Raw genomic sequence first — 72,089 nt, 5'->3', positions numbered from 1 at the left:
GAGTTTCATGTTTCATGTTTTAAGACCCAGAAGATGAGTTTGGGTTTTTGTTTTGAAGACCCATACCTAGATCCAATTGGACATGGGTCTAGTTCTTGAAGACCCAGATTCAGTTACGCTCAAGGGTTTTTGGATCTACATTTCGGGTTGGGATTGGGACAGATAAGCGGATTCACATTGCTCACAGGTGTTCGTAAACCGGCTCTCTTACATATCTGCTTAGAAAACCTGATTTTATTTCTATAATCACTAATATATATTAAATACTCATAAGTATATATGCTACTAAAACTAGCTGGACCCCCACCCAGACAATTAAATTCTACCCAACTTTATCAGGTTCATCACATGGACTCAACCCAAACCTGATTAGGCTGATTTTTAACCAAGTACAGGTCCAAAATGTGAGACCCAAATCCAACCCGATTTCGTAATGGGTCTAAAAGATGGGACTGGTATTAGGTTCATCACAAGGACTCAACCTAAACCCGACCAGTTCTAAAAGGCCGGACCCAAATCTTTCCTAATGGGTCTAAAAGATGGGACCAGTGTATTAGATTCATCACATGGACTCAACCCAAATCCAGATAGGCCTGATTTTTACCCAAGTACAGTTCCAGAAGATGAGACTCAAATCTAACCCAATTTCCTAATGGGTCTAAAAGAATAGGACTTGTATCAGGTTCATCACATGGACTCAACCCAAATCTAACCAGGCCCAATTTTTAACTAGGTCCAGGTCCAAAAGGCGAGACGCAAATCCAACCCCATTTCTTAATGGGTCTAAAAGACTGGACCGGTCATCACATATGAATTCAACCCAAACCCCAACAAGTCTGATTTTTAACTAGGTCGAGGTCCAAAAAGCCAGACCCAAATCCAACCCGATTTCCAAATGGGTCTAAAAGATGGGAGCTGGACCCATTCAAATTGGTTCAAGACGTCCATATTCTTCCTTTATTTCTATGTGTGTGTATAAACTAACCGTAGCCTTCAAGTTGGAATTATAAATGGCCCTTGAAAAGTTTCAAATGCAAGATGCTGACAAGGAACCTTTCCAGAAGCTGCTTAGATGGGTTAACTTCCTAATTTCAAGAGTCTTCCTTTCCCTGCACATGGTCCCATTCATTTGACTGGACTGAGTAGCCTGAAAACCATCCGGGTTGTTGGTTTCAACAGTCGCCATTTCCATCTACTATTGTCACGAGAGAGAGAGAGAGAGAGAGAGAGAGATGGCGGAGAGTGCCGTGAACTTCTTGATAAAATACTTGGGGGCTTTGCTGGTGGAGGAAGCGCAGCCGTTGAAGGTGGTTGATGGAGAAGTCCGCGAAGTTAGAGATGAGTTAGAAAGCATCAGATCCTTCTTACGGGATGCCGATGCAAGACAAGATGCTGATCAAGGCCTCAAGACATGGGTGAAACAAGTAAGAGAAGTCGCTTACGACGTGGAGGATGTTCTTGACGAATTCATGCTTGGCCTAGCACAAGAGCAGAGCGGCTCCCATGGATTTGTCGATTTTCTTCATAGACCCATCAAGCGGTTGAAGGCACGCCATCAGATTGCATCGTTGCTACGAGATATCAAAAACAGAATCCGTAAGATTACGGAGAGAAAAGATGCTTATACTCTCAACAAGGAGGAGCAAATTTCAAGCTCCAACAACATGAGTGATGAATGTTATGATCCTCGACTCGATGCTCTTTTCATTGAGGAAGCTGATCTTGTGGGCATCGACCTTCCAAGGAGCAAATTGATTGGATGGCTAGTTAATGGAGATTCGAGACTCTCGACGATTTCGGTGGTTGGGATGGGTGGCCTTGGCAAGACTACTCTAGTAAAGAAAGTCTATGATAACCAACAGGTGAAGAAATGTTTTGAAACATATGCTTGGATCACTGTCTCCCAATCGTTCAAAGCTGAGGAACTGCTTCGAAGCATGATAAAACAATTCTTCGAGGAGAAGAAAGATCCATCTCCCCAAGGATTAGACGCGATGAAACAGGTCGAGCTCATCCAAGTTCTAAGGAGCTACTTGCAGAACAAAAGGTATGTTCTTGTTCTTGATGATGTATGGAGCACACATGTATGGAATTTCATAAGAAATGCATTGCCTGCTAGCAATTATAATAGTAGGGTAATGATCACCACACGGAAAGATGATGTCGCATCATCTTCTTGCGTCGGACTCTCCGATCACATCTACAATCTTCAACCTCTGCCTCCAAGAGAGGCTTGGTCTCTGTTTTGCAAGAAGGCATTCCATTCGAACTACGAGAATTGTTGCCCTCCTGGATTGAAGAAGCTTTCTCAAAGCTTTGTAGATAAATGCCGAGGATTGCCGCTTGCAATTGTCGCATTGGGTAGTCTTCTGTCAATCAAGGACAAGACATATGTTGAGTGGGAGATGATTCATCGAAGCCTTGGATCAGAGTTTGAAAGCGATGACAATCTTAGAAGCATGTTGAAAATATTATTCCTCAGTTTCAATGACTTGCCTTACTACCTGAAATCATGCTTCTTGTATTTGAGCATTTTCCCCGAAGACTATGCGATTAAGCGTATGAAACTAATTCGGCTATGGATAGCTGAAGGTTTTGTAGAAAGAAATGAAGGCAGGTCAATGGAAGAGGTTGCTGAAGGTTACCTCAATGCACTCATCGCTAGAAATCTCGTTCAAGTAGCAGAAAGGAAATCATATGGGAAATTGATCACTTGTCGCATCCATGATCTCGTGCGGGAGATCATTATTTCAAAATCCAGGGAAGAGCATTTCTTTGCATCTTCTGTTGAGCAGAACAAGATACTTTGTAATAGAATCCGGCGTCTGTCTATTTACAAAAGCGGCGAGAAATTTCCAAAATTAGATGGTTTCTGCCATCTTCGCTCTTTGTTCATTTTTGGGGTGGATGGACTATCTATTGGTTCTGCAATCACATGTTTTTCCAGCTTAAAGTTGTTTAAGGTGGTGGATCTTGAAAATGTTTCCATGGATAGCTTTCCTGATGCTTTGACTAGTCTGTTCCACTTAAGATATTTGAGTCTGGAGAATACAAAGATGAAGAAGCTTCCTAACTCACTGGGGAAGCTAAAAAACTTAGAAACATTGAATCTTAAGGGCACCTTTGTATGTGAATTGCCAATTGAGATTCTCAAGCTCCAAAACCTTCGCCACCTTCTGATTTATCGGTATGCTAGAAAGGGGGTCTACTTGCCATTTAATGCTGTGGATGGAATTAAGGTTCCTACTGGAATGGGGAGTATGAGATCACTACAGAAGTTGGCATACATAGAGGTGGAGAGCAGCGTGGTTAGAGAGCTGGGGAATCTCATCGAACTGAGGAAGTTGGGCGTTATCAAATTAAGAACAGAAGACGGGAATGATTTGTGCACTTCCGTCGAGAAAATGAACCACCTTCAAGCCTTTTCTGCAAGATCGATGGATGCGGAGGAGCTTCTTGACTTGCATTCTCTGTCATATCCTCCACCTACTCTTCAAAGGTTGTGCTTGAGAGGGCGTTTGCTCAAGTTACCTGAATGGATTGCCTCACTTGATAATCTAGTCTCCGTTCGTTTGAGGTGGTCTAGATTGAGGGATGACCCTCTCAAAGGCCTTCAATCACTACCAAATTTGGTAGAACTCTTTCTCGAGCGAGCCTACAATGGAGAAAAGTTATATTGCGAGGCAGGAGGATATCCAAGACTCAAGGATTTAAGCCTTCTTGATTTGAAGGAATTGAAGAAGGTGAGAATAGAGAATGGAGCAATGTATTGCCTTGAAAAGCTAAGGATCAGAGGTTGTGAAGAGTTAGGAGAGGTGCCTTTGGGGCTTGAAAATCTCACTAACCTCAAAATGCTCTATCTGGTGGATTTGCCATTTGCTTTTCTGAGGGGGCTAACAAAGGATGGGTTTAATGAATTACTCAATTCCATTCAGCACATTCCACTCATAAGATATATAGATACTAAAAAAAGGAGTCATAGGGACTTTTCATGACTCTGAGAGAACCTTCAGTTGATAATTTTGTTTTCTGTTTTTTTTTTTTCTCATGTATTTTTTTTAGCATTTTTATAGTTGCATAAAGGATGGTCCCTCTTTGGGAAGAGGACCCAGCTGGTCTGGATGGTGGCCTAGGCCTATGTAAGTTAGGAGGTTATTTGTGGCAGAAAATTAAGGGCTGTTACAACTGAATCAGTGGCATGTATTAACACAAATGGACTGCCTCCTTGCCAGTTTTTTTTTTTTTTTCTTTTTCCTAATTGTATAATAGTTTATACAATAGACGAGGCCTGTCGCTTTTCGTGGAGCTTGTCTAAATGAGATTTATATCTTTCCCAATTTGCAAAGTGGTGTGCTCCTAATTTTCTAAAAAGCAAAGTCCCAGTTACAAGTGGTGTGCTCCCACTTTTCTGAAAAGTGGTAGGAAGCTGTTTAATATATAACACTATGGAGTAAGCTTATTTCATAACAACAATGTATCAGGGCTCTTTTTTGGTATACCTTATCATGAAAGTCAGATGACCTGAAAGCCAGTCAAATGCAGCTGTTATTTGAGCTGTCATGTGACTTTGGAGGCTTGTGGGTGATAGCCAGTCAAATACAGCCATTATGTGAGCTGTCATGTGGATTTGGAGGCTTGTGGGTGGTGGTCGCCCGGTGAAAAGGCAGGCTACAGGTGTATCCTCTCTACCCTTCTTTATCATAGGGCGCACATGAACAGTGGATTTGACTATCTTTGATCTCATGTCCTAACCCTGATGACTGCATTTGATGGACAAATATATGTTATATCCACACCGTGCATCCATTTTATGAGATTATTTTACGGCATGAGCCTAAAAACGAGGCAGATCCAATGCTGAAGTGGACCACACCACATAAAGAAATAAGAATTGAATGCCTACTATTGAAAACTTCTTTGTATCAACGGAAGCTTTGGATCAAGATGATATTTGTGTTTTCTCATCGTCCAGGTCTTTGTGACCTTATGAACAGGAATTATCGAGCGAAATAGATGAATGGTGTAGATATAAAACATACATCATGGTGGACCCACAAAAGTTGGTAACATCCACACACCACCAAGGTCCCACATCTGCGTGACGCAGATCCAATACTCAATTAAACACATCAAATAACGTAAGCTATTAGAAGTTTTGGATCAAGCTTTAGATCTACCTCATGTTAGAGCTCATGTCTTCAAAATAAGTTGGCAAAATGAAGGGACAGTGTAGATATAACAAATTCATCATGGTAGGCCCCACAAAGTCTGCAAGCAATCCTTCTTAGAAATGAAGTAGCCACTCACCATATATTGTCAACAAGTGCCAAAGTTGTCTCCTCCCAAGGATTTAATGTGATTCCATTAAAATAGAATATAGATGACTGTATTGGTATAGGATACATACGGACTGCCATGCATACCATATTGGTTGGATATGGGTCATGGACGTCAGCGGCCTCTGTGACAATGTGAGGCCAACCCTGATATTCATGTGAAATCCACTCCGTTTATCAGGTTCACCAGATCATGTTAGCTCATGAGTCCCAAAGTGAAGGAGATCCAAATCTCAAGTGGGGCAGGCCTTAGGAAACAGTAGAGATTTAAAGCCTACCGTTGAAACCTTTGAGGGACCATATAAGTTCACTTATGAACAGTTTAGATGGCATATAAACCTCAGAGTGGGCCCACAAAGGTTTTGACATTGGGTGTTTCCATCTCTGATTTTCCTGTTGTGTTGCCCGTTTGAGTTTTGGATCTGCCTCACTTTCCGGCTCAAGTACTTTTGTGATCTGTAAAAACCGATGGACGGAGTGGATGGCCCCACATTGCTTCCACGTACTAGAACTTCCGGCAGGCAGTGAGTTACGTTCCGTGATCAAAACGGTTCACAAGTGTGTTTTTTCAAGAAGTCTCCAGAGAGAGAATCAGAAAAGTAGCACTGTATTTCAACATGAATGTACGGCTCCGGAGAACTGGCTGAAGTTTTATAACCAACTCATCTGTTTTAAATATTGGGACCCACATGCTGAGTGGACCAGATTTATTTTTGGAAAACATACAGAATGAATTGAGAATGAATTGAAAACACAAATATTAGCATGATTCAAAACTTATGTGCCCCCACGAATATTTCAACTGTGGAACGTTCATTCTCATGTTTTCGGCTCATTTGAGTATTGAATCCGGCTCATTTTTGGCCTCGTGACCTAAAATGAACTCAGAAAACGGATGAACGGTATGGATTTCTTAAAAACATCACAGTGGGCCCATTTGGTTCCCAGCGAAGAAACTTCGTGCGAAAGGTTTTTTTTGCATGAAATCCGCGTGCGCACGTTCCCAAGATCCAAACCGAACGCCGGATGCCTTCCCAGTAATTCCCGCGAAGAGAAATAATGAGGATTGAACATCCACCATTGAAACATCCATGGGCGTACAGAAATTTTGGATCAGACTAACTTTTTTCGTTTTCTGTTTATCCCACCAGGAATAACGTTATGAACGGTATGGATGGCATAAAAACATCACAGTTGAACTCAGGGTAGTTTTGACGGTGGACGTTGAATCTTCACTGTTCCTGTGGTGCGGCCCACTTGAGTTTTGGATCTGCCTCATTGTTCGGTTCATGTACTAAAATGACCTGAAAAAACGGATGGAGGGGGCAGATTTCTCACAAACATCATGGTGGGCCCCATCAAGAGCTTCAGTCGCAAGGAAGCTCCCAGGAGAGAAGCTATCGCAGACAATCCACGTCCAAGATATAAAACCCTTTTCTTAGCTTAAAAAAAAAAAGAGGAGAAGAAAGAAGAAAGAAGAAAAGGCGTGAAAGATCAAATGGTTAGGAAAATTCGAGCCAAGACCCTCGAGAGCGTATCCAATCCTCTCAAGAAATCCGGTAAAGTCTATAATAAGAATGAGGTTAGTATGCAAGCTTTGGTTCTCTTTAATCGCCTGTCCTTTTTTCCTTCATTTTTTTTCTCTTCGATTGCAATCTCATCAAGTACTGGTTGTAAGAATTCTATAAGGTGGGCCTATTGATCAACGGTCTGAATTTTTCTAAGGGTTAGATAATGTGATCGACAATACTAGTGGACCCCACAAAATTGTGATTAATCTAGAATTATATAAGGAGTGGTGCACTACAAATATGTCACATTCACAATGTTCTCGTTGGACCCTCTAAACTAAGCCTACATATGAAGCTTCTATTCCCATCTCCCGAATTCTCTAAAGGGTGTAAGGTGCTGTATACTTGGCAATCACATACGGCTATGTAGGGGTGTACACGAACCGAGCTAACCGCTCGGTTAGCTCGCTCGACTCGACTTGAAAAAGCTCGATTCGACTCGGTTTGAAGTTGAGTTCGAGCTAAGTTGAGCTGATTTTTTGAGCTCGAAAATGAGTTCGAGCCGAGTTTGACCAGGCCCAGCTCGACTCGACTCGACTCGGATCGAATCCAGCTTGAATCGAACTCGGATCGAACTAGTTCGGTGACTCGGTTACTTTGCCATTGATGTTGCTCACCAACTATTTGATAAAATGACTCAACGAAATGTAGCTAGTGGCAAGGAAGGTTTGGATGGTTGGCAAGGAAGGTTTGGCTGGTGGCTAGCAAGGTATGTACATGAAACAAAAACCTTTTTTCTCTCCTTTATTTTTATTTTTATTTTTTATTTTTTATGTTACTTAGAAGGTTTTTGATAAAATACCTGGAAAATCATTGCCTCTATTTGTAAAACAGTAGGATTTTAAAGTTGCATTTCAGGTGTTTGTGGAAATGCCTCAATGGCGAACTCGACTCAATCTTAGCTCGAACTCGGCCCGATCTGGCCCGAGCTGCTGACCAAACTGAGTCGAGTTGACCAGTCAGGCTCGAGGACGGAGCCGACCCAAGTTCAAGCTGAGGTCAACCAGTGTTCGAGCTGAGTCGACCTGAGGCTAGCTCGACTCGATTCGACTCGATGTACACCCCTACGGCTATGGCTTCCTAATCAGGTATGCCTTTTATTCAATTTATTTGATCTCCATACTCGATGCGTAGCTCAATTAGTTTCAATTCTGCATATAGTTTACGGTTGGGGGCCAGTTGTGCATCGAGTATGCTAGATCTTTTTAGTTTTAAAAATCTGTTCTGATCCACCGTTGAAGGGTCAATTTAAACTAAATCCAAACCGTCCGTTATTGGATCAAGAGGACCAGATCAGGACCATAAATTAAGTCATTCCTAAGTCCTAAGGAGCATTTGGATCGCTTCGATGGTGGGCATGATTGCAGATCATTGGACTTGACAATCATGGTTTTCATATGCAAATCCTATTTAGATGTGGTTTTTGACTGATCTTTGATATGTCAAGATTAGTTTCAGAGCTGATGAAAAATTGCGGCTGTCTGATTTGGCAAGCATGGATGACATCCGATTTCACACCTAAAGTCGTCGTACAACAATCATCATGTTTGAAATCGATAGTCATGCAATCATCTGTTTTTGCGGTCGACGAAAATTGGCAGCCATTGCAGACAACAAAATAAGGCTTATCTATCATTCTTGTTTGAAAATCCTTGCCTTAGCTTGAGAAGATAGTGGCAGCCATTAATGGTGGTAATGAGCGATATACAACAGAGAAGATGACTTTCAAACCTTCTCATTGTTGCTATCATGGATTCCTAGGCATGGTGGCCACTTGCAGAGGCATCATGACTTTTCATTGCCATTACTGGCAAAAAAATCACCACAGTGGCCAGTTTTAGAAGGGACAGTAGGGGATGAGGTTGAGGCTACTCTACGGTCAGGGTTTTCCCCTTCTCTCTTTTTTTTTTTTTCTAATTGTTGGTTTTACTCGAAAACGAGCCCTTAAGGCCTTTTTTTTTTTTTTTTTTGTAATTCCAATATAATTTAATGATTGATCCCAACTACTTTTTGGGCTAAATCAGACTATTTGATTGATAATCCGTTGATGGCATAATTATATTCGCAACCTTGAAGTTCAAATCTATGGAATTGGATCCGGTTGTGTAAGCCACCACAGTGACCTCAATTAGTGAAGATTTTACAAATTTTGACCCTTAATATTGGGATACAGTGGTAGGATTGCATATGATTGCATTTGTGTTCAATGTAGACAATGACGAAAATGCAAACGATCACCTTCTGACACAGATGTAAATGGTATGGAGTAAACGTTACTAGTGGTGTAAGGTTGAGACACTCATCTCACCCACATGTGTTGAGTTTCTCATATTTACATGATCAATAGTACTTAGATTCATATTCAGGAGAGTCACTTGCATGTTATGACTTCCTCTCACAAGAGTAGTAATAATGATGTGACCGATTCTCGCCAAGGTTAATTTGGTTCAGTTCATCTAGATTCTAGGTAATTCAATTGAAGGCCCTTATTAATTGAATTGATAAACTTTAATGATATTCAATTATATTTATGAATGATTTTATATAAACAATCTGCTAATGTGAGTATATTTTTTTAATCAGTTATAATTCTAACTCAAACACATTATGTCCCTACCTTAACTGGGTCTAATTATGTTCAATGGAAAGAGACTATAGAAATTGTCACGGGTTGCTTGCAGTTAGAACTTACCTTGAATAAACCAAAACCTCTAAAAATATCTAAAAATGCTACTGAGTCAGAGGTTAATTGTAACGAGGCCTGGTCCAAATCCAATAGTACGTGTCTTAAGATCATGAAGCACTCGAGTTCTGAGACAATGAGGGGTTCCAAGCCTAATGTGGATAAGGCTAAAGTTTTCTTTATCGAAATGGAAAACCGATTTAAGTAATCAGATAAGGATGAAGTGGGTTTTTCACTGAATAAATTAACCTGCTTATCTTATGATGGAAATGAAAACATTCGTGAGTACATTGTATAGTAGATTGAAGTGGTTTCTAAGATCCGCTCTTTGTGCTTAAAAGTTAAAGATGACTAATGTAACACCCTGAAAATCGAGGGTCGCGCAACCGCTTAACTCCCGAGTTCCCGGGAGTTACTATTGTCAGATTTCCATTAATGCCCATTATGTCTGTTAGAGTAGCGCAGCCGGAAAGCTCCCTGAACATGAAGCATGAACACGCATAGCAGTTGAAATGAAAGAGGGCTGTCATAGATATATATATATATATATATATATATATATATATATATATATATATATATATATATATATACATACATACACAAGTTCAAACAAAATAAAATGGGTCGCACAAGGCGTTGCCCAAACCACCTACAAAAATACTAAGGTCCAAAAGAATGAGGCCAAGCCCAACGCCCGGTCATCCCAATCCCACCAATCAGGCCGGCGGAGAACCCTCCATCAGCTGGAAGTACAATAGCTCGTCCTCCTCGTCCGGGCTCGCCTCGCCAGGCTCCTCCAGTACCGGGTCACCTGCATCTATACAAGAGTCTGGTTGGTGTTTTAAAACACCGTCCCAGAGTGGGAGTGAGTGATCAACTCAGTGGGTGCTATTAATCTCAAGTTATCACATGCAACAATTTTAATACGATCTTAATGAAAAGCATATAATCACCAACATCTAAGTAGTCTTATTAATGCGCATGTATGCAGCATGATATGATGCATGCCCTCACAACAACGCTCCCTCATGCGACGACGTCTAACAATCGCCAATGCCAACACTCCCTCAGTGCGACCTCGACTGCCGAGTCGCTATCCTACCTAGTGCGATGCGATGCGATCGTGTTAGCCGAGTTATTAGTTAAGTCAATTCATCCAGCAAGTTCGAGAATCTGTCACACTTCACATTTCATATGCCCTGAACTGGTTGCGAGGCCAAGGCCCCCCCCCAATGCGTGAGGCCGAGACCCCGCGATCCTTGACCCCGTCGGGTTTCCTCCATCCCCGGCTTCAAGCACATGGGGGTGCTGAACCTGGGGTCGCTCGCGGTCACTACGGGGAGGCGCGTCACCCCAGCGTAGGCCGACAGCTCGAACACAGTGTCCCATTTCACCATGCCCGGCTCACGAGGCTGTGGACCATTTCTAGGTGGATTATTGATGGGCTACACCGGTTGTAGGGTGTCACAGGTTCCATACAGATGTGAGCAAACAGGGTTAACAATCATGGTTGGTCAACGGTAGGCTAAACCGCACGAGTCCAGGCGAATACGTGGCGGTGCGACATCGGGTGCAAGCAACCCATGTAGTCCAACTACTGTCGCCCTCCCGCACTCGCCCAAATCCGCGGGTTTAACCTCAAGGCGGTCCTACCAACGGGACCACCTCGACTCTCCATGCTTTCTTGACCAATCCCTAGGGTTTGGATGGTGGTCCACAACAAGTCAACGGATAAGGTTATCAACTGGCAAAATCATCATCACAATCTCCTACATCCATATACAATTCAAATTCATTTACTAAGCAGAACATCATGATTTATGAGTAATGGTGCATGTGTAGTGTGTGTGTTAGTGAGGAAGTTGCTCACTTCCCACCACTCATGGAAAACAAATTTGCATCGGAAAAACAATTAAGGCATGCATGCTATAGGGCAACATCATAAGTGCAATCCAACAAAACATCAACAAGAATCCACAAATTTACACCGAGTCATGCAAGAAGCAAGTACAAGCATCATGTGAGGGAATCAATCAAAACATATAATTCCATAGCACTCCAAAAAGCATGAAATCCTAAGTTTTTCTCTATATTCTCTAAACACACCACCAAGCAATCAAAATCATTAATCTCATATTGAAATTGGTGCAAGACCACCTAGGAGTAATAGTCCGCACCTATGGTTCGTTGGAGAATCGGAAACGCCCTAGGAAAGAGGGCTTTCGGGTAGACCGGACGCAATCCCTAAGCCAAGTTATTGCATGTTAGAATTTCAAGCCAAACCCACCTTGCTACATGGATTTTGAGAATGAGGGGTGAAAACCTTACCTAGGTAACCCGCGGACCGTTGTTGAAGCTAAGGAGAGGGGTTCTCCTTGCAAGAGAGGCAACGAGATGGAAGGGTTGGCTTTTCTTGGGACCCCACCTTGATCTAGGGTCCCACAAATCTCTTTCTTCCCTCTATCTCCCCTTTACTCTCCTTCTCTCTTGGTGGTTGTAGCAAATGGGAGAGGGGTTTATGAGGGATAGGGTTTATTCCCTAGGCTTGGCCCTCTTGGCCTTATGTTCCCTCAATTTCCCAAATTTGCCACCTAGGGGGCATTTTTGGGGTTGGTGTGGCCCTAATGCTCCTTTGGTCACCAAATTTGGTGGGGAGGTGCCTCATGGTCCGATTAGGGCCCGTGTAAAATTTGGGAGTGAACGGGTAGACGAAAGTGGGGTTTGAGCCAAAGGTCCTGGTCTTTAAACGGCCCTGTGGGGTCCATTCTAGTGATTTGAGTAATTCTGGTGGTCCTCAGGCTATGAAATTTCTAGGATGGGCGCTTCATGGCCCGATGAAAGACCACGCAAAATTTGGGGACGATCGGACCAGGGGTTTGATCGCACGGGTCCGATTTGCGATCGACGGTGATTGGCCCACGATCGGGTCCTGGAGTTGGTGGACGTGCGTAGGAAAATCCACTAGACCTCCGCCATAAATATGGAATAGATCCAATGGTTGGTTAGCCCGGAATCTCGATTCCATTCGCAAGCGCCAGATTCTGGTCCTGGCGAGGGTGGGGTGCACTAAGCTAGTGCCAGATCCCACTTCTGAGTGCCTGCTGGGCCCGCGGTCCGCGATGGTCCACAAGCCCAGTGAGTCCTATAATCCCCTGAATTTCTAGATTTTTCTGACCTTCCGGCGTCGCGGTACAGCCCGCACGGGTCGTAGCTCAGTGTAAATGGCTATCCGGCTTGGCGGCCCGCACTTGGTCTTGCCATGGCCTGTCCGGCATATTCAAATGGGCTAATCCTAGGCTAATTTGCTCATGGCACCCCCACCACGAATGTTTTTAAACGATGGGTCCTGCGGAAAGTCCGACGTGGACGCCCCAGGACATTGTACCGACTGGTCGGGTTGTTACAACTAACTAGTTCACTTGGTCATGAACAAATTAACTCCTCAATACAAAACCATCCTTGCAAACTATAATACACTAAAGGATAAATGGATGTTGGACAAATTAATTTCTTAGTGTCCAGGAGGAGGAAAGGCTCAAGACACTAAGTAAGTCATAAAATGTTAATTTAGTAACCTTAGTACATGGACTTGGACATGAACATAATGAGAAGAGAAAAAGGAAACAAGGTTCTAATAAGAGATAAGGGATCCTCAGGTCCTCCGGCTGGAAATCATGAAAATCAACCTAGGAATGCATTGAACAACAAGCGGGCTCAAAAGAATAATTGCTTCTTTTATAAGAAGTCGGGCCATTAGAAGAAAAATTGTATGAAGTACAAGTAGTAACTCATAAAGAAGAGTAATAATAGTATCTTGGTCTGTTTTAAATATAATCTAACTGATTTGTCGATAGATTCTTGGTAAATAGATTCAAAAACAACTATTCACATTTGTGCTTCTATGCAGGACTTGATACATAGTAGGCAACCAACTTATGTGGAACACTCAATATACGTAGGTAATGTTGTTAAAGTTGACATGTAGTCTTAGGTTAGGGTCAGGTCATTTCTTAAATATAGTAGATACATTTTGTGTTCTTTCTATAACGCATAATTTGATCTTTATTTCCGTTTTGGATAAAGGTTATTCATTTAAATTTGAGAATAAAAGTTGAGTATTTACTTTGATTCAATTAATGTTGACATCGACTTTATAATGAAGTGTGATATAAGGATTACACACGTAGTATGATGATATGTACCTATTCTTTTGAGGTGCTGGAGCTTTCATACATTTTCAATAAATCGTGACTATAATTTCGCTTTCTCAAAATAAATCGTGTATGCATAAGAGAACCATAAATTAACTTTATACTAAAATCACCAAGAATTTACCAATGAGATCTCTTCAATGTCTGTAAAACATGCTCAACTCCTACTATCTGAATAAATTTGTGGGATCAATTACTCCCATGGATATTATATGTTCCTAAAATGGCATGATAGGAAGTCCTTTAGTGAGTGAATCTGTAATTATCTACTTAGTTCTAATAAACTCTACATACATTAGACGATTTTGAAGTCTTCCATTCATAATAAGATACTTGATGTCAATATGTTTCGACCTTAATGAATACTTGTTGCTGATAGAAAAGGAAACTGCAGTTGAATTATTACAAAAGATTTTCAATAGTTTCAGGATATGCTAAGTACCCGCAATCTTGAGAAGAAACATTATAATCACAATGCCTGATTTGATACTTTACGATAAGTTATAAACTCAGCTTACATGGTAGATAAGGTCGTGGTCAATTGTTTCATGCTTTTCAAGGACACAACCCCGCCAACCATTATGAATATGTAACCCGAGGTGGACTTCTTTGTATCAACGCAACTAACATAATCTGTATCCAAGTACCCAACCAATTCTAGATGATCAAACATTTTTATGTGAGTCCGAAGTCCTTTGTTCTTTGTATGTAGAATAACATCTTCTTAGCTATCAAATGCTGCATTCCTATATTAGATAGATACCTGTCTAATAATCTAATTGCAAAGGCAATATCCAGTCACGTACAAACTTGAGCATACATAATACACCCTTCTACTGCCATATATGGAAAATCCTTCATTCGATTCTTTTCCAAATCATTCTTAAACACTAGAACTGGCCAGAATATTTATCACCCTTTACTATGGGTGATTGTTCAGGAGCACATTTTTGCATGTCATACCTTTTGAGTACCCTATCAATATAGGCTCTCTGTGACAAGTTAAGCCATTCACATGATCTGTATGACGCCCCGTCACTGTGTGGTCACATGTGGGCGGGCCCTAAGGTGTGCACACAGTGAAGGTGAAACTTTTTCCCACATCGGAAGCATCATTTGAAGTTGTGGTGGCTATAAGTTGGGTTCCTTCCTTAATAGGCATGACACGTTTTAAATCCGTGAGCTTCAGTAAAGTGGACAATATCATGTGCTGTGGGGGCGGGCCTTACAATCAGTCACGACGTATCTCAATGCTAATGACATAAGAGACATCATCGAGATCCTTCATTTCAAATCTTTGAGATAGGAATATCTTAGTATTGCTCAACATTCATGTGTCACTACTAGCTAACAAAATATCATCAACATATAAAATTAATATGACAAATTTGCTCCCTTTAATTTTAACATAGATACACTCATCTAAAACGTTTTCTACGAAACCATATGAGGAAATCACTTCATGAAACTTTAGGTACCATTGTCGTAATGCCCGTTTCAATCCGTAGATGAATTTTTTTAGTTTACAAACCATATGTTATTAGTCATTGACTACAAAACCTTCAGATTGCAACATATATACGTTCTCATTTAGATCTTCATTGAAAAACATAGCCTTTGCATCTATATCTTCTCGCATTAGCCTATCCAATCTCTCACGAAAGATATGATATAATCGCTTATATGACAACATGAAAGAATTTTCATAGTCTAGTCTTCACTTAGATCCCATTTTATTTCCATGCGGGCCATTTACATTATAAATGTGTGAGGCATTCAAATCTAGTTGATATATGTTGCCCATCATAAAGTTGGTGCCAACATTAATTGAATCAAAATAAATACTCAATCTTTTATTCTTAAATTAAGACGAATAACTTAATTCATCTAAATGAAAAAAAATAAAGATCAAATTACGCCATATAGAAGTCACACAAAATGTATCCAATATATTCAATAAATGACCTGACCCTAACCTAAGCTTACAGACTTTGACTGCCTCCACGTCAACTTTAACGCCATTGCCTACACCTACTTAGCATTCTGCATTAGTTGGTGGGCTAACCTGTAGCAAGTCCTGCATAGAAGTACATATGTAAATAGTTGTTTTCGAATCTATCCATCAAGAATCTACCAACACATCAGTTAGATTAGATTAAAAATGACAGACCAGGATAGTATTATTACCGTTCTTTATGAGCCACCGCTTGTACTTTATGGAGTCTTTCTTCTGATGGCCCAGCTTCTTACAGAAGAAGCAATTATTATTTTTAGTCCACTTGTTGGATATGATTCATTTTTTGGATAATGCTCTAAATGATCTCTAAAATTAGATGAATAGTATAGATATAATATATACATTAGTGGGGGCCATGTAACTCTGATCTCCTTTGAACCGTTCGTACAACTCGGAGCTCGAGGAGTGCCAGTGCTGGTCTTCGCATGACACGTACCTACAACAGTTATATATATAGCTAGGTTGGTGCATGGTGTGTGGTACACCAATCAATCCGCTTCTGCTGTACGGCTTCAGAAACCTTAGCTGAAGTTTTCTAATCCATTCATTCAATTTAAATATTGGGACCAACATGCTAAGTGGACAGATTTATTTTTGAAAAACATTTAAAAGGTTAGACGAATCTTATAAATGGATTGGATATCACAAGTGTGTGCCATAGCCTTTATTGTAGGCATGTGCGTTCAGGGAGGCACAAATAATACATGCACGGATTAGTGCGGGTTGGACGCGGATTTCTTGCAAAATCCTTTCGCGTAAAGTTTCTGGGCTGAAAACCTAGGTGGGTCCACTGTAATTTTTGTGAGAAATCTACCCGTTCATCCATTTTTTGAGATCATCTTAAGAATTGAGATTAAAATTGAGAAGGATCCAAGACTCAAGTGGGTTGCACTAAATGAAAAGGTGAGCAGTAAATTCCTACCGTTGAAACCTCCCCAGGATCGATGATGTTGTTTACATGCCATCCATACCTTCATAACATCATTCATACTGAGATTAACTGAAAACACAAATATTATCCTGATTCAAAACTTCTGTTTTCCCATGAATATTTCAACTGTGAGCGTTCATTCCTCATGTTTTCGGCCCACTTGAATTTTGGTTTTACGTCCTAAAATGATCTCAAAAAAATGGATAGACGGTGTGGATTTCTCACAAACATCACTTTAGCCCCACCTACGTTTCTAGTGCAGGCAGGAAATCGCCATCCATGCGAGTTTATTACAGGGCCAACTTGATGGGAAAAGGATTCGTTACTCCCTGCCACTAGACACGCTGCGAGAGGTTTTCACGGGAAGTTCCTGCACTGGAAACTAGTTGGGTCTCACTATTATGTTTGTGAGAAATACTTCCCATCCATCCGTTTTGTGAGTTCATTTTAGGACATGAGGCCAAAAATGAACCGTATCCAATGCTCAAGTGGGCTATACTAAAGGAAAAGATGGTCAGGGAAATTCCTACAGTTGAAACCTCCCTGGGTTCGTTGGTGATGTTTACGTACCATCCATACCATTAATAATGTCATTCCTTCTAGGATGAACTTAAAACACAAATGTTAACATGATTCAAAACTTATGTGGCCCCACGAATATTTCAACTATGGAAGCCTAATTATAACATTTTCAGCCAACTTGAGCATTGGATAGGTTCATTTTTAGCCTCATGTCCTAAAATGAACTCTCAAAATGGATAGACATGAAAGATTTCTCACAAATAGCATAGTAGGCCCCACCTGGGTTCCCAGTGCATGAACTTCATGCGAAAGGCTATTATTGCAGGGAATCCCTGTCCCCTGCTGCTAGCCAATGGCTAGTGGTTGATGCTTTGTGGACCCCAACATGATGTATGTGTCTCATCCATGCTGTCCATCCATTTTTCTAGATAATTTTACTGTATGAACCCAAAAATGAGGTAGATCAAACTCTCATGTGGGCCACATAGTGTTTATTGAATTCTCACCATTAAAAACTTCTTGGGGCTACAAAAGTTTTGAATCAATCTAATATTTTCTTTTTTCCTTCATCCAGGTCTGTATGACATAATCTACTGGTTAGATGTCAATTAAATATTACAGTGGGCGTATGAGGTTTTTAATAGTAGATGTTCAATCACTACTGTTTTCCCATGGTGTGGTCCACCTAAGATTTTGATCTACCTCATTTATGGGATAGAGTATTAAAATGATGTGTAAAAATGGATGAATAGTGTGGATAAAACACATAGATCATGGTGGGCCCACGGGGCACCGACCACTAGCCACCTGGCTAGTGGCAGCATAGCTAGCCAAACCGAATCCACCTTGATGCATATATGCTATATCTATGCCCTAGAATGAAGTACATCCAAATCTCAAGTGACCCTACCATAGGAAAAATGGGTGATTGACCATTAATAACCTCACGATCTTCCTTAAGAAATAATTACTTTGATCATGGGGAAAATAATTACTCTGATCATGGGGCTCTCCGTGTTTCGAACCTAACTCTATGTATCTCATACCCACAAGGGATTTTTTTAAAAAAAAAAAGAAGAAGAAGAAGAAGAAGAAGAAGAAGAAATTACAGCTATTTAAATAAAGAACTCAAACCAAGGTGCAGTTTTAGACATAGGCTCCAACTCAAACACTCTAAAAACGTAACTTATTATAAATAGTAAACTATGTTACTTATATAGAGGAATTCTATCCCTATTAGATTGCGGTTTTTGGTAAAAAATAATAAATATCCAATTTGACCTAACTATGTTCTCCTAACTTTTTAAACCCATTTTCATATTGTACACAACTTCTATAACTCAAACTCAAAAGGATGAAAAGTTATTCTAGAACTAAAACTTACTATTTATAAAAAAGCGGAACTAAATGGACTTTTGACTATTGATACAATGGAATCTTGCATATTTGGTGTAGGCAACGTGGTGCGGCGGGGTTAGTTGTCTTAAAAAGTTCCTATCGGCCCAAAACACTATTTAATATGTTGAAAAACTCATTCCAATTTGCAAGGTACAACTGATTTAAGGTTCTGATGGTCTGGATCGTTTTTAACTCCAATTGGGCCTTCTTTGGTTCTATCTTCACTAGGAAAGTGTCTACGACCCGCTTTACATAACCTTACCAATAACTTGGATAGCAAATAAACACCACCAAACATTATGATGGGCCGTAGGAGGTTTTTAATGGTGCAACATTACATCACCACTTTTTCCTTTAGTATGGTCCACCTAAGGGTTGGATATGCCTCATTTTTGGGCTCAAGCCCTAAAATAATATGGAAAAAGTAATGGCCGAGGTGGATATAGAATACATATATTAAGGTGGGCCCCATGGTAAGGCCACACCATCTTAGGTGGACAAAAATTTCCTGCCAAAGCCTTTCTGGAAGTTCTTGCACTTGAACCTGGGTGGTGCCCACCATGATGTTTGTGAGTAACCAATCCCTCCAATGGTGCATGTTCAATCCTCACCGTTCTTATTTTGCGGCCTACTTAAGTTTTGGACCTGTCTCATTGTCAGACTCACATACTAAAATGATTTGAACAAATGGATGGACAGGACATATTTCTCACAAACATCACAGTGAGACCCATTGAGAGCTTTAGTTGCAAAAACTACCACACAAAGTGAAAGTAATGCATTATAAAAGCAGAAAATTACAAGAGATAGACATTATCAACAAGCCTCGAATTAACTCAAGTTATGCCCTTAAGACCCCATAATTAATGAATTAGAAAGCTCTGAAATACCATAAATCCCGATTACACACATATATATAGCATATGCAAGAATCACAATTGAAATCGGAAACAAATCACGCATTTAAGCAATTTTGCATGCACGCTTAATGGCACATTTGATGGCATCGAACCCCTTCCATGGCATCGAGAAAACATCAAAACGTTTTAGCAAGAAAAGATGGATTTTTCAATTTTTTCTGATGGCATCGAGCACCTGTTTAATGGCATCGAACTCTGGTGGACAACATTGAGCAGTCTGTTGATGGTCAATTTACAGATTTAAGACATCAACAACAAAAGATAATACTATGGTTTCATGTTTCCTCCATTAGGATATAACAGGCAGAGGAATGAGGGACCAATCAAAGACACATCATACAATTTGGCAAAATATAAAGAATCTAAGAGAAAGCCCACCTCATGGCATGTACAAATCCTTGTTAAGTAGTCCTTTGAATTATGGGAATCTTCTCTTACCTTTTGTGGTTGACATTGTAATTTGGGTTTAATGAAGGAAATTTCGCATGTTGAATTAGTTAGTCTGATCTAAGATATGTTCTTTATCATCATGAGACTACTGGGCAGATTTCTATTGTTGGGTTTAAAAAAAGGAAGCATTTTTCTCGGGACAACTGTGGGTCCATGTGATCACTCGTCTAGAATCTCTATTTCTCCAACCGTGGGCCTACTCATACAACCGTGGGCCCAATTGTACCCACGATGCGGAGCTGGCTTGATTCCATATTCAATAATTAAACTTGTAATATTTGAATAAGTAATAACTACTTACAACATGGCAAAACATAAAATATTATGGGGAGTGATGACATCCGTTTTAACAAATGATAATTACCATACATTCAAAGTTATGAAGGGCCCACCTGTGATGTTTACGTGGAATCCAAACCATGCACCTGGGGTGCCTCATGTTCACCCTAGTTGCCTAGAGTCATTCAAATCCAATACCCATGTGGGACATCCCATGTTGAGCAATGTAGTACAATGAGGCCTCAAACATATTTATTTATTCAGGGAGGCCGCTATCTGAGCTTTGGAATGGCTCGTGTTTTATTAGACCCCTTCGTCTTGGTGGGGCACCCCTAATGATAACTGGTTCAGATGGTATATAAAGAATATTGTGTACCCCACATTCCATCTAGAAGTCTCTATAATCTGCCCATGTGTCTTTAACAGCCCGCAGGAGGTTGGCCCGTGTGTCCACTTGGGTTGGATACCTGTTAACTTGCATATAAATAAATTCACATAATCGGCTCATCTCCTAGAACCAAGAGTAGTGCGATGGTAAGAATCAATCCTCTAACTTCTCCCAAATCTAAGAGTGGCTTTATCTAATGGTTAAGTGATTTGTTTTGCTTATTAACACAAAAATTAAAATTTTAACCATTTTAAATTTATGTTTTATGTGTCTACTTACTTACAATACCAAAATCAAGAACATTACGGTTATTGAATGCCCACCATTAAAAAATTCCTAGGGCCCACCATGATGTTTATTTTTCCATCCATCTTGTTGATAAGGTTACGCAGGTCGGGACAAAGGGAAAATAAAAGTATCAGCTTGATCCAAAAATTTTAAGGCCCCCGATAAGTTTTTAATAGTCAAGAGATTTGGATCTGCTTCATTTTTGCTACCATGCCCTAAAATCAGCTGAAAGAATTGATGGACTGAGTTGATATATAACACATATATCAAGGTGGGCCCCACGGTTAGGGATTCACCCACTAAGCTATTACCTGGACTACCCTAATCCGTGCCCATTAAAATCTCATATGAACATACACCAACGTAGCAATGTAAAATTGCACCTAAAAGAAGGTGCTGGGTAAGTTCGGGTTCAGTGATAGATGTATTGGTGTCTTAGAGAATTGTTGGGCTTTCAACTGGTTCTCAGTGTTAATTAATTGTGAATCAACAGGTTTCTTTAAGTCCTCCAGAGGTTTGCGTCAGGGGGACCCTCTATCCCCAACCCTTTTCATCCTGGCTGCGGATGCATTCTCCACGAACTTCAGGAACTTGATGCTGGGAGGGTGGTGCCAGCCCTTCCAGTTGAGAACGGGCTGCCCCCTTGCATCCCATCTCATATTCGCTGATGATACCCTGCTCTTACTGAACGGGAGCAGGTCCTCTCTCCAAGCTGTTAAGGCTTTCCAGGACTTCTTCTAGCAAGCCTTGGGTCAAAAGACTAACCGTAGGAAGAGCAATTTCATTTGTTCCAAAAAACTGTCGGAGGGCAGGATTAGAAGCATTGAGCAGACCCTAGAAATTTGGAGGTCGAATGGGGTATTCACATACTTAGGCGTCCCCTTCAGTAGAGGCAGAGCTCGTGTGGCTGATTTCAACTTCTTGTTGGACAAAGTCCAGGCTATAATCAGTGGCTAGAAAGCTAGACAATTTTCCCAGGCCAGGAGAGCTACCCTTATTAGGCATGTGTTGAGTAGTCTCTCCCTCCATGTCATGGCAGCGTCAGTAGTCCTTGTTCAAACTCTTGCAGAGATGGAAAGAAGCTTTGCTAGGTTCTTTTGGGGGTGGTTGGAAGGTATACAGAAACTACAGTGGATCGCTTGGAAGAAGATTTCTTTCCCAATCGAGGAGGGAGGCCAAGGTATTAGAAAACTTAAGAAGGTAGTCAAAGCTATAAGGCTCAAAATGGCTTGGGAAGTGAAGTGTGGGGAAGAGATGGGACCGTGGGTGAGGCTAATGAAAGCTGAATACAGTGCAGACCTTTAGCCGGGGAGTGGGGCCTCCACGTCCGCTTTTGCTTCGCTGCTGTGGAAGAAAATCAGTGGGTTTTTCCCCCAGGTGGAGGAGAACAGTCTGGTTAGTTGGTGAAGGGACTAGAAATCTCTAGGTGGAGAATTGGTCGGGTCTTGGCCCTTCGCTGCCGAGAACAGTCAGGCCAGTGCCTGATTCCCACCTCAACCTTAAGATACATGAGTTCCTTGGCCCCAATGGTCCTTTGCCTCCTTCGTCGGTATTTTCCTTCCTCTCGCAACCAGATATCGATCTGATTTTCCAGGGGGGTTCGCTACTTTTGAGTGTCTAGACCGCTGTATCTGGCCCACGACCTAATCAGGAAAGTTAACTATTAAAGCTGTGTGGGAATTTAATAGGCAAAGATCGGTAGACAGAGCCTGGCTTTTCCAGACTGGGCAACAGAATTGGCCCCCAAAAATTATTGCCAATTTCATTTGGAAGCTTCTGCAGGGGGCAGTTCTAGTTGACACTTGCGTCTAGGAGAAGGGGGTTCACCTTGCATCTAGGTGTCAATGCAGCCCAGAAAGTTCCCAGTCCAGCCCCTGTGTCGAGTCCATCATCCATCTATTCCTCCTCAGCGAGCTGGCGGCTGCAGTTTGTGCGCATTTCAACTGTATTTTTAACATTCCTCCTCTCCCCTGCCTTTCCGTTCTCGCCAGACTGAGCCAATGGAAGGCTGCCACACCTGCTGGGAGAGGATCGGTTCAACTTCGCGTTTTCTCTGCTTGTTGCATTTTGTGGGAAATCTGGCTGGCAAGAAACCGTGCTAGATTTGACCACAAGCCGGTGAGTGCAACCGTAATCGTTTCCAGGGTGAAATGGTGGGGCGCATGGTTGTTTAAGAGGCCGTTTCCTGCAGGTCCGAGGATCTAGGGTGTTTCATCTCATGCTAGGTCTCAGGAGGGTCTTCCTATTCGTAGGGTGGCTATAGTCAAATGGATCATACCAAAGATGAACTGGGTTAAGCTCAATGTGGATGGGTCTGCTAGAGGCAACCCAGGGCCGTCGGGGGGCGGGGGCTTAGTAAGAAGTGCTAGCGGCGAGTTCCTTGTTGGTTTTTGGGCGTCCTATGGGATGGGATCTAACAACAAGGCGGAGTTGAGAGCCGTGCATGATGGCCTCGCATTGTCCCTGCTTCTCAAATATAGAGATTGAATCAGACTCTAAAATCACAGTGGTTATTATCTCTGGGAAAGTGGCACTTGGGTGGAAATATGCTTACTGGTTAACAGAATTAAGGCCCTCATGACTAGAGGGAACATCTCCATTCAGCTCATTTGTAGAGAAGGTAATGGCCCAACTGACGGTATGGCCCGGGTGGCAAGCGAGAGTCAATTGTCCCGTGTCTGCCGCCTCTTTCGTGACCTTCCTGCCCAGATTAGGGGCCTTGTTTGTTTGGATAAAGCAGGTCTAGGGTCAGTTCGGCGAATGTAGGCGGACCCCTGAGGGCCGTTGTTTTATCCTTTTGCTTTTTGTTTTGTGGGGTTCTCCCTCTCCTGTACAGTTTATGATAGGTGGGCTGCCTTTTGTTGTAAGCGGCCCCACCTGAATGTATTCCTCTCTGCAGATTAATGGAGCGGGGAGGCCCTATGAGCAGGGTCGTGCCCCTTTTTATAAAAAAATAAAAAACTAAAAAAAATTGCACCTATAACTAAGTTTGCTTGTGAAGAGAACATGTGGCCACAGAAGAACCTATACGTTTTACCCGTTCCACCATTGTAGAGGGACTTCAGTCACTCCAATCCAACTCCCATGGAGCTTTTGAAAAAAAAAACCGGGAGGGGGATTTCCTCTGAATATAAGGAGTTCCTGCAACACGAAGCACTGTGGGGCCTACTGATGTCCGTTTGAATATCCACTCTGTCCATCACAACAACAACACGAAGCACTGTGGTGCCCACTGATGTCTGTTTGAAAATCCACTTTGTCCATCACAACAAATCATGTTACCTCGAGAGCACAAAAATAAACTAGTTCCAAGACAAATCATGAGAAACAGTGGGGACTGAAAGCCCACCATTGAAACTTTATTGGAGCCTATGGAATTTTTTGATAAGCCTGATATATGTGTTTTCCTTTCATTCTAGTCCGAATCATTTTTTGAATGGATTGGATGGCTTATAAACATCATGAATGTGTGGGTGTTTGCATTCTACTTTTTGGTGTGGTGTGACCCACTTGCGTCTTCTCCCTTCTACCTTTGCACTCGAGGGGCAATCTCCATCCGGCCTAAGGAAACCTTTGCACACCTCCGTTACCTTTTGAGATGCCTACATCCCATAGAAACTATCTACCTGATATTTTCCCTTGGCCCATAAGTCCCCCCTTGGAAGGAGGCCTTCACCCTCCACCTAAGCTTTGCAGGAAAGGCCCAAAGCCAATCCTAGGGAACATTAAAGCATCATAGGGTCTTTCTGTCTACGTGCGGTTGGCTCGCATCTTCACAGACATGTCTATTTCACAGACCCTCTCTCTGAGACAGTGCCCAGATCATTACGTTTTTCGTGCGGGTCGAAACTTACCCGAGAAAGAATTTCGATACCTTAGGACTGTTATAGTTACGTACAGCCACTGTTCACCGAGATTTTGGCCGGATGTCTCTCATCATAACATGAGTTTGTAAAAGTAATGGATGAAGTAGATTTTACATGAAAATCGTTATAAGCCCCGCATGGCTTGGTGTTGCAAGAAACTCACGTCAAGTAACTTATAAGGAGATGGAAAACAAACAAGGATTTCTGAATTAGAAAAAGAAGAAAAGGAAGAACTAAAGATCTCTCAATTACAAGGAGAAGAAAAATAATAGATGAAAAATTATATATGCATTACTCAAGTTATCCCTGTCCACAAATTCCAGCTCCATCTCTAGAAAAAAAAAATAAAAATACTCTCATGATGCTTCAGGAGCCTACATGTATCAGACTACAATGAACTACGACCAATACGAGCAACAACATTTTTAAAACTCGAAATAAGGAATGTCATAGTGACAATGTCACTTATTGAGTTCTAAAATAGTAACTGGAGAGCTAGAATGAGAGTCAAAGAGATATGACGCTTTCGATCTTGGTGTCCATCACTAAACCACCGTCTTTGTTTGCAGGTCCTACAAAAAATACAATCATATAAGAGAGTTTCAATGGAATGCATCCAATCCCTTGTTGGACGCAATCCTCTTTCAATGAATGTATGCTTGAAAGTAATCATGAACCAAAACATAAATGCATGAACTTAAGAGGCACAACGTGTAGCCCACCAACGCTTTGGACTGCACTCATTTCTGGGCACATGAGAAGGTCCACCTGTTAAAGAAGTGGATCTTGTCCGAACAATGTGGTGGGCTCTTATAGAATTTTCGTGTTTTACCTTGTGCGTGTAACAGGATTTGCGGAGGATCTCTAAAGGAAGCGGATTGTGTACTGGGTAAACTTTGTGGGGTCTACCATGATTTATATCTATTTTATCCACTCCGTCCATCCATTTTAACAGATAATTTTAGGTCTTAAGACTAAAAATCAAGTATATACAAAGCTCAAGTGGACTACACCACATGAAACAGTGTGAATTGAATGTCTACCGTTGAAAATTTCTTGGGGGCCACTGAAGTTTTGGATCAAGCTTGTATTTTTGTTTTCCCTTCATCCATGTCTGTGTAGTCTTATGAACAGGTTGGATGATAAATAAACATCACTGTGGGCCCTAGAAAGGTTTCAATGGTGGAAATCATTAATTATTCCAACTGTTTCCTATGGTATGGTCCACTTGATCTTTGGATATGCTTAAATTTTAGGCTCAACCCCTAAAATAAGCTAGAAAAGTGGATGGACGTACGGCGTGGATAAACCACATACACCCATGTTGTAAAGCATGGACCCAAAACTGAAGCAGATCCAAAGCTTAAGTGGACCACAACATAGGATAGTGGGGATTGAAAGCCAACCGTTGACACCTTCCTAGAGTGCACGTAATGTTTATTTACCATCTAATCGCGTTGATAAGGTCAATAGGACCTGAAGTAAGGAAAAAGACAAATATGAGATTGATCCTAAACTTTGTCGTGGCATGCAAGAAGTATTTAAGTATTTTAATGGTGAGCATTCAATCACCACTGTTTGCATCCTACTTTTTGGTGTGGTGTGACACACTTGTGTCTTCTCCCTTTGCCTTTGCACAATCTCCATCCGGCCTGAGGAAACCTTTGTAGGCCTCCATTACCTTTTAGAAGGCCTACGCCCCATAGAAACTATCTACTCGAGATTGTTTTTTTTTTTTTTCAAAAGGATGATTGTATTTCACAAAAGAGGAATTTACAGGGCCTTTGGGCGGGCATCACAAAAAGGATGATACCTCACCTATCATATAGGGAGCATGAGCTAAATCCCTCTCAATTATCCTAAGCCTACTCTATCCAAAAAGAGAAGGCCTATAGCAATATCCGGAAGATCAGTTTTGGCTGAAAACGTGGAGTTGGCTTGTGAGGCACTACTTCTCCTAGACAGGTGGTCGGCTACTGCATTCGCCTCCCTAGGAGTACGCGAAAAGGAAATGTGTAAGAGGCCATATAAAGCTTTGACCCTCACGCACCAATACCACACGGACCACGCAAGACTAGAGTTGGCTGACAGGATTTGAATAGTTGATTTGGAGTCGCTCTCCACCTCGATCCTAGAAAAACCCAGTTAAACACATCTCATCAGACCTTCCCAGATGGCCCATAGCTGGGCCCGAGAGCTTGAGCCATTACCATAACCCGACGATAAGGCAAAAATAAATTTGCCTTCCCAATCTCTACCCAGATCACCTCTGCCCGATGGCCCTAGGTTACCCAGCGCTGACCCGTTGACATTGATCTTGATCCAGCCGCTTCTGGGCCTCAGCCATTTAACCACTCGAGGGGAGGGAAGCTTGGAAGAAGGAGTGATCATACGCAGCTGCGCGAGGAGCGAAGAAGATAATTGATTGAGGGACCTATGGAGGGGAAGCGATGGGCTGATCATCTACTTGAGATTGTCCCTTGGCCCGTAGGTCCTAACACAAGGTTAGAATTCTAACTCTTCCAGAGTGGTATCTTATTGATGGCTCGGGCTACTCGGAAGGAGGCCTTCTTCGCCCTCCACCTAAGCTGTGCAGGAAAGGCCCAAAGCCAATCCTAGGGAATAGTAAAGCTTCATAGGGTCTTTTTGTCTAGGTGTGGTTAGCCGCATCTTCATAGACATGCCTATTTTATCGAGCCTCTCTCCAAGATAGTGCCCAGATCATTGTGCCTTTCGTGCGGGTCAGAACTTACTCGATAAAGAATTTCGGTACCTTAGAACTGCTATAGTTACGTCCGCCGTTCACCGAGATTTCGGCCGGATGTCTCTCATCATAACATGAGCTTGTAAAACTATAATAGATGAAGTAGATTTTACATGAAAATCACTGTGAGCCCCACATGGCTTCATGTTGTTGCAGGAAACTCATGTCAAGTAACTTAATTACAAGGAGATGGAAAACAAACAAGGATTTCTAATTAGGAAAAGAAGAAAAAGAAGAACTAAAGATCTCCCCGTTACAAGGAGAAGAAAAATAATAGATGAAAAAGTATGCATTACTCAAGTTACCCCATCCACGATTTCCAACTCCATCTCTTAAAAAATAAAATAAAATAAAATAAAATAAAATAAAATAAATACTCCTATGGTGCTTTAGGAGCCTACAAGTCTCATGCCACAATGAACTACAACCAATACAAGCAACAACATTTTTAAGACTGGAAATAAGGAATGCCAAGGTGACAATGTCACTTATTGAGTTCTAAAATAGTAGCTAGAGAGCTAGAATGAGAGTCAAAGAGATATGACGCTTGCTCTTGATGTCCATCACTATCCACCTTCTTTGTTTGCCGGTCCTACAAAAAAAATAAAAATACAATCTTATAAGAGAAAGTTTCAATGGAATGCATCCAATCCATTGTTGGACGCAATTCTCTTCCAATAAATGTATGCTTGAAAGTAATCATGAACCAAAACATAAATGTAGGGGTGTACATCGAGTAGAACCCTCAACTCGACTCGGCTCGGCCACTAGCTGACCTTAGCTCAAACTTGGCTCGTCTCAGTCCTCGAGCCTGACTGGCCAGCTCAGCTTGGTTCGGTCAGCAGCTCAGGCCAATTCCAGCTGAGTTTGATCCAAGGTCAAGCCGACTTTGCCTGTGCAGCATTTCCACAAACACCTGGACTGCACCTTCAAAATCCCATTGTTTGTAAAACAACAGAAATGGTTTTACAGTTATTTTATCAAACACCTTTTAGGCAACATAAAATCCAGGAAAAAATGGGTATTTGTTTCATGTACATACCTTCCTTGCCACCAGCCACACTTCGTTGAGTCATTTCATCAAACATTTGATGAGCAACATCAATATCAAAGTAACCGAATCACTGAACCGGTTCGATCCGATTTCAATTCGAGCTGGGTTCAATCCAAGTTGAGTCGAGCATGGGCCAGCTCGAACTTGGCTCAAACTCATTTTCACGCTCAAAAAATCAGCTCAACTTGGCTCGAACTCAGCTTCGAACTGAGTCGAATCAAGCCTTTTCAAGTCGAGTGAGCTAACCGGGCTAGCTTGGCTCGTGTGCACCTCTGCATAAATGCATGAACTTAGAGGCACAAGGTGTGGCCCACCAACGCTTTGGACTGCACTCATTTTTGGGCACACAAGAAGGTGCACCTGTTAAAGAAGTGGATCTTGTCCGAACAATATGGTCGGCTCTATGGAATTTTGACGTTTTACCTTCCGCATGTAACAGGATCTGCAAAGGATCTCTGAAGGAAGCGGATTGCGTACCGAGTAAACTCTGTGGGGTCCATGATTAATGCATTTTATCCACTCTGTCCATCCAGTTTACTAGATAATTTTAGGTCTTAAGACTAAAAATGAAGGTATATGCAAAGCTCAAGTAGACTACACCACAGGAACAGTGTCAATTGAACGTTTACCCTTGAAAATTTCTTGGAGGCCACAGTAGTTTTGGATCAAGCTTGTATTTGTGTTTTCCATTCTTCCATGTCTGTGTGATCTTATGAACAGGTTGGATGAGTTTTCCCATCATCTATATCTGTGTGATCTTATGAACAGGTTGGATGAGAAATAAACATCACTGTGGGCCCTAGAAAGGCTTCAACGGTGGAAATTATTATTTCAACTGTTTGGTATTGTATGGTCCAATTGATCTTTGGGTATTCTTAAATTTTGGACTCAATCCTTAAAATAAGCTGGAAAAGTAGATGGACGGCATGGATAAGCCACATACATCCACTTTGTCGAGCATGACCCAAAAATGAAGCAGATCTCGAGCTTAAGTGGACCACAACAGAGGAGAGGAAATAGTGGTGATTGAAAGCCAACCGTTGAGACCTTCTTAGGGTCCACGTAATGTTTATTTATTATCTAACGTATTGATAAGGTCACATAAATCTGAACGAAGGGAAAAGACAAATATCAGATTGATCCAAAACTTTTTTGTAGCTTGCAAGAAGTATTTTAATGGTGGGCATTCAATCACCACTGTTTACTGTGTGTGGTCCACTAAAACTCTTGATCTACTTAATTTTTGGACTCATGCCTTAAAATGAGCTGGAAAAACGGATGAACGCAATGGATAGAACACATACATCAGGTGGACCCCACAGCGCCCAACACCACCCAATCCGCTTCCATGTTAAATGTGCATACCATCTGAACTGTGCATCAAGTAAAAGAAACCCATGGTGAAAGGATGCCCCAGGATCATGCCTATCTAATCACCTGGAGGGCCATGCCCTAAAATGAATGGTCAAAACGGATGAATAGCTTAGATATAAGGAACATACAAAGTTTACTCCATATAATTTTAGAGGAACCGGCCTCCCTGAAACAACAGTAAAAATTTCATTTAAAAAAGAAAAGATAAAGAAATGCAATTTAAAAAAAAAGAAGAAAAGCAACAGACAGAACTAAAATATAAAGTGTAAATAGGAAGGAGGGAATCCACTAACTCTTCAGAATCATGACAAATCCCGATAAGTATTTGTCTGAGTGTCTATATATCGTATGAGTGGGATGTGGCGAATGGAATCCACTAACTCTTCAGCTCCATCCTTTCTGAGCCCCTTCAAGAAAGCCTCCGACATACCACACAGGTAGAGTTCTTTGAGGTTAGTGACGTGTTCGAGCCACAACGGCGCCTCCACTAATTCTTCGCAATGTCTAATATATAGCTCTTCAAGGCTAGACATTGCTCCCTTCTCCACCCTCATATTCTTCAACCCGCTCAACTCAAAGAGCCATAATTTCTTAAGTCTTGGATATCCTCTTCCCTCGCAACATAACTCTTCTCCATCATAAGCTCGAACTAGTACAAGTTCCACCAAATTGGGCAGTGATGGAAGGGCTTTGAGTGGATCATCCCTCAATCTGGACCATATCAGAGCAACTAGTACCAGATTATGAAGCGAGGCAACCCATTCAGGCAACTTCTCCAAACGCCCTATCAAATTTAGACTCCAAAGAGGTAGCGGAGGATGTGATAACACTACACCAAAATCGTCATTTAGGAACGGTTTTAAACCGTCCCTAAATGCTTTAGGAACGGTTTAATACCGTTCCTAAAAGAGGGCTGTAGAAATTCAGGAACGGTTCAAAACCATTTTGGGTACCATTTTAGGAATGGTTTTAAACCGTTCTGGTGCCAACAGTTACATTTTAGGCAGATTTAGAAACGGTTTTGAATGCTTATTAATGTTGCCAATGGTCAGATTTTAGGATGGAATTTTAATAGCAATTTTAAACCCCTTTGTTCATTGTATGAGAGAGAGAGAGAGAGTGGGGTATGTAATCTACTTGTATTATATGCCAGATAATTAGACAAATAGAAGAAAAAGACAATAGAATGATTCACACACATAATAATCTTTAACCACAGATTGTGATAGCAACTAATAACTGTCTCTGCAGCTAACCAATCAATACAAAATCCACCAACCACATCCATCCAACCGTCCACCAATCTACTTCAACATCCTGTCCCTCCATCAATATACCCCACCCAAGATAAGTACAAAATACAACATACAAGATCTCCCATTCCCAATTTTTTAATTCCATTTATGTCCTTCTCTGCTCCTGGAATCTTCTCGGTACCCCTTCCAGGGAAACATCAAATGCATCCTTCATACCGGCCAACCCCTCTTTGGGGGTGGTGTACACAAACTTCGGTATATACTCAACTATCTTATCTTTCATCCTCTTCACTCTTTCCTCTCCCAGCCCTTCCAAAACGGCTCGAATTGAGGTTCCGTTGTTCACAGCCCTTCTATCAATGAAAACCACTTGTACTGCAGGTAGGCTATACGCCTCCAGAAGAAAACCGGGATCGAACCGGCAATCATACAGTCGAAGATGGACCGTCTCATGAAGCTATCACCTCGCGGCTGTACCTATAAACGTGTTGAAGGAAACTAAACGTGTCAAAAGTACATATGGACATATATCTAACCATAGGGAAATTAGATTTGTGTGCTTTACCTATAAAGGCTGCTCTCTGATAACTCTGGGCTCTTCAACTTTGGCATCACTCCTTCCATCAACAAAGAGATAGACATGACTTTATTTTTAGAAGCTATTTAAAAGAAACTGAAAGGAAGAAATGGAAGAAGAGAAGCATACCTTCACCTTGTTGTGATCTTGTAAGAGCTTCCATGATACAAAGGTTGCCATCAGATTTCAGTGGCATTACAGACAACTGGGAGTAAAGGGCCCCACCTTGTGTTTTCATCTGAGGAGGAGCTACAAAGAAGCTGGTTGGAACTGCAGGAGAAACAGCAGCCGCAGCTTGTGTTTGATGATAATGATGATGATGTTGATGACGATGGTGGTAATGATGATGATGCAGATGTGGGTCTGTAGATGCATCCATGTTCATGTGAGGAGAGAGTGAGAAACCCAACCAGTTATTGTTATCATTATCATTATCATTCATGCCCTTCATCTCTCTCTCTCTCTCTCTCTCTCTCTCTCTCTCTCTCTCTCTCTAAAGAGAGTTAGATTCCTACCAGGATCTGTTGTTGCAAGGAATCCCAATCATTGGAAAACACAAAGACAAACCACATATCTTAGCAGTCAGGCCAACAATTCAAAAAACTCAACCAAAAAACAAGAGGAGAGAAAGAGGGCTCCTACTGACCTTGTAACACCTCTATACTGTGATACTGAGTCTCCTTTAACTTTGCCTATAACATTGAATGTAAATACAAGGCCGTATTAAAAATCTGTAAGAGGATGCTAGCAAAATTGAGACTAAAAATTGTAGCTACTAAAAGGATTCTATAGAACTAAAGAAACTTACTTCTGCAACAATTTCAGCAGACGTTATTCCAGTTTCTTCTCTTAATTCTCAAAGGGCTGCAGCTCTTGGTTCTTCACCATCTTCGATACCACCCTACACAAAGAAATGCCAAACCTGTATTGAATTGTGCAGAATTCAAAGTTTAAATTATCTAACCAGATATCAGTATCATTGGCCACATTGGTCTTCAAAAACAATATTTTCAACCATGAAACAGTCCATCAATAGTTTAAATTTGTTGTAAGTTGACTGATTACTTTAAAAAAAATAAAAGGTGTTTCAATGATTTACATTAGTAGATACAGGCCTGTAAAAATAAAAGTAATAATAAATTATGAACGTAGAATTTATGTAAAAACAGAGTGGTAGGAAAATAAAAGCACACATTAGAAGGAAATCTCCTTACCCCAAATAAAGATTCAAGCTTGTTCTTCACCAGGTAGTACTCCTGTTTTAATATTAGGAAAATAAAAGCACATATTAGAAGGAAATCTCCTTACCCCGAATAAAAGCACACATTAGAAGGAAATCTCTCAATCATGCTTGTGTTTTAATATTCAAAAACATCACATATTTTACTTTCTTTTATAAAATGTTACAAATTTGTAACGAGCAACGAGTTCTTTACGCCAAGAGTACAACTTGCATGGCTGCATTCTCTCTACACACTAAGGGTCCACCAGTTGATTGTAGATTCTCCGACTGAACCGAATCCATATGTTGCTGCTGTAATAAAGTTCCACACCATGTGTTTTATACGATAATTGAAAAAAAAATTATTACTATTTAAATTTTAAAAAGAAGGATTTAAATGAAAATTGACCTGAATCGTCTCTTTGATACCCCCAATTTGGTCCGTAAGAAAATTTATTTTGGACTTAACCTATGTTTGTCCATCCATGCTTTGTTACTTAATGACGACATTCTGCAACAAATGAGATAATCAAGTCAATTTTGATGTTCAAATGATGGTTGGACCCTACTGACTAAATGTGTTTAAAGTGAATAAACAAATTCTGATGCATTCTTTAGTGAAATAAAACAAGTTTTCTATTTCCATTTTCAATCGCAAGTATGATAACAAACTAAAATAATAAAAAAAAAAAAAACACTATGTCTCTTTTTTAGACTCAACGGGCAGATTTGGTAGTTCCACGCTAGGACCCTTAGGTCGACGTGAAAGCGAGCTCCAAAGGAGCTACCGCTCAGAGAGCACAGGTAGAGGTGTTTCCTCTTCTACCAAACGGGCTGTTGTTCTAAAGAAATTTAAACTAAACAATAGAACCATAAACAAGGTTTTGATACCAATTTCAAGAGAATATAAATGAAGTGACAAAATATAAATTAAGCATACCAAATTCAATATTGAATCCATTAAACAAAACAATAGAACCGTAAACAAGGAGAACTGTAAACAAGGCTCTAATACCAATTTCAAGGGGATGAACGGGAGTAAAAGAGAGAGTAAAGGCAAAAGTAATGTATAACTACAAATATATTTACATGAAGTAATAAAAATATAAATTAACCAAGACTATAGGTAAGCACATAATTATACCTAATTCAGCAGGTTCTTATCTACAACAAGAGAAGTGGACTTCAAAAAATATGATTATATTCTTGAAACAAAACAATACAGATATATGGTTTCTGATGGCCATCAAGATGAAAAATATGAGACACAGAAAATGGATAAATTGGATGCCATAAAATGTCAAGGTGGGCCCCACATGTTGATCCGTCCTCATTTCATACTGGCTTGTTCTAGCATCGTGAGGGAACTACTAAAATATTCAAAGCATAACCTCAAGGATCTGTAATTAGAGTCTATCATGGCTCATATGATTGTAATTAGGGATTAGGGAGCAGCACTTGTGTGTAAAAAATGAGTCGGGTTGCCGGATTTTAGCCTGATAATTTATTAATTAAGATCAATAATACATTCAAAAAAAGATCGATAATACATATGGGCCACAAGCGTGAGAGAAAGGCTGACCGCTGATCCATGTTAAGATGTACACATGTACTTACTTGATGAGTGTTGCAACTTGATTTTCAAGGTGAGCGCTAACGCATGTAAGGCCAGACAAATCCAACCGTCAACTTCCTCCACCTACATAAACATTTCTGTTAAAAGAACCAATGCCCTAGTGTGATGTATTAAGTGAAAACCCATTCCTTCAAAATGCCCAGAATTTATCCATTTGCATCAATTCCCTTCTAGGACCTCAGGGATGTTTCAAATGGAAGTTGTGAACACTTGTTTGTTGAAATAGGACTGTTGGATTTTCCCCCATTGTTAACCATCCAATAAATGTCCACCAATCCAATAGTCAAATAATCAAACAAGCTTAATTTTTATTCATGATACATCTACTGGGAACGCCATAATTTGGACGGCATAATTTGACTTGTATGCCTTGTGTGCCATTGTAAATAATCAAAATACCATGAAAATAAACCCAAGTATACAGATGCCTAACAAGGTACAGAGAATTGAACCTGGACTACCATGGGTCAATGCTAACTTTGTCCTGCATTCTCTACTATTGATTTCTCTGAAAAATAAAAATTTAGAGTCAAAATCTATCAAACAACAACGGGATACAATCTCAGTGAGGTCGAGTCACGGCCACAACCAAGTTTCCCAGTGATGCAGCTAAAAATCTCAGCAAGTCAGAGTTCACTCCCTCGAGTTTCGAGTCCAGTCAGTGAGTTTTTGAACTGTGCAATAAAAAATGCCAGGAATTGATATATCCAAAGGCCTTTGTAGAAAAATTCTAAGAGAACAGTGAGGTCTCTACTATTTTAGCTAAAGGATATTTGGACCTACTTATCCAACCAGAATGGTGGTCTGAGCTTTATATCATGTTTTTAATTTAAAAGGGACCAAGTGAAGTGAATAATGAAATCAAACTCCTAATTACAAGAAATATCAGCCCCATGCACTTAAAGGTTGCATTTCCATGTCCTGATTTTTCTGCCCAGGCAGGATGCTTTTCCCCCCAAATCAACATCCCCAGTGTTTCACGTCTAACCTGAATATGGATACTGATTTGGCGCACACAAGGCTGAAAAATGGGACCTTTGATAACGCAGTTTCAAAAAACTTGCACCACTCCAAGTGTCAGAAGGAACAAATAGCCATCTTTTAAGCCAAAAATTCCCATCGATTTGCAATTTAGATGACAACCAAATGCATCATGATTGTCTAAGAGGACCACAACTAACTTTCCTACCTCTCCCCAGACATGATTGAAGAAAAGTATAGTGTCTGCCTCATCAGTTAGTCACAACAGCCAGCAGGGTTGCAGTTTAAATTAACATGCTCAAGGTTGAAACTGTCATCCCAGTCTACCACTTCATTTTTCTTTTACCAATTCCAAGTCCACATTCTCCTTGTTGTGGCAGATTAACTACTATAGTCTACAGTATGTATTAGTAATGGAACAAAAAAAAAAAAAAAAAAAAAAAATCCAGTTTAATGCAGCGTTTGAAACCCAAACTGGACCAGAGAGTCCTAGTCAAGACCAGTTGGGAAATCCAGATCAACTAAGGTGTTCATTTGCTTTCTTTTAAAAAGAAAAATAACTCTATCAGGTAGAGTTCGATCCAACAACCTCTAATTCAAAAATAATTGCCAAGCCAATGGTAGATATGTATTATTCGTTATCCTTTTAGTTACTTTCTTCTAACTCGAGTAGATTTCCAGATTGGATAAAAACAGTCTGAAAACCCCACAAAATGCAAAACTACATGTTCATAAACATTTATAAATACACTAAAACAAATATCTATCGGAAGATTATAACATGCACATTCATGATGAGAGATTATAAAAGACGTCATTTCAATTTCATGGAGTAAGCAGACGTCACATTACCTTCTTCCGCAGATTCAAATGCACGACTGCATCTTTCAAATAAGAGGAAATGCAGGGAGAGGGTTGTTGCAGGGAGAGGGAGATCGAGAGAGAGAGGGTCAAGATCGGAAGAGGGAGAAGGAGATCGAGGGAGAGGGAGATTGAGGGAGAGGGAGAGAGAGAGAGAGAGAGAGAGAGAGAGAGAGAGAGAGAGAGAGAGAGAGAGAGAGAGAGAGAGAGGCTTGAGATCGGGAGAGGGAGATCGAGAGAGAGGGTTGAGATCGGGAGAGAGGGTTGAGATCGGGAAAGGGCGATCGAGAGAGAGGGTTGAGATCGGGAGAGGGAGATCGAGGGAGGGAGATTGAGGGAGATTGGGAGAGGGAGATCGAGGGAGATTGAGAGAGGGAGAGGGAGAGGGAGAGGGAGACGCAGATGGTGATGGCGTAAGGAAATGAGGGATTTAGGGCGTTTTGGCGTAAGGAAATGAAGAAAAATATTCGGTAGTCTACGGTATATACAGTAACGTGGCTCTCGGGCCATGTGGGATCCACTCAGAGGTTACTAATAGAATCCATTCCGTCCATTTGTTTCAAAATAAAACAATAAAGCATAATAATAATAAATAAGAACATCAAACACTCAATTAGGACACACCAATAAAAAAATGGAAACAACAGAGTATAACAACAACTAGCCGAGTACGGTTCATTACCGTTTCAGATCGGAAACGGCGCTAAGCCGTTTCTAAACCAAACATCCAGCCGTACCAGATACACGATTTTGGTGTAGTGTAAAGAATGTAGGTCGAGAACCTCCTCCTCAGCCATTGATATCACAGAAAAGGAGTGAAGGTGAATCATCTTCTCAATGGAAGTGCATAAATCATTCCCATCTTCCACTCTTAGCTTCATAATGCCTAACCTCCTCAGTTGGGTGAGATTCCCCAGCTCTCTAATGATGCCGCTCCCTGCCTCTATATGTGCCAACTTCTGTAGGGATCTCATACTCCCCATTCCAGCAGGCACCTTAATTCCATCTACACTATTATATGGCAAATAAAACCTGTGACAATAGCGGTAAACCACAAGGTGGCAAAGGCACTTGAGCTTGAGAACCGCAATGGGCAATTCACGTACGAAAGTGCCCTTAAGATTCAATGTTTCTAAGTTCTTTAGCCTCCCCAACGAACGAGGAAGCTTCTTGATCTTTGTATGCTTCAAGCTTAAGTATCTCAAATGCAACAAGCTTGTGAGATCATCAGGAAAGATTTCCATGGACGTGTTTTCAAGATCAACCACCTTCAACAACCTTAAGCCGGAAAATGAAGTGATTGCAGGGGCATTAGATAGTCCTTCGCACCAAAAATGAACAACGAGCGAAGGCAGGAGAAGGCATCAAAATTTGGAAAATTCTCATCTTTATAAATGGACAGACGCCGGATTCTGTTACAAGGCATTGTGTTCTCTTCAACAGAAGATGCAAAGAAATGCTCCTCCCCGAATTTTGGAATAATCATCTCCCGCACAAAATCATGGATGCGACAAGTGACCACCTTCCCATTTAATTTCCATTCTGCCACGTGAACCAGATTTCTAGTGATGAGCTCATTGAGGTAACCTTCAGCAACCTCTTCCTTTGACCTGCCTACTTTTCTTTCTACAAAACCCTCAGCTATCCATAGGCGAATTAGTTTCACACGCTTAATCGGATAGTCTTCAGGGAAAATTCTCAAATACAAGAAGCATGATTTCAGGTAGTAAGGCAAGTCATTGAAACTGAGCAATAATATTTTCCTCAATCTTCTAAGAGGGCCATCATTCTCAAACTCCAATCCAAGGCTACGGTGAATCATCTCCCACTCGACATTCGTCTTGCCGGATAGAAGACTACCTAATGTGACAACTGCAAGCGGTAATCCTCCGCATTTATCTACAAAGCGACTGGAATGCCTTCTTGCAAAAGAGGGACCAAGCCTCTGTTGCATGCAGAGGTTGGAGATTGTAGATGAGATCGGAGGGTCCAATGCAAGAAGATGATGCGACGTCACCTTTGCGCGTAGTGATGATTACCCTGCTACCATATTCGTTATCGGGCAATGCATTGCCTATGAAATTCCATACGGCTGCCTCCCATACATCATCAAGAACAAGTACATACCTTTTGATCTGCAAATAGCTCCGTAGCACTCGTATGAGCTCGTCCTGTGTCATCGCGTCTAAACCTTGGGGAGATGGATCTTCCTTCGCCTTGAAGAATTGCTTTATCATGCTTCGAAGCAGTTCCGCCGCTTCAAACAATTGCGAGACAGTGATCCAAGCATATGTTTCAAAATATTTCTTCACCTGTTGGTCATCATAGACTTTCTTTACCAGAGTGGTCTTGCCAAGGCCACCCATCCCGACCACTGAAATCGTCAAAAGTCTTGAATCTTCATCGACCAACCATTCAATCAATTGACTCCTTGGCACATCGATGCCCACAAGATCAGCTTCCTCAATGAAAAGAGCTTTCAGTCGAGGATCATACCATTGATCACTCATTTTTTTGGAGCTTGAAGTTTGCTCTATACTATCCAGAGAGTAAGCATCTTTTCTTTCTTTAATCTTACTGACTCGGGTTTTGATATCTCGTATCGATGATGCAGTCTTATGGCGCACCATAAACTGCTTGATGAGTATATGAAGAAAATCGATGCATCCCCGAGTACCCTGCTGCTCTTGTGCTTGGCTGAGCATGAAATCGTCGAGAACATCCTCAACGTCGTAAGCCACTTCTCATATTTGTTTCATGCCTTCATCGGTATCTTGTCTTGCATCGGCATCCTTTAAGGCGGATCTGATGCTTTCAAACTCATTTATGAGTTCACGGACTTCTCCGCGGACCCCCTTCAAAGACCGCACTCCATTCACCAGCAAAGGCCACAAGTATTGTATTAAGAAGTCCACAGCACTCTCTGCCATTTCTTTTTCTTCTCTGTGCTACTTAACGTTTCCTTAGCTTTCAAAGTCCATCACACCTATTTGACAAGGAAAAGGAAATTATCTTCAATTATTTAACAGAATGGCATCCTCCTCTCAATCTCTACTTTTTCTTTTATTAATATTTAATGCTGGCACATGAATAGTATGGAAAACCTAATGGATGGTCAAGATTGATGAATGTCTGACTAGACTATCATGTACGGAAACGGATTGCCTACTCCCCATGCCACCAGCCAATGGCTGGTGGTCGGTGCTTTGTGGGCCCCACCATGATATATGTGTTTCATCCATGCGGTCCATATATTTTTATAGATCATTTTATTTTATGAAACCAAAAATTAGATATATCCCAGTCTCAAGTGGACCACATTACAGGAAACAGTGTTGAATGAACTTTGACCATTAAAAACTTATTGGGGGCCATAAAAGTTTTGGATCAAGCTGATCTTTGTTTTTTCCCTTCATCTGGGTCTGTATGACCTAAACAACAGATTGGATGTCAAATAAACAGTACAGTGGGCCATGGGAGGATTTTAATGGTGGATATCCAATCATCATTGTTTTCCTGCAGTGTGGTCCAACTGAGATTTATATCTCTCTCATTTTTGGTATACAACCCTCAAATGATATGTAAAAATGGATGAACGGAATGGATGAAATACATACATCATGGTAGGTCCCACAGAGCACCGACCATCAGCCGCGGGGCTGGTGGCAGGAGAGTAGCCAATTCGTTCCCATCATGTACGCTGCTGGCGCACATCAGTCTTCCTGCTTTTCACCATATATTGTCATACGTTGACATCGTCAAATGTATCCGGATCCTCTGCTTGCCAGCTTGCCACAAATAGGAAATCCGATCGAGCCGCATCATCACACACTGCATTTAATGCAGCCGTGCTGACCATGTAAGTGATGATGTGATCAATCAGGATGAAGGACAACAGAAATTTACGGTCCGTGACAAGCAGCTCAACTCGAGCTGAGTCATGAGCTCACTCAAACTCAGCTGGGTCAAGTCCGAACCCTGTTTGTCATTATAGCAAAAGAAGAGGAAGAGAGGAAGGAGAAAGGAAGAAGAGGGAGAGGGAGAGAAACGAGAGAGTAGGGAGAGTGGATCGGGCTGCCGAGTGGGGTGCAATTCACATCGAGACGAGTCGAGTCAATAGTTGTATGGCTGACTTGCTCAACCCAGTTGAGTCGAGTTAGGATGTTGGCTATGGGTTGGGCCTAGTCTAGCCCATCCACTCTACTGGACATAGTAGGAAAGAAAAGAAAAGAAAACGAAATGAAGAAAATAGAAGGAAAGAGAAGGAGAGGAAGAAAAAGTAGAATCGAAGAAGATGAGAGAAGATGTTGGCTTTCGGCTCCTAACCATAATGTTTATTTTTCCATCCAGCTTGTTGATAAGGTTGCACGTGTCTAGACCAAGGGAAAATACAAATATCAACTTGATCTAAAACTTTTGTGGCCCCTAATAAGTTTTTAATGGTCAAGAGATTTTGGATCTGCTTCATTTTTGGGACCATGCTCTAAATTAGCTAGAAGAATTAATGGACTGAGTGGATAGATAACACATATATCAAGGTGGGCCCATGGTAAAGGATTCACCCACTAAGCTGTTACCCGGACTCCCCTAATCCGTGCCCATTAAAATCTCGATGGGACACACCAACTGCAGCAATGTAAAATTGCACCTAAAAACCAACTAGCTTGTCAGGTCTCTTTGTATTTCTTAATCAGTCTGATTTTTGTACAATCCGTCCAACTCGGTGAGTTACTGTTGATGAGCCGGTTTGACAAATGGTGCATACACACACACAAAATTATGATTAGCATGTCATCCCCATCGTTCACTTTGGTTTAAATCACATGAGTTGTGTATTTGGGAGATCTTAGAATCAAGGATCACAACCAATGGACGGAGTGGATTACACGTATAAAACATGTGGCCACAGAAGAACTTATAGGTTTTACTTGTCGCGCTATAGTAGAGGGACTTCAGTCTCTCCAATCCAACTCCCGTGGAATTCTTAACGCACGACATAGATTTGCTCGAGAGAGGAAAGCGACAAAAAACCAAAAAAAAAACAAAAGAGAGATTTCCTCTTAATATAGAGAGTTCCTGCAACACGAAGCCCCGTGGGGCACACTGATGTCCATCTGAAAATCCACTCTATCCATCACAGCAAATCATGTTACCTTGAGAGCACAAAAATAAACTACTTCCGAGACAAACCACAAGAAATAGTAGGGACTGAATGCCCATAGATTTTTTGGATAAGCCAGATATATGTATTTTCCTTTCGTTCTGATCGGAATCATCTTTTGAATGGATTGGATGGCTTATAAACATCATGATAGTGTGGGTGTTTGCATCCTACTTTTTGGTGTGGTGTGACACACCTGCGTCTTCTCCCTTCTTCCTTTGAACTCGAGGGGCAATCTCTGTCTGGACCGAGGAAACATTTGCACGCCTCTACCTTTTAAAAGGCCTACACCCCATTGAAACTCTCAACTTGAGATTGTCCCTTGGCCCGTAGGTCTTGACACAAGGTTATAATTCTAATTCTTCCAGAGTGGTATCTCACTGATGGCTCCCCCTCCCCAGAAGGAGGCCTTCTAAGCCCTCCAGCCAAGCTGCACAGGAAAGGCCCAAAGCCAATCCTAGAGAACTGTAAAGCTTCATAGGGTCTTTCTGTCCAGGTGCGGTTAGCCCGCATCTTCACAGGCATGTCTATTTCATCGCGCCTCTCTCCCATGAGCCTCTCTCCCATACAGTACCTAGATCATTATGCCTTTCGTGCGGGTCGGAACTTACCCGAGAAAGAATTTTGGTACCTTAGGACCGTTATAGTTACGGCTGCCGTTCACCGAGATTTCGGTTGGATGTCTCTCATCATAACATGAGATTGTAAAACCAATGGATGAAGTAGATTTTACATGAAAATTGATGTAAGCCCTACATGGCTTGGTGTTGCAGGAAACTCACGTCAAGAACTTATAAGGAGATGGAAAACAAACAAGGATTTTTGAATTAGAAAAAGAAAAAAGGAAGAACTAAAGATCTCTCAATTACAAGGAGAAGAAAAATAATTGATGAAAAAGTATGCATTACTCAAGTTATCTCCATCCACAAATTCCAGCTCTATCTCTAGAAAAAAAAAAAAAAAATACTCCCATGATGCTTCAAGAGCTTACAAGTATCAGATGACAATGAACTACGACCAATACAAGCAACAACATTTTTAAAACTCCAAATAAGGAATGCCTAAGTGACAATGTCACTTATTGAATTCTAAAATAGTAACTTGAGAGCTAGAAGGAGAGTCAAAGAGATATGACGCTTGCTCTTGATGTCCACCACCAACTACCTTCTTTGTTTGCAGGTCCTACAAAAAATACAATCATATAAGAAAAAAGTTTCAATGGAATGCATCCAATCCCTTGTTGGACGCAATCCACTTCAAATAAATGCATGCTTGAAGGTAATCATAAACCAAAACATAAATGAATGAACTTAGAGGCACATGGTGTGGCCCACCAACGCTTTGGACTGCACTCATTTCTGGGCACATGAGAAGGTGCACCTGTTATAAAGAACTTGTCCGTACAATATGGTGGGCTCTATAGAATTTTGGAAACCTTCTGCATGTAACGGGATTTGGGGAGAATCTCTAAAGGAAGCCGATTGTGTACTGAGTAACACTCTGTGGGGTCCCCCGTGATTTATGTATTTTATCCACTTTATCCATCTATTTTACCATATAATTTTGGGTCTTACGACTAAAAATGAAGTATATGCAAAGATCGAGTAGACTACACCACAGGAAACCATGTGAATTGAACGTTTGCCGTTGAAAATTTCTTGAGAGCCATTGAAGTTTTGGGTCAAGCTTGTATTTGTGTTTTCCCTTCATCCATGTCTGTGTAGTCTTATGAACAGGTTGGATGATAAATAAACATCACTGTGGGCCCTAGAAAGGTTTCAGCCGTGGAAATCATCAAATATTCCAACTGTTTCCAATGACATGGCCCACTTCATCTTTAGATATGCTTAAATTTTGGGCTCAACCCCTAAAATAAGCTGGAAAAGTGGATGGATGGCATGGATAAACCACGTACATCTACTTTGTAGAGCATGGACCCAAAACTGAGGCAGATCGGAAGCTTAAGTGGACCACAAAAGAGGATAGCGGTGATTGAAAGCCAACCGTTGACACCTTCCTAGGGTCTACGTAATGTTTATTTAACATCTAAGCGTGTTGATAAGGTCACATGGGACCTGAAGGAAGAAAAAAGACAAATAACAGATTGAGCCAAAACTTTTTCGTGGCATGCAAGAAGTATTTAAGTATTTTAATGGTGGGCATTCAATCATCACTGTTTACTGTGTGTGTCCACTAAAATTCTTGATTACTTCATTTTTGGGCTAATGCCTTAAAATGAGCTGGCAAAACGGATGGACGCCATGAATGGAACACATACATCACGGTGGACCCCACTGAGCCCAACACCACCCAATCCGCTTCCATGTTAAATGTGCGTACCATCTCTGACCTGTGCATCAAGTAAAAGAAACCCATGGTGATGGGATGCCCCAGAATCATGCCTATCTAATCACCTGGACGGCCATGCCTTAAAATGAAGGTCAAAACGGATGAATAGCTTAGATATAAGGCAGAAACAAAGCTTAGATATAAGGCACATACAAAACAACTGTAAAAATGCCATTTAAAAAAAGAAAAGAAAAAAGAAAATGCAAGTAATTTAAAAAAAAAAAAAAAAAAAACAACAGGTAACAAAAATATAAAGTGTAAATAGGAAGAAGGGAAATATAAAGCATTCACCTGACAACTGCTCTTCAGAATCATGACAAATCCCATTGAGTGTATGTCTGAGTGTCTATATATCGTATGAGTGGGATGTGGCGAATGGAATCCACCAACTCTTCAGCTCCATCCTTTCTGAGCCCCTTCAAGAAAGCTTCCGACATATCATACAGGTAGAGTTTTTTGAGGTTAGTGACGTGTTCGAGCCACAGCGGCGCCTCCACTAATTCTTCGCAACGTCTAATATATAGCTCTTCAAGGCTAGACATTGCTCCCTTCTCCACCCTCACATTCTTCAACCCGCTCAACTCAATGAGCCGTAATTTCTTAAGTCTTGGATATCCTCTACCCTCGCAACATAACTCTTCTCCATCATAAGCTCGCCTTAGAGAAAGTTCCACCAACTTGGGCAGTGATTGAAGGGCTTTGAGTGGATCATCCCTCAATCTGGACCACGTCAGATGAACTACTACCAGATTATGAAGCGAGGCAATCCATTCAGGCAACTTCTCCAAACGCCCTCCCAAATATAGACGTTGAAGATGCAGCGGAGGATGCGATAAAGAATGCAGGTCGAGAACCTCCTCCTCATCCATTGATGTCACACAAAAGGAGTGAAGGTGATTCATCTTCTCAATGGAAGTGCATAAATCATTCCCATCTTCCACTCTTAGCTTGATAATGCCTAACCTCCTCAGTTGGGTGAGATTCCCCAGCTCTCTAATGATGCCGCTCTCTGCCTCTATATGTGCCAACTTCTGTAGGGATCTCATGCTCCCGACTCCAGCAGGCACCTTAATTCCATCTACACTATTAAATGGCCTGTAAAAGCTCTCTGCCATATAGGAATAAGCCAGAAGGTGCCGTAGGTGCTGGAGCTTGAGAATCTCCACCGGCAACTCACATACGAAAGTGCCCTTAAGATTCAATGTTTCTAAGTTCTTTAGCCTCCCCAACGAACTTGGAAGCTTCTTGATCTTTGAATTCTCCAAGCTTAAGTATCTCAAAAGCAACAAGCTTGTTAGATCATCAGGAAAGATTTCCATGGACGTATTTTCAAGATCAACCACCCTCAACAACCTTAAGCTGGAAAATGAAGTGATTGTAGGGGCATTAGATAGTCCTTCTGCACCAAAAATGAACAATGAGCGAAGGCAGGAGAAGGCATCAAATTTTGGAAAATTCTCATCTTTATAAATGGACAGACGCCGGATTCTGTTACAAGGCATTGTGTTCTCTTCAACTGAAGATGCAAAGAAATGCTCCTCCATGAATTTTTTAATAATCATCTCCCGCACAAGATCATGGATGCGACAAGTGACCACCTTCCCATATAATTTCCATTCTGCCACGTGAACCAGATTTCTAGAGATGAGCTCATTGAGGTAACCTTCTGCAACCTCTTCCTTTGACCTGCCTTCTTTTCTTTCTACAAACCCCTCGGCTATCCATAGGCGAATTAGTTTCATACGCTTAATCGGATAGTCTTCGGGGAAAATACTCAGATACAAGAAGCATGATTTCAGGTAGTAAGGCAAGTCATTGAAACTGAGCAATAATATTTTCATCATTCTTCTAAGACTGTCATCGCTTTCAAACTCTGGTCCAAGGCTACGGTGAATCATCTCCCACTCGTCATACGTCTTGCCGGATAGAAGACTACCTAATGTGACAACTGCAAGCGGTAATCCTTCGCATTTATCTACAAAGCTTCTCGAAAACTCCTCCAATTCAGGAGGGCAATTATTCTTCTCATGCGAGTGGAATGCCTCCTTGCAAAAGAGAGACCAAGCCTGTGTTGGATCCAGAGGCTGAAGATGGTAGATGGGAGCAGAGGGTCGGAAGCAAGAAGATGATGCGACGTCACCTTTGCGTGTAGTGATCATTACCCTGCTACCCTTTTTGTTTTTGGGGAATGCATCGCCTATGTCATTCCATACGTCTGCCTCCCATACATCATCAAGAACAAGTAAATACCTTTTGTCCTGCAAGTTGCTCCATAGCTCTTGTATGAGCTCGTCATGTGGCATTGCGTCTAAACCTGGGGGAGATGGATCTTCCTTCGCCTTGAAGAATTGCTTTATCATGCTTCGAAGCTGTTCCTCTGCTTTGAACGATTGCGAGACAGTGATCCAAGCATATGTTTCAAAACATTTCTTCACCCGTTGGTCATCATAGACTTTCTTTACCAGAGTGGTCTTGCCAAGGCCACCCATCCCGACCACTGAAATCGTCAAAAGTCTTGAATCTTCATTGACCAACCGTTCAATCAATTCCTTTCTTGGCACATCGATGCCCACAAGATCAGCTTCCTCAACAAAAAGAGCTTTCGGTCGAGGATCCTTTTTTTTGGAGTTTGAAGTTTGCCCCGTACTATCCAGAGAGTAAGCATATTTTCTTTCTTTAATCTTACTGACTCGGGTTTTGATATCTCGTATCGATGATGCAGTCTTATGGCGCACCATAAACTGCTTGATGAGTATACAAAGAAAATCGATGCATCCCTGCTGCTCTTGTGCTTGGCTGAGCATGAACTCGTCGAGAACATCTTCAACGTCATAAGCTACTTCTCTTATTTGTTTCACCCATGTCTTGAGGCCTTCATCGGTATCTTGTCTTGCGTCGGCATCCCTTAGGACGGATTTGATGCTTTCAAACTCATTTATGAGTTCGCGGAGTTCTCCATCGACCCCCCTCAACAACTGCACTTCATCCACCAGCAAAGGCCCAAAGTGTTGTATTAAGAAGTTCACAGCACTCTCCGCCATTTCTTTTTCTTCTTCCCTCTGATACTAAACGTTTAGCTTTCAAAGTCCATCACACCTATTTGGCAAGGAAAAGGAAAACTATCTTCAATTATTTAACTATTTAACAGGATGGCATCCTCCTCTCAATCTCTACTTTTTCTTTTATTAATATTTAAAATTGGCTCATGAATAGAATGGAAAACCTAATGGATGGTCAAGATTGATGAATATCTGACTAGACTATCATGTACGGAAACGGATGGGCTACTCCGCATGCCACCAGCCAATGACTAATGGTCGGTGCTTTGTGGGCCCGACAATGATGTATATGTTTCATCCATGCCGTCCATATATTTTTATAGATCATTTTATACTATGAAACCAAAAATTAGGTATATCCCAATCTCAAGGGGACCACATTACAGGAAACAGTGTTGAATGAACGTCGACCAATAAAAACTTACTGGGGGCATAAAACCTTTGGATCAAGCTGATCTTTGTTTTTTCCCTTCATCTGGGTCTGTATGACCTAAACAACAGATTGGATGTCAAATAAACAGTACAGTAGGCCATAGGATGATTTTAATGGTGGATATCTAATCATCATTGTTTTCCTGCCGTGTGGTCTACCTGAGATTTATATCTCTCTCATTTTCGGCATGCAGCCTAAAATGATCTATAAAAATGGATGAACGGAATGGATGAAATACACACTTCATGGTGGGTCCCACAGAGCACCCACCATCAGCCACGTGGCTGGTGGCAGGGAAGTAGCCAATCCGTTCCCATCCTGTACGCTGCTGGCGCACATCAGTTTCCCTGCTTTTCACCATATATTACCCTACGTTGACATTGTCAAATGTATCCGGATCCTCTGCTTGCGGAAACGGATTGGCTCGGCCAATGGCTGATGGTCTGTGCTCTGTGGGCCTCACGATGATGTATGTATTACATCCATGCCGTCCATCTATTTTTATAGATTATTTTGCAGTATAAGACCAAAAAATGAGGTACATATCAATCTCAAATGGACCACATTACAGGAAACAGTGTTGAATGAGTTTCGACCATTAAAAACACTTGGGGGCAATAGAAGTTTTGGATCAAGCTTATTTTTATTTTTTCCCTTCATCTGGGCCTTTATGACCTAATCAACAGATTGGATGTCACATAAACAGTGTAGTGGGCATTAGGAGGATTTTAATGGTGGATATCCAATCACTATTGTTTTCATGTGGTGTGGTCCACTGAGATCTATATCCCTCTCATTTTTATGATCAAAGCATAAAATGATATGTTATAATGGATGAACAGAACGGATGAAACAAATAGATCATACTGGGGCCCACAGAATACCGACCACCTGCCGGGCGGTTGGTGGCAGGGGGAGTAGCCAATCCGTTTCCTCTGCTCGCTAGCTTGCCACAAATAGGAAATCTGATTGAGCCACGTCATCACACACTGCATTTGATGCAGTGGACGCGGATTGCGTCCTACCCCGCCCGGACGTGATGTACGCCCTCGTTTTTGTCGAATCATTTTAAGGTATGAACCAAAAAACGAGGGAGGCACGAGGCCGTGGACCACTCACCGTTAAAAACTTTTTGGGAGCCGGAGAAGTTTAGGATCAATCTGATATTTAACTTTTCGCTTCATCCACGTCTACATGACCTTATTAATAGGTTGGATAGTAAAAAAACATCAGGGTGGCCCTTAGAAAGGTTTCAACAGTGAGTGTCATTATTGCTGCATCTTCTTTTGGTGTGGTCCACTAGAGCTTTTAACCTATTTTATTTTTTGGTTCATAACTTAAAATGATCCGAGAAAAACGATGAACGGCGTGGATAAAACACTTACATCACGGTAGGCCCCACAGAGCCCCACCCAGATGGATTACCGTCCGGGCGGGGGTAGGACACAATCCGCGTCCTTAATGCAGTAGTGGTGATCATATAAGTGATGATGTGGACCAATCAGGATGAAGGACAGCGGAAATTTTCGTGTTCGTCCGTGACAAGCAGGGGAACCTGATTGTTATCAAATACGTGTTAAATAATCAATGTGCTGAAGGCACAGGGAATTCCTAAGCAGCCACTTCTGATTGGTCCATGTAGTTCTCAAGAAATTCGGTTGCTTGAGTAGATCCAATGCTCATGTGCGCCACACTAGAGTAAACGGTGAGAATTAGATTCCTAATGTTGAAAACTTCTTCAGCCACGTAAGCTTTGATCAAGTTGATATTTGTGTCTCCTGGTCTTTGTAACCTTGTGAAGATTTTAGATGGAAAGTAAATCTCATGGATTTGATATTCTGCCCCTACAATGGTGTAACAAAAAGGCATGCGCAATCCATTCCTAAGACTTCATAGTACAATGAAGTATTAGATATAATGAATCTCACAATTTTAGATAGGATCAGGTGTATGCTCTGGCACGTCAAATTACCAAAATTATTTTGGAGAGATGCTATCGCTTGATACTTAATTAATCTATCTCTTTCAGCTCCTCTAAATAGAGATGCTGCAAAAAGCATATAGATCAGAAAATACGTATTCTATGAACACCTAAAGGTGTTTACTTGTCAAGCATTTGTGCATGTTCTAAAAGATGAGCGGTCCAAACTTGATGATAAGATAAAACAGTGTATCTTCTTGAAATATGCAAATGAAAATTTTGGCTAAAAGTTATGGGATCCAATTGACAAGAATGATCAGAAGCAGGGGACATGGTTGTAACGTTCTATAAATTTCCGTATAGAAACCCCAGTATATATGCGAGTGAAGCTGTCAGATGGTCGTACCAGTCCAACTTAATTCCCTAATTATGCTATAAATGATGGATTTAAGGAACTTGGAGTCGAACGACTGTTCTTGCACATCACAAATAAGTGGGTGGGTGAATTTACACAATTCCTCCATTTGTTGACACCTACAAGGAGTCTCGAGAGTTAACATACTCCATAAATACCCAAGTTAACGAAATTAGGGCTACACCACACGTTCTAGTCTATTGGTCTCAAAATTATAAATTAGCATCCGTTTTACCATGCTTAATGTCCATTGTGAATATTGAGCCAAGGTGACACCTCGGATCGCTCAACTTCAGCCTGCAAGTCGGGCGCATGAGTTGTGCGATTACCTTAGTTAATAGCCTAGATTTAAGTGAAATGATCACCTGACCCATTTTATCGAAGTTGTGACCTTCGGACAGTTAGATCATGGCCAAACTTGGAGCGTCGACTTAAGATATTCCCCTACGCATATCTATATAGCCGCACCCTCGATCAACCAATGGTGATTGTCGAACTGAATTTGGGACCTTATCCATTTATCAACATGTCCGATCGTCCGATTGTCAGATGACTATGTCCAAACATAGATCCCCTAATGGGGCACTCGTCCCCTAACTTGGATCGACTTACGCACTTTCCTGTAGGCTCTCATGGTTCGAAACCACCCCCATAGGGTTAGTTTAATAAAGACTTATCATTTAGAGTCATTTGTGTACATTCCGGTACTATAAATACCCTTTTTATTCACACCCCCTCTCCTCATACGAATTTTCATACCCTAGCCTTGGGGGGGGGGATAAAGGGAAATTGTATGTGAGAGGGAGACTGATTGTGAAGGTTGCCTCTTTCCCGTCTGATTGGCGATCTAGCCATGACCAAATCCTTCGTTGGATCTCCGTCCGCAATCATTGAAGGTAAACTTTGAACCTAGATCCCTAAATCATGATGTTAAGGTTAAGTTTTTCTAAACATTATAAGGCTTGTTCGAATGATTTAGGTTTCGGTGACTCTTTTTAAAATCCTAACTTTAGGAACAAATTCGAGTCAGGCGAGCTAACGTAAGGTACAAATTATTCTCCTAGGTTTCTATTTATCAACCCTTGAGGGTGATAGACTATGATCCCCTTTGATTTTGTAGAAATCGTTAAATCAAGTATGCCTTAAATGCTTTGCTATAAAAATCATTGTTTGTGTTTGTAACACCTCGTACTTTTCAATACTTGGGTGTTACCGTGTGAGCTAACTTAGTATAAATACCAACCTAACTTACTTGGACACTCACATTCATTCCAATCTAAATCCGACCATTGAAAGTAATCCCTATCCATATATTAAGCCATCGATCTATTGATCTTCAAGATAGATCATCAAGTCATCAGAGAAACCAAATTTAGGATTTCAACCACCCCGTAGGCAATTTAACTGCACAGTGTCTATCACAGGCATTAGATCACACGTTCCACTATTTGTTCATCTTTTATCATGGTCGTTAACAATCTACTTAAATTTGTACAAATCCAACCATACAATTATAAGCCCAAACACTAGTTTAGATAAGGAACCTGTTTAATCGCGAGCTCAACCATCAAATCATTCGTCCTAGATTTAAGAGTCTAAACAACGAGATCTACAATGTTTCGTCGATCATTCCAACACTTGATTTCCCTAATTCAACCACCGGATTATAAAATCAACCTTTAGGTCGCAATTAGACAGCCTTAGAAACCATTGAAATTGTTCAATGTGGACTATGGAATGCCCTAACCTTAGATCATTTTAAATTGAGATCCAAATCATTAGATCCATCGTTTATCAGGCCACGTCACTCAATGTTGAAACCCATTACATAGGCATATAATCCAACCATCCGATTATAGTAACAACCATTAGATTTCTTCTAGGATCGACTAAATCGTGAAGGTTGGATCTAAAGATGACTTGACCATCGGATAGATGGGAATCTGCAAATGGGGCCCAAATCAAGTCATGGGGCCCACCTAAGTTTTAAATCTGCTTGGTTTTTAGTCAGAGGCCATGGTGGGGACCCCCAAACCAAATGGATGGAGTGAATTTTGTCCAACATCATTGTGGACCCCACAATTGGCTGTGTACCATAATGAGTGTGCACCTGTGATACACCAGACCATAGACACGATCAAATTGGGTTTGACCCGTGGTTTCCCGTAAAGAGAAAGAATTCCTCCCTCTTTCGTGTTTTCGCCAACAAGCGAATGAATGTTGTTCGATCGTTAGATGGGCCACTTTCGAGGATAAAGAGGATGATCCAAATCGTCCATCTCGTTCGCCATTCAAATCCGACCAAACCCTCGCCCTTCCTACACATTTAAACCCATGTGCATGCACACAATTTTCAGCCCAAACCGAACTTGCGTGCGGTCGTATTTTCGAAACTGGAAATCTTGTTTTGTCTACTGCCAGCTATTGCAATCAGCATGCCTCCACTCTTTTCCATCTCAACCTTCCATTCCAGACCATCCCAGGCCCCCATTTACTCCGCACTATGGGGTTTCCATTGTAACAAGAGAGTTGCCGCCAAATGTTGAAATCAAGATCCATTAAGTGAAAATGCTAATAACCGCACATCTGGTGGGTCCCACAGTGATCATGGGACAAATCCACACCATCTATACGTTACTAATTATAAGATCAACCACTCGATGATGACCCTCCATTAACAGCTGGGTCATCTTCTTCGTTTGATTGGGAAACCCATTAGCGGTTAGTGAGGCCCATTCACTGATCTGATACATTCGTTAGGGTGGCCATGGTCTCAGAAATTCCTCCCTAGTGACTAATAGGGGCCATGCAATTAGAAGCCACGATCATTATCTCAAATTCGATTGGTTGAGAGCCGCCATTGGCTCATAGCTAACCTGACGATTAGGGGCATCTAGAAATGGATTAGTATAGCCTATATAGGCTACTATTTTAGGGCTTTCCTTCTCTAAAATAGAAACCAAAGAAAGAGAGAGAGAGAGAGAGAGAGAGAGAGAGAGAGAGAGGGTCAATGTTGCGTCGCACCGGGGCAAGACGAGTCGTGGTTCGAGTTGGGCTGAGGCCAACTTCATCCTGGTTCATTGACAAGGTTAGAGAAGGGAAGGAGCGAGAAGGAAATAGAGGAGAGAGAGAGAGAGAGGGCAAGAAGAGGAAGATAGGGAAGGTAGTGAGGGAGAGTGTTTGTGTGTGTGTGTGCGCGCGCGCCCGTCACCACACCAGCTTAACTCGAGCTGAGTCATGAACTCACTCAGACTCAGCTGGGTCAAGTCTAGACCTTGTTGGTCGTTATAGCAAAAGAAGAAGAAGAGAGGAAGGAGAAAGGAAGAAGAGGGAGAGGGAGAGAAATGAGAGAGTAAGGAGAGTGGATCGGGCTGCCGAGTGGGGTGCAATTCACATCGAGTCGAGTCGAGTCAATAGTTGTACGGCTGACTTGCTCAACTCAGTTGAGTCAAGTTAGGATGTTGGATATGGGTTGGGCCCACTCTAGCCCATCCACTCTACTGGGCATAGCAGGAAAGAAAAGAAAAGAAAACGAAATGAAGAAAATAAAAGGAAAGAGAAGGAGAGGAAGAAAAAGTAGAATCGAAGAAGAAGATGAAAGATGATGTTGGCTTCCGGCTCTGAACCGAGTCGAACTGATTCCAATCCTTGTATAACTGAGTCAGTAAGTTACTGACTCAGTTCTGTAACACCCGACCCAAATTAGAACAGTGTTTTGGGGCGCTCGCATGCGAATTGATGCAGGACCGTACGATTTGATCTCACGTGTGGATTTATTACCGATAAATTAACCCAGATTAGGCCACTAATGCAATTGAATCCAATTATGTCAGGGCGGAACATGGGCCGTAGAGCCGATCAGCCAAATTGTGCTTAGCGAATGCCTGTACGGGTCATGCATCGCCCAAGGTAGGACGAAAATTTTCAAAACTCTAGGAGGCCATGGGCCTCATTGGGCTCGTGGTTCCATCGCGGACGACAGACTCGAACGACACCCAGAAATGGACAAATTGCACCGTCCTGTCGGCACTTGTATAATGCAAGTCGCCCTAACTCTGGGATAGAAATATGGAATTTTAAATCAAATAGCCTCGCTACTTGAATCAATGAATCAAGGTATTTCAGCCGTCGGATCTCTTCTAAATTTTCACCAAAGGCTAGAGCTATTTCCCTGCACTCGCCCATAAAATCTGACCCTTGATCGATGATTGATGACTGTTGATCGGTAATCGGACCATTGCGACAAAATCCTGCATCCTTTTGCTGTCAAACTTTACCCAGCCCTTCATCGGGCTATGGGGCACCTATCCCATGAATTAGATGGTCCAGGGGGTCATCAGGGCAGCCCCACTAGCCAAAAATGGGTCCCACAAGGCCATCTGAAGCACTTAACAGAACCCAGGGTCAAATGTTTTAATTCCAGGGTATAAAACCCATAAACCTTCTCTCTCTCTCTCTCTCTCTCCCACAGAATTCAGCAGCTGAGAGAGGGAGAGAGGAGAGAGAAGAGAGAGAGAGGAGAGAGAGGAGAGAGAAAGAGAGGGAGAGTGTGTGTGGGTGCATGTGGTGCTTGGGGACCAGAATTCCCCATACATACACCTCTGTGTTGCCGAAAATCTCGACCCAATCGCCGTAGGGACGAGCTACGTCCGATTCAAGGTAAAATCTGGACTCCCAACCATCTCTCCCTAGCTATAAATCACACGCATACACCTTAAAGCGGAATTTGTATGACGCAAGGTTCCGACACGTCAAGTTTATAAACCCGTTGGCGCCAGAGCGACTCCAAGGACCCCTAATCGACTATAGGTGCGGACCATTACCTTTAGGTGGCCGATTATCATACCTAGTGTAAATCTTAGTGATGTTGGGTGATAAATGTGTATGCATGTTGCTGAATTTCATGTGTTGCTTGATTTAAGATATGTACGTAGAAATTCCCTAAAATTAGTAAAGGGGTTTAAGTCCCGAGAATTTCCTGATGTGTGAACTATTGTCTACCTATTGAATTGCTGAAATTGTTGCACTTGACTTTCATTGTGTAGCGATTTGCATGTCTTTTGGTTGGTACATGCAATTGAATTGATGTGAGTGGGCGTATGGTTGTCCATTTTGCTGAATTGCTGGAATGTGTTGAATTTGATCTCTATTGTTACTGAATTTGTAAGATTGCCTGCTTCACATGCAGATGTTTCGGTGGAAACTAATGTATTGCTGTTACATTGTTGAGATTTTGAAACATGCACGTCACTTGCTGAAATTGTTTCTAGTGTAGCTGAATAAATGCTACATACTTGCACACATATCCCTTTATGAATCGGCCAACCAACCAGAATTCCTTGGGCAACCTTTCCATTGGGTCCACTTACGGGCAAGTTTAGCCCGACTAGTCAAACCGCGAATTGCCGGCTGTAGTTGGACTACACGAGACGTTGTTCTCAAGCCGTACAGTCTGTGGTTCATCTCGTGGGGGCATATTAGCCCACTGGTTGGCCATCCTTGTATGTTAACCATGATTGTATATGCCTGATTAAACCTAAGGTACCTTGTGACTCTTGCACCCACTGATAATCATAATTTATGCCCCACAAGACTCATGAGCCGGGGATGGTGGTATGGAACGCTATACTCATGCTGTCGGCCTATGCTGGGGTGACAAGCCTCCCTATAGTGACCAGTGAGCACCAAAGACTCGTGAGCCAGGTATGGTGGTATGGGACACTATACCTGAGCTGTCGTCCTAGGGTGGGGTGACAACCTCCCTGTAGTGACCATGAGTAGGACCTTGGAGTCCTAATTATTTTTGTATGAGCTTAAGAGCTATGGGATTGACAAAGACACAAGGGCAAAGGATCGCGAGTGTCATACGACCACGGTAATTAGAGTCGCACGATCGGATTAGAGCAACAATCCGTCAGGGTATCTCGATTTTCCCAACTAGCTGGATGAATGGACATAATAATCAACTCGGCTAACATTTACATGACATTGCATTGGTTACTTTTAGCGATTTGGCAGTCGTGGTCACATTGAGGGAGTATTGGTCATTCGCGATCATTAAATGTTGTCGCTCGAGGGAGTGTTGGTAGAAAGCACATGCATTATATCATTAAGTCATGCATTGCATTAACCAGAGTATCTAGGATTCTATGAATGTATGCTTTTTACTAAATTTACTCTTGTGTATGATAATATGTGTAACTTATTATTAATGGTATCACTGAGTTAGCTACTCACTCCCACTCTAGAATCGTGTTTTAAAACATTAACCAGAACCTGTCATAGATGCAGGGATGATGGAGTAGGATGTGTTGGAGGACAGCAGCATGGACGACGAGGAAGAGCGGATGTACTTCCGGACCTTTGGCGGATTTTTTAGTTCTGTTGATGATCATAGGATTGGGCCAGGGCCCTAGTCATTTTGGATCGTATGTATGGATGGGACTAGATCCCTAGTTGGATATTACTTTGAGTATTTCGGTCTTATGTTTGGATGTTTATTTTATTAATAGCAATTGACATTTCTGTATGAGATTTTCTTACACTATGCTTGGTTTAATTCTCCATTGCCCACAGGATACTTCATTTACAATTGCATATAGGGCCCATTAAGGCATACGTGGCACTCAAAAATTTGGGGGTTGAGTTCCTACTCGACCCTTGAATTTCGGGGCGTTACAAGTTTTGAGTGTGTTTTGCTTTGGGTCTATATCATCAAACTCAATAGTTAGCAGGGTGTTTCTCCCTCAAACCCAATAGACCGATATTGTGATTGCCAAGTCGATCTGAGTTGGGGGAGCATGAGGTGAGTTGACTCGATGGGCTAGCTGAGATCAGTGACATTGGAGCATGGATATCGAATTGAGGTCAAGTTAAGTTACAAATTGGATTAACGTTGTTGATTTGATTCTAAGGGCGTGCACACTTCCTAGCAACATTGTAGGCGATTCAAAACATAAGGTGATGAATTTTTCCCCTTAAGCTTTCATCTTCCATGTTAGCTTAAGTAATAGTTCAATTTTAATTTCAATTAATAACTGATATCTTTAATTCATGATTACTTGTGTTAGTTATTGAATTTGATTATCAAATTATATGCTCAACATTTATCTTGTATGAATATCTACATGTTGTATTGTATATCTTCTCATACTTAAGGATTGTTATAAAACTTGAATTGTTACATCTATTAGTGACAAATCTCACTTATATATGTACATTATGACTTAGGATGTAACTTGATTGAGTACAATTATAATGGACCCTTGACCTAGTAGCTACTTTGACTGATAGATTAAATGGAAGATTAATGCAGGCTCACCATTCATGTATTGTTGTATATTCGCCCTAAGAGGCTTGATAGATTATTTTGTATGACCATGTGATGGTAAGTCTCATTTGTTAAACAATGATTAACCACTGGTTGACAAGGACACTATTAAACATCTCAATGTTGGAGTCTCATTAGCCAGGGATTGTGGTATGAAACACTATGCCCGAGCTATCAGTTTATGCTGGGTGACGGCCCCCCTCCCCTATAGTGACCTTTGAGCTTTTTTAAATTGACTGCTTGTAAATTGGAATAATAATGGCTCAGCTAATCACGCATTCATGGCACTTGGGTGTTATTGGGTGTCTGATTGACTGTTTGAAAGATCAGTGCACCATTCGAACGACCCTTTTTGTATTTTGAATGGATTAACTGTTTGAAAGGTTCATTCTCTTACTTGAGCATGTTGACTATTTGAAGGACTCGTTCATTGGCAATTAAATGAATCGGCTGTTTGAAAGACTCATTCTATTGCTTGAATAAGTCGACTGTTTGAAAGGCTCATTATATTGCTTAAATGGACTGACTGTTTGAAAGGTTCATTCTCTTACATAAGCGAGTCGACTATTTAAAAGACCCGTTCCTTTGTAAGTTGAATGAGTTGACTATTTGAAAGACCCATTATTTTGCTTAAATGGACCGACTGTTTAAAAGGTTCATTCTCTTACTTGAGCGAGTCAATTGTTTGAAAGATCCGTTCTCTTGCAAATTTAATGAGCCGACTGTTTGAAAGGCATATTCTCTTACATAAATGTATTGACCATTTTAAAGGTTCATTTTCTTAATAGGAATGGATCAACCGTTTGAAAGACTTATTCCAATGCATAAATGAGACGACTGTTTGAAAAACTCATTGTTTTGCATAAATTGACTGGCTATTTGAAAGGTCCATTCATTTAGTCAACTGAATGTGCATCGCCAGTTAATTTGCAGTCACGCACTCATGCATTTAAATAAGATCTCGTTATCGATTGTTTTGTATGTTTTATTATTTAAAACTATGCTTAACTAATGTAGTGGTGTGTAATCTTGAGGAGAATTCATACTGAGTTAGCCACTCATTCATCGAATATATAATCGTACAGGTCCTGCGGGTGGTTTAAATGATATTCATGTCTAGATTGATGAGGAGTAGAGTACAATATTTATCAGCGATGCATGGATGCATCTGCTAAGAGAAGCTACGCGATTTTATAGCTCACGACTAGTTACAATTTATTTTGTTTTATATGTTAAATTATTTCATTTTGTAATTGTAAGTATTGAGATATTGGTTTGTATAAATCTTATGGGTGGACGCTCATATATTTTGAATGTATATGTGAATTTCCTTTAATTTTGATTTGTTTTTCTTCCATTAAAATGCTAATTCTGAAAAAGAAAGAAAAGAAAATTACTTGAAATTTGGCTATCTTTAAGGTTTAACACTTGAGTTTTCGAAAAATGATTTGTATAGTCAAGTTTTGAAAACCGGGCATTAGAGTATTATTATTGGTAGATCGCATTATGATGAAATGCATGCTCATGTTAATACTTACTTTGTTGGTGGTTGATTAGGGCTTGTAAATGGCAATGGTAGATTTCAAAGGGATTTTTTTATTCCTTTACAACTTTGAGCATGTTCTTTGCATATTTTGTTGGGTATTGAATGTGGACACATGTAAATTCCAACCTACACTTGCATATACATTTATTATTTGAGATAAGTTTGAAACCCGTTGATGTCAAATAAATATTATGTTACATATTAAGTTATGATAGGAAGAGGTCGAGCCCTGCTTAACCTTGAAAACAAGGGATGGTCGACGAATCTAACCACCCCGACTCGTGTAGCTGACCAAGGCAAAACTTAGGCGATCGACAGTAGTTAGAGTTATATGGCTTACTTGCACCCAACGTTGGTCTATCTAGGGTTCTCCTTGGACAATTAGATTAGTCCCTTGCATGGCTTGATTGCATGTATGATAAACGTCTGAGACACATTGTGTAATCCGGGATACCATGTCGGTCGTCACTAAAGAATGAGGTCATTCATGACCATTAGTGTGATACGATCCGTTGAGACTCAAGGGCTAGACATAGTGATATAAGACACTGTACCTAGGTTGTCGGCCTACACTAGGGTGACAAGGTTGTCACATTGGGTGACGAGCCTCCCTATAGTGGCCGGCTAGCACGTAAGAAGTACGCGACCCTATCATGATATTGATGATATGAGTGGTGTGCCTTCTCAACATTAAGGTTGGGTGACGACCTTTACCCTAGTCGTGGCCTTCTCCGAACGATTAACCCTACTATAAATCCGATTTAAGTATACGGACTTAATACAATGGAAACCCAAAATGGATTAAGTGATATTGACGAGGAGTTGCCTAGTGCCACAACAACCCATGTAATTCGGATGGAAACTCGAGATTCGACGGCGGTATCCCAGCTTCATCAACTTGTTGTTTAAACTAAACATTAATAAGCACTCGACTAATCATGCACTCCATAACATTTGTTGGGTTATGCTTCGGGCCAACCACTACGCATATGTTGACGTCCTCACTAGTGATGGTGTTGATGTGGTTCTATATTGGTATAATTAAACCTCGGGTCATGCATACGTATTTTATGTTATTCACGTATTTAAATAACCAAATATAGGACTTTCATGTCATTCCTGTATCTGTTTGATAACATATGAAACTTAAGTAAATAGTAGCATTGAATTGATCACTCACCCGAACCCGGGATGATGTTTTAAAACACTAACCAAACGATTCCGTCGATGCAGGTGCCCTAAAAAAGGATATGCTTGTTGAGGAGTATGTGGACCATATCGAGGAGTTCTTATACTTCCAGTGTGCAGACAACCAAATGTAAAGTGACATTTTAGGACCACCAGTTTGGTTTCCTTTTGAAGACGAGGTCGCTTATTGCATTTTATGTTTGGACATGTATATTGAGTCCTTAGCTGGGTGGACTCTGTTGTATGTATGCATGTATGGGACTTTTTTTTTTCCTCGTACGCTTGTGATAACCATGATATGTACTGTTTAGTTTACTTCTTACACATGATCATGATATAATTGGTAGACACTTAACCAAATGACATTTCCAAAAGGCTTAAGTGATACTCGAAATATTGGGGATCAAGTATGTACTCAACCCCTAAAATTTGGAACATCACAAGTTGGTATCAGATCATGAGTTTGAGATTAAACTGAATCGTGGGCTAAGGACTTACCATAATGAATACGCTGACATAGATATGATTTTGAAAATTAGTTATATTAAACCCTAGGAACCAACCCTCAGATTATTAACTAGTGTGAACTCATGTGTAGAAATTTTAAACTTGGGATTTCCCAAAATTGATGTAATCTGACTCGTAAGAGCATCGGCTGCTAGAGACCAATCATGGACCGGTACTTAAGTGAGTGGACCGAGACGAATGAGGAAAGAAATTTCATTTCAGAGAAATCCAGTGAGAGGATGTTTGGCACCAATTGGTAAGGTGGTATGAAAAGTACGTTTAATCCATGAGTGATTCGGGTGGGTTTTTTGTTAAATGCACTACACATGGGCCCACATTGATGCATGTGTTTATCCATGCTGCCCATTCGTGTTTCCCCTCTTCACGTGACGTTCTGGTCATATACATTTATTAGTGACCGAAAATCAATTAGGATTAGGTAGTTAATTCCGATTATGTGGTACACCAACAAAATAATAATAGTAATAAATAATAAATAATAAAATAAAATAAATGTATGAAATTAAGTCAGTGGATCCATCCGGTTGGCCCAAGTCACTAGGGGTGACCCAGTTGACCTCAGGTTATTGACCAATGGGGGACTAGGGTGACCGGGTCAACCCTGTCACCACCCGGTCCAATTCGGGTTGCTGACCAACAGGGGAGTAGCGTGACCCGGTCGACCTGACTCAGTCGACCCTGGATGGCCGGCCAAGAAGGTGGGACAGGGTGACCCGGTCGACTGGGTCCACATCAATTTAAAAAATAATAATAATGAAATAAAATAATGAAAGAAAGATTGGAAGGGAGATCTCACACGTGGGGCTGGTGTACCGCACACCAGTTGTATAGGTGGTGCATTGACGTCATCAAGTTCTGTGGGTCCCATCATGAGGTATGTGTTATATCCAAACTGTCCATCTATTTTACGAGCACGTATTAAGGCTTAAGACTAAAAATAAGACAGATCTAACGATCAAGTGGACCACACTGCAAAAAGTAGTGGGGGATTGAACTTTTACCATTGAAACCCTTATGGGGTTCTCTGATGTTTTGGATCAATATGAAATTTATTTTTCCTCTAATCTTTGTGACCTTATGAACATAGTGGATGAAAAATCAAAGTCATGTGGCCTACGAAAATTTTAACGGTAAAAATTATTATCTCCGCTGCTATTTGTGGTGGGTCCATTTGATATTTGGATATGATTCATTTTTTGTATATTACTATAAAATGATATCAACAAATGGATGAACGGTGTGGATATAATAAATACATCACTGTGCGGCCATGTAACTATGATCTCCTTTGAACCGTTCGTACAACTCGCAGCTCGAGGAGCGTCTCCGCTAGTCTTCGCACGACGCGTACCTACACCAGGTATACAGCTGATGCAAAGGAAACGGATTGGCTACTCCCCTGCCACCAGCCAATGGCTGGTGGTCGGTGCTATGTTGGGCCCACCATGAAGAATGTGTTTCATCCATGCCGTCCATCTATTTCTATAAATCATTTTATGTTATGAGGAAAAAAAATGAGGTATATTGAAATCTAAAGTGAACCACCTTACGTGAAACAGTGTTAAATGAATGTTGACCATTAAAAACGTTTTGGGGGCCATAAAATCTTTGATCAAGCTGATATTTATTTTTTCCCTTCATCTGGGTCTTTATGACCCAATAAAGAGATTGGATGTCAAATAAACAGTACAGTGGCCTTAGAAGGATTTTAATGGTGGATATACAATCATTATTGTTTTCCTGTGGTGTGGTCCACTTGAGATTTATATACCTATAATGTTTTGTGTCATTCCCTAAAATGATCCGTAAAAATGGATAAACGGAATGGATGAAACAATTACATCATGGTGGGTCCCACAGAGCACCGACCCCCAGCCGCGGGGCTGGTGTCAGGGGGAGTAGCCAATCCGTTTCCTCTGCAAAAGGGGTTTAAGACCCCTTGCCATTTTCCGTCACCACTCACACCCTTCATCTTCCCAAATCAAAACCCACCTTCCCCAAAAGCTCTCCAAAACTCCAAATCCCTTGGAGGATTAAGGATTGCAACTCCTCTTCCACTGGCTATACCATTCAAATCGGTGGATAACATATCATCTACCTGACCATGTTCACAGGAAGTAAACCGTTTTATGAGAAAGTTCACATCCAGTACTGTTGTATGTGAACGTTTAGATATTAGGAATCTATGGTATGAACATGGATAATTGTGGTAATTACTTTTTTTCTAGAATGTTCACCTATGAATGTTATTCAGTACTGGATTCCAATACGAAGATCTTGTGTGTTGAATCATGAAGAAGAAAAATAAAAAATAAAATAACGTACCTTAACTGTCTGCCATTAAAGTAATTTTCAAGCTTTGTTGGATGAAGAAGACGAATGCCTCTGCTTAATTCATTTGTTTATAATGAGGTATTGATACTTCCTCTCTCTGCTTCATTCCACGAAAGAAACGCTGCTACTTTATGGACGCGTAAAGCAAAGGAAACTCAGCTTCAATTATTGTACGGAAAGCCATGGCCACGATAAAGTCATACATGAATGACAGTCTGGTAAAATATTCATCGTTCCTTGCCATCCCTGCTTTTCGTGGGCTATTGTTAAAAATAAAATGTAAAAACGAATATTGGCGGAGGATGCTTATGTTTCCTTATGTTTTCAACCGTAGATGCCATTTTCCTAATGTTTCCTGTGGTGTGGTCCACTTGAGCTTTGGATATGCTTCAATTTCAGGATCATATACTAAAATGTGTGGAAAAATGGATGGACGGTATAGATAATGACACATACATCGCAGTGGGCCCATAGAATTTATTCAGCACACTATTGCACACTGAGTTACCCGGTGTACAATCGTTGTAACCAAGTAGCCGACAAAGAATCTTATCTGCATCTTCAATTATTAAAGGAAAGGGGCCCTCACCCTTTACCTGTGTGGTTGAAATTGCACCGCAATAGCCAGGGGAAAGGTTTTTTCTTCTTTTTTTTCTTTTACGACGGAACTTTCTAAGCGTGGAAGAGTAATAGGTGAGACCCTGGAACTACATCACTCACAGTGATGTAAGGTGCATTAAATTCACGCCGTCCAACCATTTTCAAAGCTCATTTTGGTGCATGACCTGTAGAGATATACCTTACTGAGCTTAAGTAGGATTGAACTGCCGAGGGAAAGTATTAATTAGCGATGACAAAAGGATGAAAGAATTGATGGGAAACCATTAATAAATGAAGGGCACATTCTCACCGACAACCTAAATGCTCTGAGAGGCAGGCAACGCAATACCCTCGTATCAGCAACCTAGTTCCCTCACACCATCAACCTAGAAAAGTGATTAGAGAGTGAAAGCTAAAGATTTTCCTAAGTTAATTGGCAAATTCATTAGCAATTTTACAATGGTCAATCAACGAAGTAGCTCAAATGAAAAGTAGGAGTATGATCATAGGCATCCGGCCATCTCTATTCAAATAAGAGTGTTTGATTTTTCCTTTCTTTCTGCCTGTTCAAGACGGATCAATTCCAACTCTATACATACCAAACAGTTCTCTTTATTTATTATTAGTTTTACTTATTTCCTTTCTTTAAATTTATCAATCTGACAAATTATTCCAAGCAGTTCTCTCATACGTATGAATTCATCGAGAACATCTTCAATGTCAGAAGCCACTTCTCTTACTTGTTTCACCCATGTCTTGAGGCCTTCGTCAGTATCTGGTCTTGAATCAGCATCCTTTAAAAAGAATCTGATGCTTTCTTACTCATATATTTTCCATCCACCCTGTTCATGAGGTTAAAAATATATACTTGGTTAAAGAGGAAAAGCAAATATCATATTGATCCAAAACTCATGTGACTCCCAAAATATTTTCAATGGTAGACGTTCAATCCCTGCTCTGTTTTGCATTGTGGTCCACTTGATATTTGGATTTATCATATTTTTAGGCACAAGCCTTATGACTAGCTCGTCAAATAGACGGACAGTTCGGATATAACACATACTTCCTGATGAAACCCACAGAAATTTTTAACATCAACACATCATTCATATTGGTTGTGTGTGGTACACCAGTCAATTCCCTTCTGCTGTAACAGGTACTTTCCGGAAGCAGATTGCGTCCCGAGCAACTCTGTAAAATTTACCATATCTTGCAATATTTTATCGACTCTGTCTACGTATTTTAACATATAATTTTAGTTCTTTAAACAAAAAATGAAGCATATATATAAAAATTAAATGAGCCAACCTATAGGAAACAATCTAAATTAAACCTCTAACATTAAAAATTTCATTAGCCTCAAAAGTTTTTGGATCAAGTTTATATTTACTTTTTCCCTTCATCTATGTCTGTATGATCTTATGAACAGGTTAGATGACAAATAAACATCACTTAAAGCCTAAAAAGATTTCTGCGGTGGATATCATTATTCCCGCTCTTTCCACTTGAGCTTGGGATATGCTTCAATTTTATACAAAAAAAAAATGGATAAACGGTGTAGATAGACCACATACATTCACGGTGGGCCCAACTGTAACTCAGTAGCAATCCGATTTCTATACCACGTGTACATCAAGGTGGACCCCACGGTCAGGGAAACACCCACCCAGCTGCCATGACAGTTGGTGGAAGACAATTACGAAGAAATGGGAGGCGTGTGTGTGGACCCGGCTTCCCACCACCTATTTGAGGGATGCGGTTTGCGTGGTCAGGTTTGCTCGACCGACAAAGGTGGGCTCCACAGAAAGGGAAGGCTGCCCATGACAGCTGGTGGAATTGGAAAGGGAGCTGTGCGTGGACCCAGCTTTGCCACCTATCACCTGTTGCCCCGTACAGGTTTCAGCGGTGGACGTCATTATTGATGGACGTACATGAAGGTTAGGTGAAAAAACACAAGTGCACACTATGGATTAGCTCTTCCATGCTTTTCATGAGTAGCTGTCGCTGATAAAAAAATAAAAAATAAAGTTCCATAAACAGCTGCCTAATTAATATCAAATATATATTCCAACTAACTTTTTTAAGAAAGATTTCAAAATGCGACCGGGTGATTTAATTACGATCATTTAATTTTCTTGTACTCCTTGTGTCGTGCAAGTAAATAATCGGTGGCTTGAGTTATCCCTACTTACACTGCCCTGGCACAACTAGATACAGGAGATGAGATGTTATCACAGGTTGGCACCTTTGTTTTGGCTCAATTTAATCGAGCTAAGCCATACATGTGAGGGGGATTGGATTTGATTTTTGTGTGTGAATATGATACGCGGGTATGCTAGAGTTTGCTCAACTTAAATGTTAATTGAATTGTTAGTGTCCCCTCTACGGATACAAACATATTAGAGACTGGATTCAAAGTCCTCATGGCAACATGTATTGTGCTCTGATCATTTGATTTGTGAATGGATAGGAGGTTAAACTTTTCGAATGAGTTTTTCTTTTTACCTTGTGTGCCACTACCAGAAAAATGGGCAAATGCTATGGATTTAATTCGTAGCCATAGACCTATAGCTACGAATTAAATCCGTAGCACGTCCGTGTCACGACTGTCGTCATAGGTCCCGAAACAATAGGTCTAAAATCTATGGCTACGGATCTAATCCGTAGCAATAGGTTAAAATAGCTATGGATATAATTCGTAGCAAATTTTTCTGTAGCTAAAAAAACCTACAGCTACAGATATTATTGGTAGCTAAAAGTAGTGTTGAATCTGTAGCAATATCTCGAATTTTATAACAGGTACGGTTAATATCCGTAGCTATAGCCTACATTAAAAAAAAATTATAATCATTCATTCATTTATTCAATTACCACCTGCATAATCATTTATTCATTCAATTACTGCATTCATAATCATTCATTCATTCAATTACAATCATTCATTCATTCAATTACCACCTGCATAATCATTCATTCATTCAATTATCACCTGCATAATCATTCATTCATTCAATTACAATTACATATGAGCTGTCTCAGATTGAAGCAATTACTAATGGTGAAGAGTTACAAGACCATTCAGCAATGGTGAACCAAGAACCATTCTCTAGCTTCATATGAGCTGCCTCAGATTGAAGCAAGGCAAGAGAAACACTTTCATTTCAGTTGCGGATGACTTCCATGGCCAGCTGGTGAGCAGTCTTGTTTTACAACTTTGCAAGTTCATCCATGGCTTTATATGTGTCTTTGTCAGCAAAAATCTTTAGATTTTTCGTGCCAGTGCCTTTGTTATGCTCTCCCACTTCTCAACTGTCTCTTTCAGTTTATCAAAACCCTACATAGGACAGGAAGAAACTTAATGTATGCTTACTTTGCTGGTATAGAACCGTTCAGATTTCTATTAGTTGCCCCAGGAATGATATATAGATGAAAATGGGGTAAAACCAAGCATTAAGACACTACTGATATAGAAATTTTCTGTGGAAGTGTTCTTTTAAAAATGGTTAGACAATTGCTAAATTTCAGATCCCAAAACCCATGAAATAATTCAAGTTGCAAGTATGGCTGGAAGAAATTCAGATGTTGTAAATAACATGACCCAAATACAAACTTGGGTACTCACCAGGCGGGTTGTGAAATCGCCGAAAGATTCTCCCTATTGGTGTTTGCGACTCCAGTTGTAGGTTTAGGGATTTGAGAATACATTTACGTTTTAGGTTTAGGTTTAGGTTTTACGTTTTAGGTTTAGGTTTAGGTTTTACGTTTAGGTTTAGGTTTAGGTTTAGGTTTAGGTTAGGTTATAGGTTAAGGTTTAGGGAATTGAGTTTAGGTTATAGGTTATAAGTTTAGGTTATAGGTTATAGGTTAAGGTTTAGGCTATAGGTTAAGGTTTAGGTTTAGGAAATCGGGTTCGGATTCGGGATAGGGTTTATGTTTGGGTTTTCAAGTTTAGGTTTAGGTTTAGGTTAGGGAGTTGAGATTAGGATTAGGTGTAGGTTTAGGTTTAGGGATTTGAGAATACATTTAGGTTTTAGGTTTAGGTTTAGGTTTTAGGTTTGGGAGAGGAGGGTTTGGGTTTGGGTTGAGAAGGAGAGAGGCAGAGAGAGATAGAGAGCGTGGAGATGCATTGGAGAGAGAGGGAGGAGAATGAGAAGATGGAGCAGAGATCGGGAGGGAGAGGATTAGGGAACGGAGGGACAGAGGACTAGGGAACGGTGAGAGAGAGAGAGAGAGAGAGAGAGAGAGAGAGAGAGAGTATTGGGCGCAGCTCCATTTTTGAGCACGCACCCAATTTTGGGTGCCCTTTCGTGAGACGGACCTGGACGGTCCTATCAAGAGCTCTGTGGGGCCCACCATGATGTATTTGGGTTATCCATTCCGATCATTAATTTTAATGAATTATTTTAATTCATGATCCCAAAATTAAAGTAAATTGAACACCTAAGTGGACCACACCATAGGAAACAAATGTGATTTAATCTCCATGTTTCCAACCGTGTGGTCCACTTGAGCCTTCGATCTACTTGAGTTTTTATTTTCTATACTAAAATAATATTTCAAAATAGATGGATTGCTTAGATATAACATATAAATTTTCTTAAGCCCTATAGGACCCCTTACACCACCGTTAATTAGGAATGGTGTAGCAACACTTTAGCTACGGATAAAAACCGTAGTAACACTAACTACGGTTTATATTTGTAGCAAAAAACTAACGTAGTTTGTATCTTTTGCCCCTTTTTTTGGTAGTGGTGAATAGACATGAATATTCTCACTTAAGGAATTATTCTTCCAACGTGATTCACTAACAAATTTCAACAGAAAAAATAATAGGGGAAGAATATGACAATTGAAAGTATTCTTTTTAGATTTTTACAATAATAGCACTTATGATCGGCTTAGGTGATGATGATTCATTTGCTACCCAATTAGGACTGACTTTCATAGCTGGACTGTCGTGATGTGCGGGATGGACATCTGTTCGTTGCCCGATAGAAATTGGGCATCATGGTCGGATGACCAATGAATGGTAGATCTTTAACAATTTGTTCATTGCTCGTCGGAATGAGGGTCTATGGCAAGATGGTCGGTGAGGTGACAACCCGTTTGTGGTCTTGGACAGAACCAAGCACATCGCAAGATAGTCGTGGATTGACTATTCATTCATTATCTGGCATGGACCAAACTTCATGGTAAAATGGTCGGCAAAATCACCTAGGGTGTCACAAGAAATCCCTGCAGTCTTCCATTTGAAATTGAATGATCTTCCTTACAATCTAACAAGATATCGTGGATGAGAGGTAGAGGAATAAACTAAGAAATAAAAACCAAGGGGGCCATGCTATGAGAAGCAATGTGGTTAAAATAAAAAGAATAAATAAAAAGGTAAACATCTATGGCGGAGGGAAAGCTTAACTTGATTGTATTAGTGTGAGGTCTCGAGCTCTTCTTCAATTACTGCTTTTATAAGCTTCTAAGAGGTCGTGGCCTTGCGTAGTCTCCAACATCGAAAAAGATCTTGACGTTCGACTGTGCATATTTGCTTGATTCTCTCACGTTAGGGTAATCTATTGCATTTGACGACGTGTACAAGAGAGACTCTCGCTCAGGATCGTGCGTTGGCTAGAATCATCAAGTCTCTGCACTCCCATAATAGAAAGTTCTAGGAGTCTTATGTCACTTGGTTGTGGCATCGGTAGAGTTGCTTTTGACAAAGCTCTGGCATTTATATTAGATAAAAATCTTCTTTAATAGGATTCTAACATTTAACGCTTGAAGAGAGAGAGAGAGAGAGAGAGAGAGAGAGAGAGAGAGAGAGAGAGAGAGATTAATTTGCTTTAATAAAAATCTTACTTTTTACAGAGAGTACTTCTAATAGATCTCTCACATTTAATGTTCTCTCAAATGCACGTCTCTAACTCTTCTTTGAAGTCATCTATACCACATGTGGCACGACTGCCGTATGACATCTCCTGGACCATTTGATCTGGGTGTGTCAAATCATGTGTAACAAAATACTCTTGATCTGCGAGTAAGATTTCACCCATCATTTAGTGTATAATGCTGACACGTGACGACATCTCATTGATTCATGTAAGTGTGCTAAAAATGGGTATAAAAAAAACCTTCAAAAAATACTCTCAAAACATTAAGAAGATCATACAAATCAAAGGGATGACTTTGTAAGATACACATGTTATGCCAAAAGTCTTAAAATGTTTGGAGATGTATAAGTGACCAAAACCCTATAAGCAGTCATTCTTTTAGTAATACATGGTTGAAAATATATACGTCTTCTCATTGGCAAAGAGAAATTTGAATATTCGACTGTATTTGCATTTTCTTCATTCCTTATACACACACATATGAACCAGACTTTTTTTCTAAAGGGCCAAGAGTATATTGAGTAATTTTGTGTTCGGCAAGGAGCTATGGGCTGAAGCTGTCTTTACAGCTTACTATTTAGTAAATCAATTTCCTTTTACAGCTGTTGATTATAAAATTTCATAAGAAATATGGAGTTGTTAGGTAGTTGATTACTCGAGGCTATAGATATTTGGTTTTGATGCATACCCTCATGTACCATCAATTAATAGAGATAAGCTAAACCAAAATGCTAAAAAGTGTAGTTTTATTGATTATGCCGATGGGGTGAAAGTTTACAATTGTATGACTGGTTTAACGGAAAATCATATTTAGTCGAGACGTTAAGTTTGATAAAGGTTCCTTATTTTGGAAGGATGATCACGAAGAAATCAAAAAAATCAGTTATTAATGTTGAAATAGATAAGGGTGAAACACTTGAAGAACCTTAGACGCGGATAGAGGTATAAGAAGAGGTGGAGCAATCACTCGTCATGAGAAATCTACCAAGGAATGACAGGTTACCGTTGAGATACATGGATGACTTAAACATTATATTTGCTCTCATTAAAGATGAGGGTCCATATACTTTTTAGGAAACACTAGAAAATAAAGATGCAGAAAAGTTGATGGAAATTATGCATAATGAGATGCACTCTTTGTACGAAAATGAAACGTGGGAGCTAGTGGAGCTGCCCATTGGGTGGAAAGTAATCGGTTGTAAGTAAATTTATTGAAAGAAATTGGATTAGTACAAGGCTAAATTGGTAGTGAATAGTTATTCTGAAAAGGAGGGGTGTTGACTTCGGTGAGATATTCGCACAAGTGGAAAAGAATGCATCTATTATATACGTAATAGCATTGGTTGCCCAATACAATATGAAATTGGAACAATCAGATATGAAGATTCTATTTTTACATGGGAAAGTAGAAAAGCATATTTACATGAAGTAATTTAAAGGGTTCGACGTGCAAGGAAATAAGAATTTAGTTTGCAGGTTAAAGAGGTTGTTGTACGGCTTGAAACATTCACCTAGGCAGTGGTATAAGAAATTTGATCCTTTCATGTCGAGTCAGTTTTTTATCATAAGTAAATTCGATTATTCTATTTAAGAGCACTGAGTGACAGAGAATTCATTATTTTGGTGTTGTATGTTGATGATATGCTTATCGTTAGCCATAACGTATTTATAATAAATATATTAAATGCTCAGTTATCCAGAACATTTGATATTAAAGGTCTGGAGGGCTACAAAGAAGATTTCATGCATTAATATACACAAAGACAGGTAAAGGAGCAAGGTATAGTTGTCTCAGGATGAATATATTGAAAAGGTCTTAATTAAGTTTGGCCTGAAAAGGCAAAACTGGTTAGCACACCCCACATTGCTCACTTTCGGCTTTCTACGGAGTTATGTCATACGTCAAATGAAGAAAAATGGTATATGTCTTGTGTGCCCTTCTCGAGCATGGTTGACAGTTTTATGTATGCCATGGTCTATACTAGACTGGATATTTCATATGTGATTTGATGTTGTGACCAGTTATATGTCAAACCCTGACACGCAACACCGGGAACTAATAAAATAGTTACTTCGGTACATACGAGGTACGATGGATTACGTCTTGACTTTAAAAAATTCTGAGGACAAACTTGTAGGCATGTGGATGCAGGTTATGGAAGAAATGTGGATAATCAAAGATCGACTTTCAGTTACTTATTTTTGTTAGTGGATGGAGTTATTAGTTGGATATTGAAGCTTTAGTCTATGGTTGCACTTTTCATAATCGAAGATAAATACATGGTAGTAACGGAAGCAATCAAGGAAGCTGTTTGGTTGAAAGGAATGATGAATGAGTTAGAGCTTCAGCAGAAAGTTATGCTTGTGCATTATGACAGCCACAACGTAATTAATGTAATAGCCTGAATTTTCACGGCCAGAGTTCATACTTGTGCTTGAAAAAACTAGGTGTTAATAATGTAAAAACTTGGATGCTTTTGAAAATCGCACATATTTTTTTTTCCATTTGGATCACATCTAGATACATTTATGAAGGTAACATTCACAAAAATAAAATCAATTGGATTGATTATATTTCATCAAAGTAAAAAGAATAATCAAATGCCTTCTCATTGGAAGCTCATTACATTTATCAAGTTCGCAGTGGAAGTATAAAAGTAAATTATAAGTTGTCTTCTTAATCTTTTAACACAATCTTCCTTAGGGAGAATGTTCACTAGGTCTTCAATTTGTACGTCACCTGCATAATTTG

At 40.7% G+C, this 72,089-nt stretch overlaps 4 protein-coding genes across 8 annotated transcripts; 1 reads left to right on the top strand and 3 right to left on the bottom strand.

The window, feature by feature from the left end:
* The first annotated feature begins 1,152 nt into the window (after positions 1-1,152).
* On the top strand, positions 1,153-3,995 carry LOC131255308 (disease resistance protein RPM1-like). Its single transcript, XM_058256007.1, has one exon. The coding sequence runs from the start codon at positions 1,233-1,235 to the stop codon at positions 3,993-3,995; it is 2,763 nt and encodes a 920-aa protein (XP_058111990.1). The 5' UTR covers positions 1,153-1,232.
* Positions 3,996-28,009: 24,014 nt separating this feature from the next.
* LOC131255923 (disease resistance protein RPM1-like) lies at positions 28,010-47,177 on the bottom strand. Of its 3 annotated transcripts, none has more exons than XM_058256874.1 (2): positions 44,390-47,177; positions 28,010-28,219 (listed from the first exon to the last, which is right to left on the bottom strand). In XM_058256874.1, the coding sequence occupies exon 1, from the start codon at positions 47,137-47,139 to the stop codon at positions 44,410-44,412; it is 2,730 nt and encodes a 909-aa protein (XP_058112857.1). In that variant the 5' UTR covers positions 47,140-47,177; the 3' UTR covers positions 28,010-28,219; positions 44,390-44,409. The 3 variants fall into 3 exon arrangements, with proteins under 3 accessions (XP_058112857.1, XP_058112858.1, XP_058112856.1); XM_058256875.1 differs by lacking the exon at positions 28,010-28,219 and adding an exon at positions 29,741-30,221; XM_058256873.1 differs by lacking the exon at positions 28,010-28,219 and adding an exon at positions 42,611-42,931.
* LOC131255925 (AP2-like ethylene-responsive transcription factor CRL5) lies at positions 31,664-32,812 on the bottom strand. 3 transcript variants are annotated; one of them, XM_058256876.1, is made up of 5 exons: positions 32,697-32,812; positions 32,535-32,574; positions 32,018-32,409; positions 31,877-31,928; positions 31,664-31,788 (listed from the first exon to the last, which is right to left on the bottom strand). In XM_058256876.1, exons 3-5 carry the CDS (start codon positions 32,337-32,339, stop codon positions 31,761-31,763), a joined length of 402 nt encoding a protein of 133 aa, XP_058112859.1. In that variant the 5' UTR covers positions 32,340-32,409; positions 32,535-32,574; positions 32,697-32,812; the 3' UTR covers positions 31,664-31,760. The 3 variants fall into 3 exon arrangements, with proteins under 3 accessions (XP_058112859.1, XP_058112861.1, XP_058112860.1); XM_058256878.1 differs by having other exon boundaries at positions 31,677-31,788; positions 32,535-32,580; positions 32,697-32,798; XM_058256877.1 differs by lacking the exons at positions 32,535-32,574; positions 32,697-32,812 and having other exon boundaries at positions 31,677-31,788; positions 32,018-32,349; positions 32,404-32,478.
* On the bottom strand, positions 37,868-39,098 carry LOC131255307 (disease resistance protein RPM1-like). Its single transcript, XM_058256006.1, has 2 exons — positions 38,628-39,098; positions 37,868-38,533 (listed from the first exon to the last, which is right to left on the bottom strand). The coding sequence occupies exons 1-2, from the start codon at positions 39,096-39,098 to the stop codon at positions 37,868-37,870; spliced, it is 1,137 nt and encodes a 378-aa protein (XP_058111989.1).
* Positions 47,178-72,089: the final 24,912 nt, after the last annotated feature.

This window comes from Magnolia sinica, chromosome 9 (genome assembly GCF_029962835.1).
Source record: "Magnolia sinica isolate HGM2019 chromosome 9, MsV1, whole genome shotgun sequence".
Lineage (NCBI taxonomy): Eukaryota > Viridiplantae > Streptophyta > Magnoliopsida > Magnoliales > Magnoliaceae > Magnolia > Magnolia sinica.
This window is presented reverse-complemented; position numbering and strand designations above follow the sequence as displayed.

Bases quoted from the DNA above. Each gene is read 5' to 3' on its own strand.
- LOC131255308 (XM_058256007.1), top strand. From the start codon at position 1,233: ATGGCGGAGAGTGCCGTGAACTTCTTGATAAAATACTTGGGGGCTTTG.
- LOC131255925 (XM_058256876.1), bottom strand. From the start codon at position 32,339: ATGAAGGGCATGAATGATAATGATAATGATAACAATAACTGGTTGGGT. The intron at 31,929-32,017 runs GTATGCTTCTCT...TGTTGATGGAAG, and splicing joins AAGATCACAACAAGGTGAAG to GAGTGATGCCAAAGTTGAAG. The intron at 31,789-31,876 runs GTAAAGCACACA...ACACGTTTATAG, and splicing joins TCAGAGAGCAGCCTTTATAG to GTACAGCCGCGAGGTGATAG.
- LOC131255307 (XM_058256006.1), bottom strand. From the start codon at position 39,098: ATGAGTGATCAATGGTATGATCCTCGACTGAAAGCTCTTTTCATTGAG. The intron at 38,534-38,627 runs GTAATCATCACT...TGCATGCAACAG, and splicing joins ATAACGAATATGGTAGCAGG to AGGCTTGGTCCCTCTTTTGC.
- LOC131255923 (XM_058256874.1), bottom strand. From the start codon at position 47,139: ATGGCGGAGAGTGCTGTGAACTTCTTAATACAACACTTTGGGCCTTTG.